This window comes from Hoplias malabaricus, chromosome 17, assembly GCF_029633855.1.
Source record: "Hoplias malabaricus isolate fHopMal1 chromosome 17, fHopMal1.hap1, whole genome shotgun sequence".
Lineage (NCBI taxonomy): Eukaryota > Metazoa > Chordata > Actinopteri > Characiformes > Erythrinidae > Hoplias > Hoplias malabaricus.
The window spans coordinates 15,114,822-15,186,910 of NC_089816.1; the positions used below are offsets into that span (position 1 = coordinate 15,114,822).

Genomic DNA, 72,089 nt, shown 5'->3' on the forward strand with positions numbered 1-72,089 from the left:
GGTGCTCCGGTTTCCTCCCACAGTCCAAAAACACACGTTGCAGGTGGATTGGCGACTCGAAAGTGTCCGTAGGTGTGAGTGTGTGAGTGAATGTGTGTGTGTCTGTGTTGCCCTGTGAAGGACTGGCGCCCCCTCCAGGGTGTATTCCCGCCTTGCGCCCAATGATTCCAGGTAGGCTCTGGACCCCCCACGACCCTAAATTGGATAAGCGGTTACAGATAATGGATGGATGAATAAAACCTGAGAAAGTAAAGGCAGCAACATTCTCCATCATCACTTTATCAGAACCCCCTCCCTCTCAGCTACTTCTTGCTGGTTTTCAGTTGTGTTAGTCTTCCTCTAGCCCTATAATGGTCACTTTCAAACCACGGAACCACTCTTGGCTGGATATTTCTGAGTGGTGTGGATCATTTGTTCATAAAACCATGTCTGTGTCAGTACTGGCCAGAGAATAATCTACTGCCTAAATAACATCAGGTCAAAAGTGAGTGGCTGATAAATTGTGCATCAACAAATGGGCTACAGTCTGTAATTGCACATGTGTGTAATGAAACTTTGGTGCTCATAAAGCGTTCAGAGAGTGAGTGGACATTGAAGTCTAGGTGCTTCTATTTAAGCTCATGTAGGGCGGAACGGTGGCACAGAAGGTAGTGTCGCTGTCACAGTTTGGTGTGTTCTCCCTGTGTCTGCATAGGTTTCCTCTGGGTGACTGTCTGTGAGGAGTGTGGTGTGTTCTCCCTGTGTCTGCGTGGGTTTCCTCCCAGTGACTCTCTGTGAGGAGTTTGGTGTGTTCTCCCTGTGTCTGCGTGGGTTTTCTCCGGGTGACTGTCTGTGAGGAGTGTGGTGTGTTCTCCCTGTGTCTGCGTGGGCTTCCTCCCAGTGACTGTCTGTGAGGATTGTGGTGTGTTATCCCTGTGTCTGCGTGGGTTTCCTCCCAGTGACTCTCTGTGAGGAGTGTGGTGTGTTCTCCCTGTGTCTGCGTGGGTTTTCTCCGGGTGACTGTCTGTGAGGAGTGTGGTGTGTTCTCCCTGTGTCTGCGTGGGCTTCCTCCCAGTGACTGTCTGTGAGGATTGTGGTGTGTTCTCCCTGTGTCTGCGTGGGTTTTCTCCGGGTGAATGTCTGTGAGGAGTGTGGTGTGTTCTCCCTGTGTCTGCATGGGTTTCCTCCGGGTGACTGTCTTTGAGGAGTGTGGTGTGTTCTCCTTGTGTCTGCGTGGGTTTCCTCCGGGTGCTCCGGTTTCCTCCCACAGTCCAAAAACACCCGTTGGTAGGTGGATTGGTGACTCAAAAGTGTCCGCAGGTGTGAGTGTGTGTTGCCCTGTGTAGGACTGGCGCCCCCTCTAGGGTGTATTCCCACCTTGCACCCAATGATTCCAGGTAGGCTCTGGACCCACCGCGACCCTGAACTGGATAAGGGTTACAGATAATGAATGAATGAGTGCCTTAAAGGACCCATATCATGGTAGGACACACTTTCACTTCATTTTTAGAAAATCAAGTTTGTAAATACATTAGCAAAGTATCATTAACCCCTCAGATAATAGCTGGCGTTTTTCTGATATCCACCTCATGAGGCTACAGCAGTTACATCCCCTTTTCACAGTGAAGTTATAAAGAGTGTTTCAACAAGGACTGCTTTTTGTGCCTCTCAGAAAAGGGTTAATTTACATGTATCAATCTTGAAACCCCATGAGCATTCTTTTTGCTCATGTAATGGTCATACAAAGATAAACAATGACTGCTTTTGTTACATAAAACATTATGAATAGGCCTCAAGGGGGTGGTGGAGACTACATGCAAAATGTCAAATATGTGCCCTTTAATCATTAGCACAGATCAGAAAATCTGGCACGATTTCACGCTTATCCAAAATAAGCAACTACTTTAGCCATCTGCAGGCAGTCTATACCCTTCTGAGGCAGTTGCTGAAGGCTTCTGCAATTGTTGAGTCCCTGCAGGGGTCAGTCAGGTCCGTGCTGTCCCCCCCTGAAGAGCTTGGCCACAGTGCATTCTGTAGAATTAGGGTGTATTGATTAATCTCCTTGGGATTATGGATGTGTTCTCTTAATCATTACTTCGAAGGTCAATTCACGGCCATCTGTTCAATGGAGTGGATTGTACTGTACTCTATAAAAACTTTCTGTGCTGGTTAGAAGCCATTTTGTTCTGGCTTTTTTTATTTATTACGCATCATTCACATTGTGGTATTATACTTTTCTTTATCTGTTTTGCCCGCAAGTGGTTTTAAAGGCCCTGTTAGGACACAAGGACACAAAAACAAAACTCTCTCTCTAAAGCATCTTTTGCTTTGAGTAAAAATGGACTAGTGGTCCATGAGGGTCCAAGCTTGTGAGTCATAACAGTTCTGATACAAGAAGAGGAGGTTGCTATACTGTGTTTAACATAAAAGGATTTGCGTGCAGTGACTTCTTTCCTGGAAGTGTTTCAATGTGAATGTGATGAACAGATTCGGATCAGTATATCCAAGTAAGAAGTCAGATTCTGGATCAGCAAACACTCTCTGGGGGTCTTTATGAATGTACTCTGCTCTCCAACAATGACCAATGATTTAACAATTTAGACAAATCAGCTTTTAAAAAGACTTTTGACCTTAAAAGTACAGCTTTAAAATCATTGTGATTATCCACAGAGCTTTAATAGGTAGAACAGTGCCTTGGTCGTTACTACTCTGGGCTCAGCACTGTAGAAACTGCACTGTGTAACTTGTGGAGGAAGGTAGGAAACCACCCACCATTCCTCCCTCCCACTCCCCTTTGATTTAGGACAGTGCTGTAATGGTGGATTGCACTCTGCAGCTGTAGGGGGAGTCCAGGAGCACAAATACCAAATAGTACTTACATAGTGTTGCTTTAATGATTTACCTCACACTCACATTACAGATGAGGGATTGGTGGTAATAGATAAAGAGCTATTTTTTAACCTGCCGTTGAATTGGGAGGTGACCATGGGGGGATCAAAACATGAGGATAGACGACACAAAAGCGAGAAAACTGCTATAAATCACATTAAACTCCACTAAATAACCTGGAAACAGAAAGCTAATAGCACCCCCCTGTGGTAACTGTTCAGACTGCTAAACATGAGTGAGTGAGTGATCAAGTGAGATTCAAGTCAGATCTTTGAGGTGCTTTTTTTGTTTATTATTTACTATTAGCTTGAAAGCTAGAGCTATATTTCCACACTAGCCTACATCTCAGAGATGTACAGAATCATACTAGTGGCTACAATATTAAAATGGACATTGGTAGTAAATTAAACTAAAAAAAGTGCATCACGAAAGCTGTATGTTCACTCTCTCACACATACACACACATCCCAGTGTGTTGCTCAGTGTCAGTGGTGAGGGACGCTTTTGTGTGGTATTTCTGGTTAAGTATATATTTTCCTGTTTAATATGAAAATGAAAATGAGTCATTTGTACTTACTGGCTGTTTAAACCTGAACCACAACAAACAGAAAGGTGGTCTCTTACAGCACTGCACACTGCAGTAATAACAATTTGGATGCTTCGGTTTACCCATAGCTGCCCAGGGAGAGGAAAACAGCAGCAGTGTGAGTGATGCTCTCTCTCTTTCAGCAGCAGGGGGAGAACGCATAGCCAATGGTGCCACACACAAAGCTTTCAGACAGAAGGCATGAAACACACTGCCGCCTGGTTGCCATGGAAGTGAAACCTTCTGTCAGTGTGTCTTCCCTGCCTCCATCACCCTCTGTTCCTCAAAGAATACCTCTCCCATCTCTCCCTCCCTCTCTCCCTCCCTCCCTCAGACACACGCACATACCTCTCACATCAATAATGACAGCCGAGTCCCTGTGGAAGCAAATGAGCGCCTGAGTCAGTCCTGTGTGTATGTGTGGGGTTTGTAATGAAGGAATATTGCAAACAACATTTTTTTCCCATTCTAAAAATGGTTAAAACAGTGACGGTGGGTTTGGGAAATGTGTGCATATGAAGTAGGAGCCCTTGGTTGATTTGCAATCAAGTAGTTTGTTGTCATTTCCACAGCCAAGACACCCATACATTACACGTGCTATATTTGGTTACCCGTGGATGGAGTCAGAAATGGTGCAAACCACTGACTTGCCGAACCTAATTGCCACAGAATTGTCATGTGGTGTCACTGGACTCAGAAGGCCATTATTAAATAAAATAAATAAATAAATACATAAAAATAAATATATAATAATACATAAGCCTGGATTATCGTCTATGTCTCTTTAAGGAGTAACATGCACCACTGTTTGTGTGTAGACATTAGGTTCGCATGTGACTATAGACGATAAATAAAACCCTGCTCACTTTCATGGCTCTGCTGTGGGGCTAAAAACCAGAGCTGCTGATCATTTTGAGTTTGGATTTGTTACTGTGCTGTGCAGTACCATCCTGCCCTGCCTCCAAACCAATGCAAATATAAGAAAGACCCACGGTGTTATTTTAATTTAGTTATTCATTCATACACAGTAAACAAGGAACCTCTCTGGACATTCAAAATAGGTCTAAAAGTAGTCTGCCCATCAAGGACATATTTTAAAGGTCAATGGATGTCCAAAATCCATATTAATAAGTTAGTTAAGTGGTGACCAATTGATAACGTCAGTGGACGTCCAAAACGCGTTTTATACAAGTAACTTATTTCGGGACCAATTAATAACGTCAATGAACGTCCAAAATACGTCTAATAGTCGTCTTTTCAATGTCTGTGTTTGGACGTCTTTTCAACTTTCATTTTCAACCTTAAGAGAACGTTGATTAGACGGCAGTCATTACGTTATTTCAACGTTGAATCAATGGCTAAATGTTTACTGGGTTGTCTGTAAGCGCTTACCCAGTTCAGGGTGGTGGTGGGTCCGGAGGCTTGCCGGAATCACAGAGCACAAGGCGGGAACACACCATGGAGGAGGTGCCATTCCTTCACGTGTTGTGCTGTGAATTATACATTTCCATTTAATTATTTGTATTTACAACAATCACAATGAATGTCGCTAAAGCAAAGCACCACTGCATTTTCCACTGCATGGTATCGACTCGACTCTTTTCGACTTGTAAACCTTGCGGAGCACTGATTGGTAAGAGAGACTTGTATACACAGTGACATGCAGACATCAAGCACAAACTAGGCTTTTGTAAAATTTCAAATCTACAGAAGACATCCCGTTTTTTTATCTGACTCACAATGGCAGCTCCTAAAACCACGTCTTGGTCCTTCAAAGAAGGTTCAAATAGTGGCAGACGAAAGAAAGTTGCAATAGATGGATGGAGCAACAAGGAACGAAAATACTCTGATCTGTTTTGATCTCCAAAAAAAAAAACAAAAAAACCCAACAACACACTAATACACAACAGGTAAATGGCACTTAATTAAAACGCTGACGTTGGTGTAGATACCAAAGCTTGATGTTCCTGTTAGAGACAGTTTGACATGACATTAGCTCCATAAAAGGGGCGGAAGTGGGGGTTTATAGTTTATAGTGGAACCCCAACCAGGGACCAAATGAGCGGAGTCGAGTAGAGCAAGTACCATGCAGTGGAATGGTGTCTTAAAAAAAACACAAGACAATTGAAAGCTAATAGCACCCCCCTGTGGTAAATCTTCAGCCTGCTAAACATGAGTGAGTGATCAAGTGAGATTCAAGTCAGATCTTTGAGGTGCTTTTTTGTTTATTATTTACTATTAGCTTGATAGCTAGAGCTATATTTCCACACTAGCCTACATCTCAGAGAGAGAGGAAGGAAGTGATGTACAGGATTATACCAGTGTCTACAATATTAAAATGGGCATTGGTAGTCAAATAGTCTCAGGCATGTAATGGACTACATGTGCTGTGTGCTACATCAGGTCTAACACTCAAGACAGAAATAAGTCTCCTAATACAACATTTTAAAAAATGGCCCTTAAATCTGATACCGGGTTTTTTTTTCCTCCAGAACCTCACTATTTTCTCCAAATAAAAACTGTGAAAACTGTAAAATAACAATTACAACACAGATAAATAGATACCCATGAGAAATAGCAAGGTACAGAACATATCTGTAGCTGTAGCAGCATTTTTAGTGTGAACAAGAAACCTTTGGTTCTTCTCTGTTGTGGAAAACCTGTGTTAAAAGGTTCTTTAAAGAACATTATTGAAAGGCATTCTCGGACTCGTGGACCCCATATTAGTTGAATGTCGAACCCTGTTTGTTCTGAGCACATCTGCACGCCGCTCGCTTTTGTTTACGCCTCAACTCCGTTAACACACGCCGCCGAGGTTCGGGGGATTTGCAAAACAGCGCTCTGCCCGGGCTAGCGCCAGCTCTTCGGCCATGTAAGTTTCTCCACCTGGGCGTGATGGCAGCAGACAGGCAGGCCACTGCTGCCGTGCTCTCTGACCCCTCCTCCTCCTCTTCCTCCTCTTTTTCCTCCTCCTCCTCCTCCTACGACATCGAGTGTGTGCGCTCTGCTCCGTCTCCCTCCTTCCTCGTCTGTCTGTCGCATTTCAGCGCCACAGCACAGCTCGGAGACCCCCGGGGGTCGAAGGTTTCTGCCCTTTACACCTCTCCCGCTGCCCCCTGCACCAAAACAAATCCCTCTCTCCGCCACCGACGACCCTCGCCGTCCTCAGAGCCGCCCGCCTTTACAGCTCGCGGGGGAAAAGGTCGTGTTTTTAGGGGGGGGAAGAAGGCAAAAACATCGCGGTGGGAAAGAAGAAAGAAAGCGAGGCACAAAAGAGGTGAGTTCGCGGCTCCGGTTGACAAGAGCAGGGCACCAAATCTTCGTGGATTTTGGCTCCGTTTTTAACTGAAAGCTTCAAGTTTAGATCTTCGCGCTCATTCATCGTCTGCTTCTTCACATAAAAGCGGAGGGAGCACGGGCGCCCGCCTCAGCACACTGTAACATTGTAGCGACGTTGCTAATTCATATTTACACGTTTCGGGTTGTTTAACGCGGTTTAAGGCTGTTTTCCTGAAGCCAAACGTAAAAAATGGGCTCAAATTTAAAGCGTGTTTGGTCGTAATATCAGAATTGTTCATGTTTTTGTATTATTTTGTTGACCTTCGTGTACCTCTGTAGCCTTAGCAGGGCAGGTTTTGCATAACCTGGGTAATGTGCAAAAAAAAGGAAGAAAAAAAAAAGAGGGGAGGGGGGACCCTACGTATAACCTAGCTTTCAATGGAGGTCTGGAGCTTTTTTTTTAACCTTACAATCTCACGACCACTGACTCTTTAGCTGGCTTTATTTCCTCCAAGTGGTCCCTCTGAGGGCAGAGTTCAAGTTTGTGTCGACCTGCAGCAAATGGCTCCCTCTGAAGATTTATGAACCACTGACCCTAGCACCCAAAAATGGTCAAATGTAGACTCTGGAGAAAGGCAGGGTCAGGGCATTTTGGATCAACTGCCTCTCATTTGTGAATCACTCTAGGTTTGGTGACAGGTAAATGTTTACAATGGCAAATCCATAGAAAAATTCAGAGAGGCCAGTTGGGGCAGTTTACAGCAACATACAGAAGTGGTGTTCAGTGAGTACCAGGTTCAGACCGAGTTCCATTCAACTGTGGTCAGAATTGGAGGCAAATGCAAGTCAAATCAGATTCTGGTATTAATTTGCATTGATGGTTATAAAGTACCACTAATAACCTGCCATACATTTCAGGGTATTCCACTAAGTTGAGCCAAAGTCATCCAACATATGGAATGGTCTTGACTAGGCCAAGGTGGTATGGCAAGCTTGCCACAAAATGACACTCCAAGAGATCTTCATATGCATCCTTAATATTTTCTGACGTTGGAACAGACAAAAGAACCAGCGGTGTGACATTTAAAACACAATAGAAAACCGAGGACGGTGAATTTCGTGCAGCGTCTCACACAGTGCACTGCACTAAATCCAGCGAGACCCCACACATGATGAACATTTAATCAGCATTCTTTAAATTCATCCATTAATCCCCTGAACACTCGTATTTGTTGATCAAAATTGTATTTGCATATTTAGAATTTATTTCCATGATTAAAAACCACCTAATGCCTTTAAAGTGGATTAGATGTAACTCTACACCTTCATATGCCTTCAGTCAGTACGCGCAATTGCTATGAAAATACAATTACTCCCTGCCTCTATCGCCACTTGCCCGTCTCTTGCGTACACGTAGCTTAAAAAAAACAGGATTTGAGGTAATGGGATTGTTTTTTTTAGGTTTATGACTTTAGAAACTGGCTGTTTAATCAACCCCATATTTAATCAGTAGTAAGCATCGTTAGATGACATACACCTGGGCTTATTTTGGCTTGCGTTATCTTGCCGACTTTTATTTCAGTCATTAAAATAACTTAAGTCAGAAATGGGGCTTTGTCGAGTATGAATCTAGTTACCTGTTCAACAAGAAACAAAAATTCGTACACTGGGTGTTGCCTGTAATGCTATCAGACTGATGTGACTCAACTCACACACACACATTTGATTGGGTTTTATTGGTCAGAACTGTTGTAAAACGAAACGGCACGTTATTCACTTGTGTACTTCATTTATTTCTTGTTTGTTTTTTCCTTATTTATCATTGGGAACAGATGTGTTGTTACTTTTCCCGTAAATATTCGCTATAAATGATTCTGTCATTTGAATACATCTTAAAGTATATTATTAATAATTATAATACCATTAAAAAAAATGCAGTTACATGCCAATTTAGGAAAAAAACAAGAATATTCAGACATTGCAATTGGAATATAATGGTAATAATTTTATAAAATGTGTTAAAACACATCATAAATAAAACCACTGGTATCAAAGAAATTGACACAACTGCTTCAGTACAGAGAGACCACACAGAAGAGAACACAGTGAGTGGCTGAAATATAGGTGACGTTCTTTCTTATGTAAACATGCAAGGGCGATATTGAAGTCAGGAAACATGATTGAGGGAATACTAGTATATCGTACGATAAATCGATAACGTAATTACCGTTACAGGCCTAGTTGTTACAGTCTGGTCTTGCCTTACTCTTAGGAGATGGATCACAAGCGATTTGATAGGACTATTATTTAGGGATGCACCGATCTGATGTTTTCTCTCTCAGTACCAGTACTGAATGAGGTAAAAGTAAGATTGGCGCACCTCAACTTCAGATAATGCCCTCTGGACATAGGGATCCCTATTAAGATTCAGTACCTTTATCATACTATTCAACGTCTACTACTTACTTAAATCTAATTAATTTAGAATTAATCTCCAATACTTAAGTATGTCCTGAATATAGTGTTGTGATATTTTGATTGTTTCCCACCCCTAAATGTGTATTTACAGCATGTGGTTACCTTTTAATAATTAAGGAATAGGGGCCGATTTCACACGTTATCTGATTAGTGCTATGCATTTGATGTATCAGCATCAGTAAAGGACTAACTGATACTTCTCTTTCTCTCTCGCCCTGGTGTCTTAAGCTGAGTGTGGGGCTCCGGTGAAGTGATAGCGGCGTGGGTTGGAGGATGCCTCACTGACCTGCCCATGCCCCAGCCAGCGGAGCCATGGCACGCAAAGGCTCCTCCCAGGGGAAGGTGACCATCTCTGTGGATGAATACAGCTCCAATCCCACCCAGGCGTTTACACACTACAACATCAACCAGAGCCGCTTCCAGCCCCCCCACGTACACATGTGAGTGTCCTCGCTTCTGCCCTGGTGGCGCTTTTAGAGAGAGTTTCTGTAACTGCCATATTGATTTGATTGATTGAGAAGAAGGTTTAGGAAAGACATCTGGCTGCTTTTGTGACGTCCACCTGGCGGAGTCCTGCTGGGTTTTGTTTGGTTTTGTCAGTGACCCAAGGGGAGTTGCAGATGCCTGCTTTACAAAAAAAATTAAAATAATAATCAGTATTTTCTTTTTTTATTGGACAATTCTTGGCATCAGTTCATGAAAACCAACCCACTACTGCTCAGTATTGCACCAGAACTTAAGACGCTTGGTTCCACCTTTGGTAGCCATTGTCCTCTAACGATAATGAAGATGTTTGGGCATGTGCGACGTAAGGCCGCCGTCGTGTTCCTGTACTTATTAACCAGGGGAGGGTCAAAGGTTAGCTCAGTTGATTAGCCCTTTAACAATGGCTCTTTGACCTGTGGGGCAGAGCTCAGCTTTCCGTGAGGTGGCTATTGACTGATGCTGATGATGGTCTAATGAGGGGCGTTGGAATGGAGAAGAATGGAGAAGGCTGATTAGCCCAGACCTCCACTGCCTCCAGTGGGACGAAACTGCACAATTAAAGGCTCTGGAGAAAAGGGGAGATGGAGAGAGATGTCAAGGATGTGACGTTTTAGATAAAGCACGTGTATTAGCACATAGCAACTTGGCCTGAATTTGGGGGGAAAAAAAAAAAAAATATATATATATATCTTCATAAAGAAGTCCCAAGATATTGGGGAGAAGACACAAAAGACTTTTATTTTCAGTGTCACATCCTCAGTTGTTCCGTTAGGAAACAGTGACTTTACAGAACAAGGTAAATATTTATGTGTAAATTAATGTAACTACATGTTTTTCCCCCCTTTATAAAGGGTAGCTGCCCTTTAAAACTATGCATAGTTAAAAACATATGATACAGTATCATCTAACAAATGTATCAAGGCCATAAAATGACATCACATTCCCCAGATATCTGGTGTCACAACCTGGGCAAAGCTCCTGCTCTGATTTGTTCCCCTGGTGTCTTTTCCCTGTCCAGGCAGTAAAGCATTTCTACACCGACAATATGAGTACGACCACACCTTTACCAGTTGTACTTAGATCAAAGTCCTCCATAGGCCTCTTGTGTTTTTGCTGGATCAGCAACATAGGCTCTTGATCTTGACATTGCATTTTGTAATGAAATTGTAAAACAGACCAGTGTTGCTTCATCCTGACCCACAGCCCTGTGCAAGTTAAGTATTCCCTTCATTGACACACGTATTCCAGCTCAGAAAAGGCTTGATAATCAGTTGATGGGCTGGATCAGGTGTGTTGAATCAAGGAAAAGCATGTGGGTACTGTGGGTCAACAAGAGTAGGATTTTGGATCTGGTAAAGGAAAGGGTTTTAAACTCATTTCAATATTGAAATACCATAATATTTACATAATCCTTGTTTTTGTAAGACCACTGTGGAACTTCTGTGTGTGAATAGTGAGCTGGGCTGTTGTTAGACTTTGAGCAGGGTAAGGAGATAGCGTTCATTGAAATGTAGGCTTAAAGCCGGCAGCGGGGTCCTAAATAATGCTTTTTAGGAAAAAGCAGAACAAACAGAAAACTCCCACACAACTTCCCAGTTACACAAGAAAAATAGCATTGTTCATTTACAAGACTCAAAAACATTTAAATGGGGGCATTTAGCTTAAATATGACAGATGTACCAGTAGAAGGTCAAACACTCTACTCTGCACATGAATGAATATCAGTCTGGTGTTCTACACAGAATGATCACTGGATTAGGAACATCTACCTGTAGTCCATCTGTTTCTCTTCAATGGTCAGGACCCCCACAGAGCAGATGTGATGTGGTGGTGGATCATTCTCAGCGCTGCAGTGACACTGACGTGATGGTGGTGTCTGTGTGTTGTGCTGGTGCGAGTGGATCAGACACAGCAGTGACTGCTGGAGTTTTTAAAACCCTCAGTGTCTAGACTCAGAACAATCCACTGACCAAAACCATGCAGCTGACAGCGTCCCATGTCACTGATGAAGGACTAGAGGACGACCGACACACACTGTGCAGCGACAGATGAGCTGCTGTCTCTGACTTTACATCTACAAGGTGGACCAACGAGGGAGGAGTGTCTCACAGAGTGGACACAGGATTTAAAAACTCCAGCAGCACTGCTGTGTCTGATACACTCGCACCAGCACAACACACACTAACACACCACCACAACGTCAGGGTCACTGCAGCGCTGAGAATGATCCACCACCACATCACACCTGCTCTGTAGGGGTCCTTACCATTAAAGAAAAGCAGTGAAATTTGAATAAGAAAATCAGTAAGTGAGGAAATGGACACTGAGGTACAAGGTAGGTGTTTCTCATTCAGTGATCATTCCAGACAGGGATTAAGCCTAGTCCTAGACTATGGAAAATCACCATTCAAAATACTGTGTAGTCCAGGACTAGGTTAAATCCCTGTCTAGGAAACCAACTCTCATTTATAAAAACAGGCCTAGAACATAATTTATAATAGTAACAATAATAGCAACTTAAATCCCAAGTGTGTAGATCACAACAAAAAATACTAGAAATCATTGCCTCAGACCCTTTCTTTGTTGATGTTTGTATTAATAATGTTGGTTTATTTAATGTAATCTGCTTTTTTGTTTCCTTTATTCTATATCACCATTCATTCAAATAAGAATACAGCATAGAGCTTCCAAAGATTTGATGATTATTTTGTGAGACAATGTCACAGTTTCAGGCAAGAGACGTGTAGTGGAAGCGCAGACGAATAGCTGGGTGAATAGCGTGGTTTTAACTAATTAAAGTCGAGCTCCAATTTCTAACTTTATGCTGTTGTCCTCAGGGTGGAACCCATTCCCTACGATGCTCCTAAACCTGCTGGTCACACACGTTTTGTCTGCGTCTCAGACACACACTCGAGGACAGATGGCATCCAGATGCCTTATGGCGACGTCCTGCTCCACACGGGTGACTTCACCGAGCTGGGGCTGCCATCGGAGGTGAAGAAATTTAACGACTGGTTAGGTGAGGACCTGCTGACCTTTTACTGTTCCCAGTGGTGTTGAGTCGCAACCTGCTGCCCCAGACCCAGTCTGTATAGAGTACTCTCACACAAAATAGAATTTAGCTTTGAAGGATGAACAGAAAAAAAATGGCTGCACATTTGTCCCCTGGGCTCAGGCAGTGAAGTTGTGAGCTTATGTTTGCATCAGAAATGGATGGTTCTAGCTTTACCACCAGCACTTTCTTCATTTATAGAGTAAGGAAGCCACATTGCCCTCTATGGTTCCTGTAGTGTATTGAAAAAAAATATATATATACACTGAGAAATATTTGAACTGACATTCAACATTTATTACACAATAAGATTAAGGGTGTTTAAGCAACAGTGTAAAATATCTGCATTTTAATAATTTTACTGGACTTTAAACCTTCTAAAATGTTTTAAATGTTTCTACATAGATGACCCAGCTAAATCTAGTCCCAATTTATTGGCACTGACTGTTACGTACATGGACGACTTCATCATCGACCCAGTATTTCTATATCAGTGCTTCTTTAGAGCACAAGCTGTAAATATGTAAATGAACAACACATCTTGAGCTTATGTTTTTGCTTAGAGATACGAACATGTGCTAACGTAATATACAGGAGGTCCTCGGGTTACGTCAGTCCCGAGTTACGATGTTTTGTGGTTACGACACATCTCCCATTTACTGCATAAAGCCTTAAGTGGTTTTGCGTCGTAAACGTCGTAACGCGAACTTTGTGTTTGGTGTGCGCGGCGGAAGAATACACAGTTACGCGACTCTGGACCGAGGAGGATAGATGTTAGGATAGGATAAGTGCTTACAGTATGTTATTTACATACAGTACGTACGTATGTTCCAACTTACACCGAAAATCGGTTTACGACGCGACGTAGAAACGGATCAACGTTGTAAGTCGAGGACCCCCTGCACTTATGCATCAAGTGCCGCCTCCTTATGATTTCAGTAAATGTTTCTTTGTCTCCAGCAGTTCAGCTTGTGTGGATGCTTTTGATTTATCAGCAGTTAACACACCAAGACATCAGTTTGAAAATTGCTGTTAAATACTAGGTTCATGTCTGCCATATTGATGTTATCTTCCTCTCATGATTAAAAGGCTTTATTTGTAACTTGTAGCGCTTCATAAATCACCGTAAGACAACAGTGTGAACAACTACTCCACTAATTATGGGGGAATAATGTCAAACCAAAGCTGGAATCACTTTGATAAATGTTGAACCTTGGAGGTTAAGTTAATGAGAATTTGTGAGATAATGTGTTTTTAACTTGTAAACAAAGGCTTGTTTCTGTTCTGCGTCAGTGTGTATATTGACAGGTGATCAGGGACAGGTTAAGACCGGAAAATAAGGATGCATTTTTAAGTAATAAAAAACAGGTGTTTAAAACTCGCTCTGTGATAACTAGGGGTGTCACAATACACACAGTAATGTTATTTATTTATTTATTTTTATACTGTATTTGCCGTTTGTAGCCATTTGTCAACTTCGTTAATGAGTTGCAGCCATCTGCAGAGCAGGACATAGTTTAGAGGGGTGCTGTCTGACATCTAGTGGCGCAGTTTGTAATAGGAATGCTGTGTTACTATGACGACACTGGAGAAGTGTTTAGAGCTACTGGGGAACAATGCCATGCTATTGTTGTGGTTAGCCTGTTGGACGATTAGCTGGAGGTGAAATGGCTAGCAGAGAGAGCAAGACTGGGCTGGAACTAGCGTTGCCAACCGTCCCATAAAATACAGAATTCTCCCGTATTTGAACTCTAAAAACCTGTTCCATTTTGAACTCTTTGAACTCAGCTTTCTCTCTCAGCTGGAGCAAATGGCAGATACTACTCCACGGCTCCTTAACAGAGAACTCGCTTCTCATTGGTTGTCACATTTATTCAGCCAATCAGCAGCCAATGGAGTCACAGTCCCGCCTACAGGGGGTAGTTTTGCTGCAGTGCAACCAGTCATTATTTCCAAATATAGAGCTGTGTTTGTATTGACCTCTACATCAAAAAATAAAAGGGAAATTAAAATCATTTCTCCATGTCGTATCAAAAATGGATTGTATCGTGGAGCAAAAACAGCAATGTATATTGTATTGTGAAATTTGTTTATCGTTGCCAGAATTGCAAGTCTGAGGAAATTCTCTATTAATTGTACTGGACGGATGTTAGCTGCCCACACTCTTATTCTGTAAGTCTCGTCATGCATTACAGTTAGAGATGGCACAGTTCTGATAGCTGGTATCCATCCCACATTAGCAGAAATGGCTGGAGGGGATACTGTAAGTGAAAGTTATGAATGTGATCCAGTCATAAAACAATAGTGGTTTGCTGTGTACTACTTCCTGTCTGTTAGTCAACTGTTTAGTAGTTTCAGTATGATAGCCTGCTTTTAGATGCTTATCTTAATGGGGGACATAATGAACCACTTTTCCACAAGAGAACACAGTTTGATCAACATACTACTAGGATCAAGCCGCGCAGCAGCGTTCTCCCACTGTATAAAAAGGCCTTTTCACAACAGCTGTATTCAGCACCCGTTCCTTTAAATGATGACGAGCTGCTATTCACGCTGACTTGAGGAGAAGACGCTCTGAGTTTTAGCTGTTTTGGCTCATTTCTCTTTCTTCTCTCTTGGGCTCCAGATCCCAAAATGAACGATGTGTCTCTAAGTGCTTCATTGTAAACAAGAACCTCAAGTTACGGCCTAGTAGTAGTTAAAGTCTATTATTTCCAACAATACTGGATTATTTCCATATTGGAAATGGAAAATGGGCATCATGCCATTAATTTACTGTGCACTTACAGATTTATTGAAAGGTACGTTTTAATAAATGATATTTTATTTGCCTTATTTGTGGTCTACAGAGACTGTGACTAACGATTTGCTCTGTCCTTCTGCAGGCACTCTACCCTACGAGTTCAAAGTGGTCATTGCTGGGAACCACGAGCTGACGTTCGATAAGGACTTCATGGCTGAACTGGTCAAGCAGGACTACTACCGCTTCCCCTCTGTGTCCAAGCTGCGGCCTGAGGACTTTGATAATGTTCAGTCGCTCCTTACGAACTGCATCTACCTGCAGGACTCAGAGGTCATGGTCAAAGGATTCAGGATATATGGGACCCCATGGTGAGTTTTTTTGGATTTGGTTATGTGGCTGTGTTTGTGGTTTTGGGCACTGGTGTGTTTTGTTTCAAATGGACAGGAATATGTGGCGTATAGCTAGAACTAGTATTGGGAATGAGCAGTGTCATGATTTTCTTGTAGTATGGGAAATGTATAGGAAATTGTGAATAATGAATGTGGCACTACTGATGATAGTTCCCAATCGTGACAATGGCTTGAAGTATTGTGATGTGAAGTATATCTTCCTCTCACTTTTAGGTACAGCCAATTTGTCCTTACTATTATCCTTCATTTGTCCTTACTTTGGTCCATTATTATAGGTAAATGTGTCTCAGACAGTGCCAAGAACCTAATAAATGGGTTATTTTTGATGCTTGACAGAGTTTTTACGTGTGATCGACTACATTTCTTGTGTCTGAAAGGAGTCTTGCGCTTAAACAACTGCAATTGCCCTGCATAGTCAGACACTGGGAATATCTTTGCTAGTGAAATCTCACGCGTCTCATACATTCCTTCTGTTGAGACGGTATTGCTCAGGTGGAGATAACAAGGACAAATGGTTTCGTTTTCCAGTGGTGCTCAGGCAGTCACTGCTCATGTATTTATTTGTACTTGGCTCACAGAAATTTTGCTGATTTAACAACATAATATCAGTCATTATGTTTGTACTTAGTTGTGGACTGCTGAACAGAAGGACATTGAAAATGACCTCAACTATGGGTTTCCCGCATTCATTTTCTATTGAACGTAATAAGTTGAAATGTTTAAGGCTCTGTTTGAAGTGATGTTTGCAAACGAGTGTTGTACACGGACACAAAACCTTTCCTCTCTCTTTCTCTGTATTTTAGCTAAGCTGTTTTTACCCCCCTTCCAGATCACCACGACGCAGTTAGACACAGCAAACCCACGCCATGCTCTGCTGACTTCTAGCTATGTTTGTGTAGGACTAAAATAAGGCTGGTGGTTGGCTTTGAAGGAGCTGCGCAGAGCTTAGCTCCACTGCATTGAGGCCATTCATGCATCTGTTGGTTTGAAAGCAAAGGAGGCTTGCTTTCTTTGTTTCAGTTAATTGGCATGTAGAGAGCACTTATTTTTTTCCTCCCCTCACGTTTTTCTTACAACACGCTTAAGCTGGGAGCAGCATATGTCTGATTGATGGCTCGTAGGTGGAATTACGGGCAGAGCTTACAGCCCTCTATAGTCTCAGAATATACAGTCGCCAGGACGAGCAAGTAACACCGCTTAGCTACTTGTGACTCGTGCTTCTTTCTTTCATCCCAAAGGCACGTTCTAAAATTAAGCAGTCGTCAATGTGAGCAGGCTGTTGTGTTTTTGAGAATATTAACTAGGGTTGTGTGTGTTTCTTAGTTCTCAATAAAATATTAACCATTGCAAAAATTATACTGCAATATGCAAACGAACCTCTAATGAATCACAATGTTTATTAATGTGGTAATGTAGGGCCAGGTTTGAGTTTATAAGAATACAGGAGGTCCTCAGGTTACGTCAGTCCCAAATTACCATGTACTGTAGGAAGACTTGTTTCGACTTAAGGGGTTTTGCGTCGTAACGCGAACTTCGTGTTTGGTGTGCGCGGTGGAAGAATACGCGGCTACGCTGTTCGGGACCGAGGAGGATAGATGTGAGGATAGGATAAGTGCTTACAGTATGTTATTTACGTACAGTATGTACGTATGTTCCGACTTGCACCGAAAATCAGTTTACAACGCGACGTAGGAACGGATCAACGTCGTAAGTCGAGGACCCCCTGTATTCTGAAGAGTCAAGGTGTTCTTAATAAAGCAGAACAATAAGATTTCACATCATCACCAGTGCATTTTTAATATATACAAAATATATACACACAGTATTCAGGGGAATAATCACAGTTCAAGTATTTGATTTGACTTGCACAGGCCTACCTATTAACCCCTCACCAGCCGTGCTCTATTGCTCCCCCGAGGAGTCTGCAAAACTGTGTGAGATTTCAGGTGTGCCTGAAAAAACAGCGGGCTTTGCCAAGGACAGCACCGTGATGAAAGTGGTGCGATTCATCATATCTAGCCATGACTGAAGAATTCAGAGTATTCACTGCCACGCTGTAAGTAAGCTTTAAAATGAAATAGAAATGAGCTTGGAAATAAAGCAAGAAACCAGACGAGGTATTAGTGCCTTGGTGATTTATCACTCGTAGAACTTTCAGCGTTATGTAAAGCAGAGAATGCTAAAGAACTCATTGAATTTCAGTGGTTTATTGCTTTTAAAAAATGGAGGCAAAATACTATCAATGAATAGCTGAATCTTTTTTTTTTTATTTTTTATTTTTTTTTTTAGCAGTAATCATCACAAACAAACAACCCATTCTCCCACCACACGGTGCCGTCCGTCAACAGGCTGTTTGTTGCCATTTTAAAGCAACCTTGATTTATAAAAATTCAAATGATACATGTGAGTGGCTTTGAACATGGCTGAGCTTCACAGATTTTTATGGTTTTATAACCATAATTAAAAAGCACTTTCTTGCTCGCTAGCCCACGTTAAATGGAGGAGCACAGAATAAGGTGTCCTTTTTTTCCTCCCCCTTTTCATTTGTTTGCTGCCCTTGTATTCAAACCTTATGTGAGATTTTATAATTAAAACAAGCATATAGAGGTTTTTTTTTTTCCCTTTGCTACTCCTACTACCATATGCCCTTGGATCAGGCTCTCATGAATGTGTGCTTTTGTACTGAGGCCGAGTCTCCAACAAATTCTCTTTTTGATAAAACGCTCTTTGAGAGCAGTTGTAGCAGCGCACAGTAGTCGAGATTGAAGCAGAGCGAGAAGCCCGCTGAGGAAAGAACCAAATATCTGGTGCTCTTTGGCGGCTGAAAGAAAATTAGATTCTTGGTTAGGAGCAGGGGAAAGGCGGCCATGTGGGGTCGAAGGGGGGGCTGTTTGGTCCTGTTTTTTTCCCCAGTCTCTCCCGCAGGAAGTGGCCTTTGTTCCAGAACATCCTGGCTCTTTGTTGGGAGCATGGATCAGACGTTCGGTCGACCTCGCCGTCCTCTTCCAAGGCTGCGCTCGCAGCGGGCCAGGCTGACCCGCGTGACCCCGGGCCTCAACGAGCGCGGAGGTCATTTCCACCGTCTCATTCTTCTCGGCACAAAGAGCTCAGCCAGGCTTGACTCTCTCTCGGCGGTCTCGTCTGTGTGTGGGGCCAGCCGACGCACAAACTCTCCTTGTTTTTAATCTGTTTATTTATTTATCTTGCTTTTGTTTTGTGCTGGTGCTGACCTTCTCTCTGCCTCTGACCCAGACAAGGCTGATGTTGATTATTTAACCAACGTCAGACCACATGTCTTCCGTAGCCCGGCGTAAATAGAGACACTATTTTTCCTAAGGCAAGACTTGCTCTTGTAAACTGGCACTAAAAGCTGTTCTAATAGCTGCGCCCTCAGGTAGTCGCCTTAACAATATGCCCGATATTCTGAGATAAGCACGGGCTACATAATATACATGCATATATTCCATCGAGCAGCCATGATTGGTTTGATTCAGGAACATAAGCGAGTTGGGCCAAGCCGTCGGCCGGCTTTTGAAAATCAAAGACTTTCCCCCTAATCCTCTTAGGGAAGCAGACACCAGTCATGTGACCTGAGTTTGCACTGGGCGAGAGCTTGTAAAGCCAAGCCACAAGAGAGAGATTGGGGGGAGGGGGCGTACCTCGGTGTTGCCGTGGAAACCATAGCGCAGTCCCCAGGGCTAATGTATATTACGGTAAGCATACCAGCGAGGGGTCTGGGAAAACAACAGCAACAAATGACTCGTGGCCGCTTTGAGCTGCTACCTAATTTCTCTACGAGACTGTGGGGGGGGGTCGGTCGTATTTGCTGCGTACGTATCGATATGATACCATTAACCAGGCACGTTGATGGTCATGATTTAGAATGTTTTCGTTTATTTGATTTTTTGCAGAGCCACTAGGTGTAACATTGTTTTACTTGTTGTGGGTACTGTTCAGATTTATATCGACCCCTTTTTTTTGCAGAGACCATGCATCAGCACCCCCCCCCCACCCCGTGATTCCATTACCATTCCCACATTGTCCTCATTGGTACTGTAGCTGTGGGGGGTAGCCAGAGCCCATCTCTGTCACAGAAAAAAATGCATTATACTAATTCCATATATTGATGCGTTACAGGCCATTGTCTCAGTGTCAGCAGTGTGATTGATTTGCAGTTTGTTTATTCGGGTGTCGTATGGACAGCTGCCAGTTGTAAAGCGAACAAACAAATCTCTTTGCGTCTGTAGGTGAGGTTGAACACTTGTATGAACAGTTGATTCTGTTTCAGAGAGGCTTGTATCATGTTGAGAAAATGATATTGGTGTTGTAGTTATGTTGCTGGATATTTCACGAATGATTTATCCTGCAATGTGAGGGGAGTTCAGTAAGTCCTCTGCTTCAGTAGAACCTATAGAACCTGCAGGTAATTATATAACGGTTCAAGGAGGTGACACTTTGGGTTACCTCCTTAAAGAAAAGCATCAGCTCATTTCTATCATTAGTTTTAAAACTAAAATTTGAGCATTACTCTGTTTGTGACTGTGGATTCCAGGACGTTTGTCCTCTACCCTACAACCTGGATTTTTACTTGTTCCCAAATTTGAAGAAAGGTCTCAGTGGAAAGTGATTTTCTGAAGATAGGGATACATTAGCATTTTTTGAGTAAAGAAAAAATGTGTTTTTTAGGGACCTAGGCTCAGTTCTAGACCTAACAAGATATAGATGCTAACGGTGATCGGAAACTATAAACATAATAAATGTTGTGTACAGGAGGTCCTCGGGTTACGTCAGTCCCGAGTTACGATGTTTCGTGGCTACGACACATCTCCCATTTACTGTATAAACCCTTGTTTTGACTTAAGTGGTTTTGCGTCGTAAACGTCATAAAGCAAACTTCGTGTTTGGTGTGCGCGGCGGAAGAATACACGGTTACGCGGCTCGGGACCGAGAAGGACGCATTGTACGCCATTTTAGCTTGCTGCTACGTCGTTCTCTCTCACGTATGTATGTATGTTCCGACTTACACCAAAAATCGGTTTACGACGCGACATAGGAATGGATCAACGTCGTAAGTCGAGGACCCCCTGTATTACTTCATACCTAATATCTTTTCCTATTTGTGTTTTACTTCAACACTTGCTGTGACGTGATTTAATAACGTGTGACGTGTGCTTTTGACCAACAATAATTGTTGTCGTCAGTTAGAACACAACACACAAATGCCTACATTAATCAGAATGGCCACAGAAGCTCCTCTGGATCACCCGAGGCTTGGTCCATATGCTCATATTATACAGTGAAATATCTGGGATCTGTTTGGACTCATGTACCTATTACATTATTAGTATTGCAAAGGCAAATTTCAAACCAACACAATTGTGCACACGTCCTTAACTCGGTTGGTTATGCTGTACCTATTTTAATCTAGCAGATGATCACCCAGGAAGAGCAGGTTTAAAAATGCAGCATGAATACGGCATCTACTGGGGCTGCCCTATATGAAAAATTCATTGGCTGATATAATTTCTATTTATATGTTTGACTCATAGCTGTAGCGTTACTGACATTTGATTTGTTCCCTCTCAGTTCTCACACAGCACGTGGGGTAGAGCTTCCCATAAATCTTTGGTTTTGTTTTCCAACCAAGTCACTAATAATTGCATGGTTGGTAGTATTTATTTTTTTTTTCTTGAACAAAAAAAACAAAACATAAAAAAAAAACAATTAAATAGTGATCAGTTATGCCATATACCAGTGGAGCCCTGGTATATTCCATACACAAGCTTTTTTGAAAGACCTAGAACAAGCCTGACCTACAAATCAGTGAGCCATGTTCCCAGATAAATGACCCCTTCTCTGGTAGGTGCCTTTCCTCTGGGCTGGAGGTGAGATCTTGCTGATGACACTAGAAATACGTTGTTATAAATGTTGCGAAACCCAGATTAAAGTGTCGATATGGGGGTTTAACAGGGGTTTGGCTTAAGAGACAAAGTGGTGTTGGTTAAAAAATGTAAGGGGTGTGAGCGAATGGAAATTCATATGCATTGTTTTTGTTGGTTTGAAAGTGAAGGTTTGAGTTCAGAACAAACTGAGGGGAAACAAATCACATGTAAAGGAAGATTGTCTTTAGTGTGGTTGTTTTTATGGAGATAAGAGCTGAATTTATAATTGCTCCTCTTCTCTTCAGCCTCTTCTCCAGACCATTAGGAGGCACTAGCCTTGGGCACAGGGTCATTTGTTAGATTTATTTAACTAATGTTTTAAATCTTTGGTCTATCTCAGACCACTCTGTTTGAGCTTGATTAGATACTAACTGCAGACTATCCATATTTTTCATACCGTTGGGCCTGGATTAACAGAACTGCTGGTAAAGCCATTTTCTACAGGGATACCATGGATTTTTTTTCTGTCAAATCACACATTTGAAATGTTTTGTTTTTAATATGTCAGTGTACTACTTTACTGCCACTGTACTTATCTACATTTTGCAGTACACTTTTCCAAGGACCAGGACTGCTGCAATGAGAGGCATTCATTCATTCATTTATTATCTGTCGCATTTATTCGCTTATCCAGTTCAGGGGTGCAGTGGGTCCACAGCCTACCTGGAATCACTGGATTCGAGGAAACCCACCCGGAGTGGGACATGAACCCACAACCTACAGGTCCCTATTATATAGCGCCCCCTCCAGGGTGTATTCCTGCCTTGTGCCCAATGATTCCAGGTAGACTCTGGACCCACCATGACCCTGAACTGGACAAGCGCTTACAGATAATGAATGGAAGTTGGCCGTGAGTGAGGGAGGGAAGGGTGACCTGTACAGTGTGCACTCCTCCCTTGCACCCAGTGGATCCAGGTGGGCTGTTGACCAACCTCCAGCCTGACCAGGATGAAGCAGTTACAGACCAAGATTGAATGAATGAATCCATGCATGAATTAATAAATGGTTTCAGTGGTTGTTCTGAATTGACAGGTTTTGCAATACGTCTTTTTTATAGATTCAGTTGCTCAGTCACTGCTGTATACATTGCTACAGCCGTACTGTTTCGGTGCCTTCAAAACTAAAAGGTACTTAAGTGGTGTATAGCTTTGAAAACACTCAGTACAACAGCATTGTGTTAGTTGAAGTTGGTTATATGGCACTTCTCTAGAATAGAGTACTGTCCAGTTCTATACTCAAAAATGGGAATTTGAATATTCACTTCATTATGTATTTTTTAAAAAACATCCTTATGCAGGTAGAGAATGGCCTGCACTGCAGTTAATTAAATTTTATGATCTATCACACCAAAAAATCAATACTGATAACACTATACGCTGCACTATATATCTGCCAGTGCTTGTTGTACATCATCTGGAAGCTGACTGATCGGTGTTAGATGGGCATCAGTTAGATGTTACACTGATGGTCTGAGGGCAGATGGGGGGCAGACTGAGGGCAGTTATAAAGATAGCAGAAAGGCTAGGATAAAAGGAGGAGGTTACACACTGCCAGAGAGTGCTCAGCGCACTCAATATGAGTCAGGCAGCCCGTTCAGCAGCTATAATTTCCTCACAGAGAATTACACTGACTTTATCCAAGCTTCTGGGATGGAGGACTTCCTGAAATATTCTGGAACATCTCTTTTTATCTGAACAGGCTTTAACCAAGGCAGGTTTTCACCTTTCTTACACATATGTAAAGAAAAGGTGAGTTGTTAGCATTGTACATCTTATTCCTGGTTGAGGAGGTTTATAAATAACCTTTTTTATTCTGGAGATCAGACCCTAGAATTATTTCATAAAGCAAAGTTTCAAATATATTTTACCCCAGTGCACCCTGATCAGGATTGTCCAACAGAAATGTATTAAGGCAGGGTAAGTGGTAAACGGCGAGTGGTGTTTATTTGCTTGCATCAAGGTAGCTTGCACGTTGATGTGTTCTCCGTGTGTGCGTGGGGTTCCTCCGGGTGCACGTTGGTAGGTGGATTGGCGTCTCAAAAGTGTCTGTAGGTGTGAGTGAATGTGTGTGTGTGTGTCCCGTGTGTGTCCCCATGTGTATTCCTGCCTTGCGCCCAATGATTCCAGGTAGGCTCTGGACCCACCGCGACCCTGAACTGGATAAGGGTTACAGAAAATGAATGAATCAATGAATGAAAGGTATCTTGTAGAGCAGGGTTTTATCTGCCCCTTTGTAGCTCGAGGAGCAGGTACAGCCAACATAAGTTTCCCACTTTTCTAATCAGTGTGTGATATCACCAGTGTGCTGTTGGTCTTCTTGTCTTACTGTGAGCCACTAAGGGGGGTGTTCAGTATGTTTTTATTCAAAGAAGTGTTTTTTTTTTAAGTCTCTGCATGCTGTTTTTTTAAGTCAATTTTGCATATTCTGCTGGTGAGCAAGATTATCTGTGTTATACTTGACTAATGACAGCATTGAAAGGTAAATGGGGGGGGAAATGTTGATTTAATATAGGGCTGAAGTGAAGAGCAGGTACGGCAGGGAGATGTGGATACTAATGCTGCATAGAAACAGGCTGAACAGGAAATCCCATAGCCCTCTTCATTTCCTCTCTCTTTCTCTCTCCCACTGCCCCCCCCCCCACCCCCACGCTCTCTCATTCGCCCCATCTGACCCAGCTGTCAGTCTCTTTGTTCTTCTGCTCTGAATGTCACTTTTGACATTGCCTCTCTCTCTCTCTCTCTCTCTCTCTCCTTTTTGCTTTCTCTTCCTGCCCCTCTGTCACGGTCAGATAAATATTTCACTTATCCTTTCAGTGTCTCAGAGACTGGAGGGGCTGGCGGGGCCGAGCTCTGGAGTGACGTTCTGCTTTCATAAATAACCTGAAGGGGCTATTTCTCTCTCTCTCTCACTCTCTCTCTCTCATGTCCAGGTCAGTGAGAGTTCACAAACACAAAGTGCTGAGGTAGCCAAAACATACACACAGTACATAAAGGTGCAGTGTCTGACAGGTTTGTCTTCTTTCAGTCATCGTTACCGTGCGTTTGGACAATGTCGAATATCAACAACAACTTCATATTGTGCCTTATGATGAAAAATAGATCTGTTTACTGTGTTAAGCTTTATATTGTTTGGAAAGAGCATGTCAGGTTCAGGACTTTCAGGAAGGTAAAGTGACCACTCCATATATTTAACGTTTTGCTTTTGAAAAATTATTGAACTTCTCCATTCAGGTACTGCCTGTAGTGTGTGTGTGTGTGTGTGTGTGTGTGTGTATTACTGTACTTGCAAGGACGGAGGAATCTAATACCCATTCAAATTGTAGCCTGCATTATAAATCTCATTGTAGTAATTATTTTTTAATTTATAAAAACCAACAAAAGCCCAAAACATTTCTGTTTAGTCTGTGTGTGGCTGACAGCTTGGACGGAGCTGGATAAATGAATGGATGAATGGTGAAGGGGAAAGAGCTGACTGTGGTGAAGAATTGCACCCCAGAGTATCAGCCAAGCCAGCGAAGTTACAGAGCAGCCACTCGCTTTTATTTACCCTCACATCCATCACCTCCATGCTGACCTGTCTCAGGCTCTCACACACACATATTCTTGTCTTTATGAGAGATTTTCATTGACCCGCATGTTCCTCTAGACAAACACTGCTATGCCAACACCTACAACGAACCCCCTTTTCCTTCCCCACTCCCAGAACTTGGTATAACCACTCAGTATAAAGAGTACAAGACACACACAGGCATTCATTCAGTATCACTGCAACCTTGGTGGCCATTGCCTATTCTGTTGGGTTATTTGATTGTAAGGGTTGGGCAGAGTTGATTAAAACTGGTTTCTAGGGGAGGGCATAATGTCAGCGTTTGAGTATAATGTCAATGTTGTCTTCCAATGAACAAAGACCAGCTCTAGTTTTAAAGAGAGCATAATTATCTGTTATTGTACAGTGCATGGCTGAATCCATAGACTCGTATTTATTGCCCAGGGATGAATCTTTTAAAGGGTGATAAACACGCATTACAGTTCAGAGCAGTAGATTTGTTCACATTGATGTTTGTGATAACGGTGATATTTTTAATTTGACTAGCAGAGATCAGGCATGGTAAATATTAGCCAAGTGTCATGGTAGTTTGCCATGTTGTAATAGAGCTTGCTAACATAAGCCCCATTTGGATTGGATTAGTTTTTCAGGGGGGCATCTGTAATAAAAAATTTTACATGACAAACAAAAAACAAAAACTCACAGTAAATTCTAGAAGACGAGCAAGTTCCCAAAGTAGTGCAGTGATAATGTACTGAATATCAAAGTAATTCAATACCTGCAGTTTTCTTTATAATTGTGGCTTTTATCAATCTGCGTGATCTCCCGTTTCTTGCTGATTTTATTTAATTTTTCCAACTTTTGATAACACTCTCCGAGGTGAAGTCTGGAAAACACTTACACCATGTCACTGGTTCAGTAACACTCCTGTTTGGAAAATATTTTCTGGGATTATTTATGGAAATGTGTGCCCAGAGGCTAAATATGGTACACAGCAGTGTCAAACTCCTGTTTTATCCGACGTGAGCCGAGATCTGCCTGTTAAAGCACAGCGATTTGCAGCTGGATTAACGAAAACAATAAGTAATTCGCCCTGTGATTTTCTCAGAGTCTGTTGGGGGAAGTATTTGGGCAGAAATAAAATTACAGAGGAACCCCTGTAAAAGAGAGAATTACCACAGGACTCTGTGGAAATTAAATTTTATCCGGTCTGGACAGGGCTGTAGATGGTATGTCTGTACTTTACTTTTGAATATGTTTTGAAACTGATTTGCTTTTTTGTATACTCTGATGTTTGCAAAGCTCTAAAAAAAAAAAAAAAGCGTTATAACACATGCCAACTTGTGTTTCTCTATATAATATGAGCCCTGTTTTATACTCCCTCCACTCTGCAGTCTGACTAAGACCAGGGAATGGAGCTCCGCCTCTGGGTCTGTTGGAGCTCAGTGGACAAACACGAGCTGATGAGAGGCGTCTGTTTAGCCACTGTGTGATGATGGAGATGGAACAGTCACTGCTGATCTGACCGTTAGATTTGTTTTTGATTAATCGTGCTATGACAGCCCTTTCCTGAACATGAACTACTGCGAGTTCCACAACAAACCAGAGACCAATATGGCGTTGGTGATGTGTTTTATCGTTATTTGCTTCATAGTCACACAGCTATCTCTTGGAAACTTGGGAGGAGAGTGTTTAAATATGTATTTTATTATTTATTTGTTTTTAGGTCTTTTGCTGCCTTTTTTTGTGTTTTGACTGGTTACAGATTATTTAGGTTGCTAATCTGTGACTGATACTCAGATATACCGGTCTATAAAGGTCTGACCTTGATTTCTCGTAACATCTAACCATAACATTGATTTTTAGTCCGTTTCTTTTTATGTTTTATTGCAAGTCATTTTTTAAAAAGGTACGCAGAAGGCTTTCTGATTTCTCCACTTGAGGCTCTTTCTTGTCCTCTTTAATTGGTGCTCTATGCTCTGCTCCTGGCCTCTAACAAGATCTTTTTAATGTAATTCAAGAGGAGAAGAGAGAGAGAGTGAGAGAGCGAGTAGCTGCCCCAGTCCCTGGGCTCCTCCCACGCTTGCTCAGCGTAATTCACTATACGAGCCTCAGGTCTCTGGGAACAAACTGCAGGGGAAGAAAGACCCTCTTCACTTTGACTCTCACTTCCAGGTCATAAGAACCTCCTACGCTTTTTCAACTTCATCAAGATCCAATGCCCCTGGACGGCATGCTCCACGTGTGCTACAACAGCAGTCATATTCACTTCACCGGAGCCTTGATTTCCATGCAGTCATCTCTTCTAGACAATGAACTAGTCTAGAAGAGATGACTAGGAATATACAGAACTCCTCTGTATATTGTTTTGAAAAAGTGAACATGATTCTGGCTTTGCTGAATTGCTATTACCAAAGATTACAACATGGAGTTGTTAAGATAACAATTAAAGCAATATAATTACTGTTCTGCATTTTCTACCACTTTGCTATAATCAACTCCATGGGGCAATGACCCTGAAATCTTGGGACTGTAGACCCGTTTTGATTAATAAAATCGGTATTAGATTTATATTTAACCCACAGGAGCTGTTTGAAAGCGACACTACCTGTTGCGCCACCGCACTGCCCACAGTATTCGAAACTTTATAAACCTCAATTTTGTAGTTTTTGTGAAATTGCATTTGCTGCATAAACTGAAGTCCCCTTTTAAGAGGCACGTTTTAGTTCAGAAAACTCTTGGAGCACAAAGAAAAGTGCATTTGAATTGAATCCATTTAGGTTCAAACTTGAAGCAGAACGTTACCAAGCACCATTAAATGTAGGCTCAAATTCTTTACCAAAAAAGCTCTTGAATATAATTACAGCAAGTGTCGCATTCACACAGCTCCAGGGACCTGGAGGTTGTGGGTTCGATTCCCGCTCCGGGTGACTGTCTGTGAGGAGTGTGGTGTGTTCTCCCTGTGTCTGTGTGGGTTTCCTCCGGGTGCTCCGGTTTCCTCCCACAGTCCAAAAACACACGTTGGTAGGTGGATTGGCGACTCAAAAGTGTCCGTAGGTGTGAGTGAATGTGTGTGTGTGTATTGCCCTGTGAAGGACTGGCGCCCCCTCCAGGGTGTATTCCCACCTTGTGCCCATTGATTCCAGGTAGGCTCTGGACCCACCGCGACCCTGAACTGGATAAGCGCTTACAGATTATGAATGAATGAATATAATTACAGCACCCTTTGGGGCAGAACAGAGTGCTGTAATGTAAGATGCTGCACCATTTAAAGTGGAATATACCGGTGAGTTGTTTGTCATTAAACATGAAACAAAAATACTAAACTAGCACATTGCTACAGCCGCACAAAACTGCATGTTACTTAGGAACAGCTAGGAAGGACCCACTCAGAATAAGATAACGTTATAATCTGTTTGTGCTGATACCGTTGTCTCGCATTGATACGCTTGTACGGAGAGTCTGGTACCTTTCTCCACTTACTGTGGGCCAGAACCGCATACTATAGCAGGAAAAGAACATTTAAAAAATTTGAAAGGGCCAATCGCAAGCCTGCTATTTTGGCTCTACATAGAGTAGGGGGCAGTCTTTGCGATTCACAATGCACCAGTACCAGAGCCACCACAATACGATACATGGAAGTGCGTATACCCGGATGTAAAGAGCCAATCAGAATGTAACTCTCAGAATCCTGACCGTGAGGCCAGATCATGTTTTACTGGTGGAGACGTTCCCATGAGATGAACAGTGAAGCCTTTGTAAAGCATGCACTGTCTCTGTGGCTGGGTCTGGGAGGCAGTTGCTAACTTTGGTTTACGGTGAAACAGTACGGCTGTGAATTTATGATTTTTTTTTTTATCTTTTGCTTTGGAGAGTAAAGGAAAATTCAGGGCATCTACTTTGTGTTTATGCATCAGAATGACCTCAATATTATGGGGAATGACCTCAACCTCAAAATCCATTGAATCCTATGCAGATGTTCACTACAGTCCACATACATAGAAACAACCAGTGACTTGCCTGTTAACATTTAGATGAACCAAAGCAGTTAGTTCCACAGTGCACTGCTGTTGTTTCTGTCTACAAAGCAGGATTTCTTGATTATCCAGATAAATATGAGTTTAGTTTGATCTAACCCTGTATTTACAATGTCAGTAAATGAGATTTTATTGGGATACTACACCACCAACACTCCTGAGCATTAATCCTAGCTTGAGGAATGATGAGAGTTAACAGAGTTAACATTTTAAAACAGTTAACAACAGTTTCACTTTTAGGAAACTGCAGTGTAGTCAGAAACTCTTAAGTTCTGCTTCGTGAAACAGGCTCCTGATTGAGTTGATGAAGCCTTCAGATGCGTTTGAATGGAGGAATCAGGTGGATCTCATTAGAGCCACAATAAAACTCTGCAGGAGAGTCAGCAGGAGATAAACAAATAAAAGGAAACCTTCAGTGTCTTTCAGTGTAATTTCTGCCAGTCCTGCGTCATACAGCTGATTGCTGTGGTTGCTTAAGCACCTGCCTTTTTGGCTTTTATTATGAATTTTGGAACACTTGCTATGTTCACACACTGGCGCGAATCTGATGTTTCTGTAAGGCCCATGTCTTTTTAACGTGACCTGTGTCTGTCATTAGTCTAAACCGAGCTGCATGTGCAAAAGGACAGTGATTCACAATGCACTTCCATCCAGAGGGAAATGTCTGTGTAAATGCCTTCAAAAGCATTTTTCATTTTAAAGCAACCCTAGGTAAGATTTGTGTTTTTTTGCTCCTGGGGCTCCCCCTAGTGTAATTAATTTTACAGAACTGCTGAAATCAACAGGGAGGGGAAAGGAGGGTGTAGTTTCCTACCCTCTTCTAATAAGTTACATAGTACATTCTTTGCAGTGCTAAGCTCAGAGCAGCGATTACAGAGGCCCTGTTAACGATTACAGGTCTGTGAAGCATCTCAGTGAGGCTGTCATTGTGTGAATGAATCAATGAGTTATTGCGTGGTTAAAGCATCCTTTTCTGTGATGTTTAACAAGTCCATCATATGTTGCCGTTAAAAGGGTCCCACTAAAGTTGCAAGCCAAAGAACATTTAAGGATCTTTACAGGGCTGATTTTGCCGAATGTCTGAGCTACAGAAGCAGATAAGAAGTGATGGATTAACACGGAAAGGTTTCCTTTTAAGGAATTCAGATTTGCGCAGGGTTGCTGCAGCCATGTTGTTAGATATCGTTACCTCTTTGCAGTAATACTACCTTTTTATAAATGTTTTATTAATCGCTTTACAATTAGCTAATGAATGGTTTACTGAATGCATAGACTCCGTAAATCATTAATGAGCTGTTTTAGCACAATTGACTGACCTTTTTATGTGAACTGGTAAACCTCAAACGGTTCTGGTAATTCACCTTTGTTTTTTCTCCATCAGTCAGTGTTAGACATGTACTGGATGATCATGTTCTTCAGATTAAACAGATCACAGTTGCCTTTTTTTTTTTACCACTATTTGGTTGGTAGGATGGTTACAATGTTATCATATTTGTTAAAACAGGAAATGCTGACATTTTGCAGCTGATTGACAAGGCATTTGTAGCCCTTGGTTTGAAGTATGCCCCTTAAAAATCGCAGGGGGTCCTCGACTTATGACGTTGATCCGTTCCTACGTCGCGCTGTAAACTGATTTTTGGTGTAAGTCGGAACATACATACAGTTATGCATACTGTAAGCACTTATCCTCCTCGCTCCCGAGCCACACCAAACACGAAGTTCACGTTACGACGTTTACGACGCAAAACCACTTAAGTCGAAACCAGGCTTTATGCAGTGAATGGGAGATGTGTCGTAGCCACGAAACATCGTAACTCAGGATTGACGTAACCCGAGGACCTCCTGTAAAGCCCCCCTCCTTAGCCCTACCCCTTTCTTTTGCGTAGGGGCAGGGGTGTCCATTCCTTTTGGGAAAGAGGGGTAGGGCCAAGTCGTGGAACTGTGTTCCCTTGGACCCATGGACACACATGGCATTGCCTCATTTTTGCACCTTTAATTTTTATTAGAACAGCTTATTAATTATTTTAAGGTGTTTATGACCTAAGAAAAATAGTTAAAACAATCTCAAACTCATTTTAAGGGTAGCCTTTTTTGTAAAACGGTACTCGATGCCTGTATATGTACGAACCAGTCGAATGAACCCTACTTTTGTCTACTCGGTCTTCCTCTTTATCTTCATCTATCACTCATTGCTTGCTTTCCAGCGAGGGGCCCAGCCCCTGCATTTACCCCTGACCTCGTCCAAACAGCCTGTCAGTGTGCTCTGGCCTTGGCTGAGCTTTTGGCCTCGATCGGCCAGGGTCTGATGGGGGGTAAATGTGGGGCTGGACTGGGTTGGAGCGGCCTGTCGGCAGCGCAGCTCCCCAGGGCAAATAAAAAGCGCATTAACAAGCTCCTGCTCGCTGGCGCTGACAGCACTATCAATCCGCCTTCTCCGACGATGACCCCTGCTCTGGGGCTGACCTCTACTCTGGGGTTGCCGCTCTGGAGATAACCTCTGCTCTAGGGTGACTCGTCAGGGAATAACCGTGGCCTTGTAATCTGATACAGGCTTCTGTTTATATGCAGCTTTTATGGTTCCGTATCCTTTTCTAATAGTTGACAGAACGAATGTCGGAGACGGAGAGAGTTAGAAAGACTGAGAGAAACGAGCAGTCCGGTTTCATTAATCCTGAAGAGCAATGCAAGAGTCATAACCTCACGCAAGAGCAGCCAAAACCTTGTTCAGTATCACAATATTATCATGTGTCAGAGAGCATTTGTACAGTTAATGACCTCTTGCTGACTACTGCTACTTTATACGCAGATCACTCACATAGCTTGTTTTGATTGGACCTTTTTCTGTTTTTCTGTTGAGAAAAACAGAAAAAAAAGTAATAGTTGTGTTCCCACTTTGCTATTCACTGTATCATTTACACTTTGTCTCTTCAACATTGTGTGTGTGTGTGTGTGTGTGTGTTTTCACTGTCACAGATGGGTTAAATATAGAGGCACTATTTCGCAATGACATGCAGAAACAGTGTAACAGCTGATGATGTTTTCCCCCTCTTACGCATGGATTAAAGTAATGCAACTATTGTAAATGCACGTTTGTATCCACTTCAGTTTTTCCTTCTCTAGTTATATGTAAATATGCTGTAGTTATAAAAACACACGAGTAAAGCCTGAAGTTGTTGAAGCTGGTGTACGCAGGGATTTACATTTCGCCATAGACAGACAATGTGCAGTAAAAGGCATATATTGTAGGTGCTTGTTTACTGTGTGTAAAGTGAGTGTTAGAATTTAAATAAATGTATAATATAAAATATAAAAATAAAACCCAATTAATTAGTGCCAGCATTTAACTGTAACACAGCCATCTTTCTGTGTTGTATTAGGCTGAATTTTGTGTTGCCACATGTTCCCCTGGTGTGTGTGTTTTGTACTTGAAACCGATGTTCAAAAAGAATCTTATGTTTTTTGTGTTTGTGTGTGTGTTCCCCCAGGACGCCCTGGTTTAATGGATGGGGCTTTAACTTGCCTCGTGGTCAGTCTCTGCTGGACAAGTGGAACCAGATCCCCGAGGACATAGACATCCTTATGACCCACGGGCCTCCTCTGGGTAAGCACAGGGACAGAGTGTGTGTTTCTGCACAAGCCCATACGTAAATATTTTGAAAAACATAAAACCTTTAAAATTGAATATTTCAGCATTAGGGCTTTTTTTTACCTTTTTATTATTATTTAAAAACAATTTTCACATGTCTTCTGATCTTCTGTGTGCCAAAAATATATGTCGTTATTAAATTAATATAACTTTTATTTTATGGATTAAATTGGTGGTCTGTGTTTTGATTGGCGTTAAGGTCAAATGCTAACATCTGACATCAGGCTTTGGTCAAGGTCAGGCTAGGATTAAGATTGGTTTCAACTGTGTGTGTGTGAGAGGGAGACAGCTTCTATGCAACAAGTTTATATAATGTTGTGGGGACATGAACTGTGGGGACGCACCTTATGGGGACTTGCCTTCCTTGTGGGGACCACAAGGTAAATCATTACATTTTAAGGGGGGACTGGGGAGGAGGATATTGTTAGTGTAAAGGTTGTTAGGCTGGTAGTGTTTATGGTTTAAGTTAGGTTAAGTAATCATGAAATGAATAGAAGGCTACATTCAAGAGAAATCCTACCCTTCAGCAGTGTAGTTTACCACCGTTTCAGCAGTGAAAGTGGGATGTCAGGGAAAACCGCAGAGATATGAAAAGTGAGCTGATGCTGTAATATGTATCAGTGCTTGGTGCTGAACGTCTACATTTACTGTGTGTTGTGGGGTTCAGGGTTCAGAGACTGGGTGCCTAAGGAGCTGCAGAGAGTCGGCTGCGTGGAGCTACTCAACACGGTACAGAGACGGGTCCGACCTAAGCTCCACGTCTACGGAGGCATCCATGAAGGTGGGCTTCTTCCTTTCTTTGGTGTTTTCCCTCATTAATTTTGGTCTGTCTTTGCCTCAAAGTGGCTTTAAACATCATATATATTAAGGTTATTTGTGGATGTTTCTGAGTGAGCCAGAACGAAGTAGTTGCTGGGTTAAACCCCATGGTAACTCGACGACATTCCTTGCTGGAGTTGGGCTGTGGATCGAAAGGTAGTACAACCAGCATGTCAACTGTGCTCTAGGGCAACGCAATTAACCTCCATGGCACCAAGGATCAAGAATGGAAGACCTGCAATGCGACACCTTGCTGACCCCAGTGTGAAAGTTGTTAGCTATTAACGTTTGACCTTGTGTTAGTTAATAAAAGTAAGAGGTGCTAATAATAAACAATGAAGTGCATACTACTGCCTTTAACACGTTGCCTTCAATTATTTCAGCTTTAGCTGTCGCAGGATCTGATGTAAAATGCATCGATCAATAGATGGATCCAATGCAGATTCCCAATGAAATGAAAGAACTGTGTATTTAGTGCCTATTTTGTCATCCACACCAACTTTACCCCTGTGTTATTGGACTATTTGTCTAATTTTGGCCCTGTATTGTGTCCTCTCTCCTGTCTGTGTAGGGTATGGCCTGATGACGGATGGATATACAACATTCATCAACTCCTCCACGTGTACAGTCAGTTTCCAGCCCACCAACCCTCCAATCATATTTGACCTTCCCAACCCTGGAAGCTCTTGAAATTCCCCAGAATTAGCCACTTTTTTCTACTTTAAACTCTTCTTAACTTTAAAGTAATGGTCTTTTTGTACTGCTTGTATTTAAAAAAAAAAATAAAATATGAATGCATGGATATGTAATATTTTTAAAGATTTAAAATCATGCCATTTGAAAAATGATTTGCTGGAAAAGTTTAAAAAAACAAAAAAAAACAAGTTGTGAATTCATATTTATGGTTCATTGTATTGGTTGCCTTGTTAAATTCCTTTTAGCCTGAATATGAAAGTGCATTATAAAAAGGTACCCTCAAAGGCTCAGCAATACTTGATTGTTTTCCCACTGTGTTCTGCTTTAGTAAACACAGCGCAGGGGACATTATTTAAGGCCATAATTTGGATCCTGTGCAGTTTTAGAGCTGAATCCAGTGCGAGACATTAATTTGAGGATTGCTTAAAATCTCTCTAGTGACACCCTGTACTCTTCATGGTTTAATATATTTATTGTGCAATCAAACACATTGCTTTTATACTGTCAAGAGAATAAATGCATCTTGTTTGTAAAGCAAGCCATGCACCACCCTCAATTTGTTCCTCCCTGTGTATTTAGAGGAGGTGACTAAGTACTTCATGCGGCAGAAAAGTGATTTAGGATTATGGACTCGTCAAGTTTGAACGGAACACTATTTTTTTGGCATTTTATTTCTGCATCGTAGTAATACGTCATAGCGGCGCAGTGGGTGTGACATTCCAGTGAGGTCGGACTTTCATTCGTTCGTATTCAGTAAGACCGGACACTTGGAACGCAAGTTTTCGAAGCCACGCTCGGGGTTAATCTGAGCCTGTTTTGTGGATATGGTTTCATTTCCCTTCTTACAATTTGGTGGACATTATTTGGGTCGTAATTAACGTGTTTGTTGTATTTTGCACTGTTTGGACTTGCAATCTCGCTAGCGCACAGAAAAAAAAGCTATTGCCATGAGATGTCATTGGTGCCATTGTAAATGCTTTGTTTCCATGTTCATGAACTTTTTTTTTATTCGTGTCATTTAGCCAACTTTATATGCAAATAAAAACTGCAAGATTTTTAAACAGTGGTTCCGATTTTTTCACTAGGTACATGAAAATTAGGATTATTTTTTTTTGCTCCTCGGCTCCCCCTACAGCTGCAGAGTGTAATTTACTTTTCTGAAACCAACACCGTCCTGAAATCAAGGGATTGTGGGGAGTTTGTTTATTACCCTCGTCCAGAAGTTACATAGTGCTGTCTCCAGCGTTGCTACAACACAATTTCTCTCTAGTGTCTCTTCAATGGCAAAGCCTGGATTTCTCGAACGTTGAAACGGTGTGTGTGTGTGTGTGTGTAAAGGATCCAAATCGCTCGTGTCCTTTAAAGTATTTTCCTGTGGATGGAGACGTTCGAAGACGCTCAGTCAGTGCCAGCGTTTAGTGCCCACTCTGATTGATCAAGTCCATTAATTACCAGGCTGCTGTCAGTGGTGGGAATGAATGGGGCCCGTGGACAGGGACGGCCCTAACCCCGTGTTCTCCTGACAGCTTCTATTGATTGTGGAAATTTGTCAGCGCTGGAGTGTCACGGTCGAGGCGGCGGGGGTCACAACCCCACGTGTCCATGGTGACGGGGGGAACACGGAGCTGCTCGATCACGTGCTGCGAAGAGGCACTTGTTCCATCCTCCAACCTTCTTACAGGAGAGAAGAAACAAGGCCGAGGCAGGCTCACGGCTGGTGGCACTGTACGCTGGCCAGAAGTTTGTACACGTCAGTTCTGCACATGTTGCCTTGGAAATCAAGAGGGTTTAAGAGGTTAACCTCCAGTTCCCTGGAGCTGTGTGACTGCGACTCTACCTGCTGATCCACCGTGCCGCCGGCTATATAAGGTTAACAATAAATAAATAAATAATATAAGGACAGTGAGTAAAAACACTTGGTACACTGCTGTGTCTGATTCACTCGTAACAGCACAACACAGGTGTTGCTAATCCAATGACAGTTCACTGTATATGTTCTATAGAAGTATATTAGACAAATTCTGGCACTTTACTTATGCTTCTGAGAGTGTATTATACTGCTTTTATGGCCTGGTCATCATAAAATGGCCAAATGTTGCTTTAAAAGCAGGGTGTGCCAATTTGTGGCCTTCATCCCCAGTCCGTGATCTGTTCCTCTGGATGAATGGAGGTCTGGATCTAATGTTTTTTAGTGTGGCATTTTGCCAAGTAAGCACTTACTGCTCTTTTTCCAGCCGTGTGAGTCTATCCCTGTTTTCCATGTCAGGGAGGAGGGTATTCACCATTCAGCATTCATTCTCCCATCCCTGATACTGAGCTCAAACACTATCCACTGACCCCTCGCTGGTCGTGAGCTCCACCGAATGTCTAAACGTGGGCTGAAGATATGGCTCCAAACAGCACCAAAAACGGTCCTTCTATTGACAGATAGGTCACTGGAACAATAAAGCAAACATTTTCCAAAAAAACAACACCCACTCTCCATTTTATCAGCTCCACTCACCACACAGGAGCACTTTATAGTTCTACAACTACAGGCTGTAGTCCAACTGTAGCTCTGCATACTTCGTTTGACCACTTCCCCCCCCGTTCTTCAGCACTCAGGACACCCACAGAGCAGGTATAATGTGGTGGTGGCTCATTGTCAGCGCTGCAGTGACACTGACGTGGTGATGGTGGTGTGTTAGTGTGTGTTGAGCTGTTAGGAGTGGATCAGACACAGCAGTAACTGCTGGAGTTTTTAAAGCCCTCAGTGTCACTGCTGGACCAACAAAAATAGCTGGACATGTTCTGTGATGTATGACACATTGGCATTGACAGATATGTATAGGTATGAAATATCCGGGCTCACGACTGCTGCCTTTGTTACAAACATGCAGTAATCTGACTGACCTTGGGATGAACTACCCCATGCAGAAAGGGGATGCGCAGGGGGAAGGTGACTGTCCTGGGACACACACAAACATTCACTAAAAAGTAATAGTGGAGCAGACAGAAGAGTCACACCAATCAGATCTCAGTCTTTAAAGGTGACACACTGACACGGTCCTGTCCGAATTTCTCTTCACCTTATAATAATAATAAAACTCATTCAGTCAACACTGAGTGCATTGAGTCAGACAAAATGAAGCCATTTAAAAGGGTAACTATAATTATTTAATATTACACAACAAGGAATGAGACAAATAATAATACAAAAATTAAAACAGGCAAATAGTAGTAGTGCCTTCTCCGTCTTTGAACTAGAACACAATACATACAACTGAAAAAACTAACCAAAAAAATACAATAAATTCAAACATAAACATAAAATCAACTAAATTATTTCTTACTGATTCCATTTAAAACCATTTCCATTTTTTTCCATGATTGCATTTTTTTTCGTAAATCCAACACGTCTTCAGTCCGTTCATGTTATAAATGTCAACGCGAGATATTTAGAATCAATTACATTCACACAGTGTACAGTAGCAGGCACAAAGCGGACGCCAGGTGGCTAACGTGAAAATGATGGGGAAGTGCTGCCACCTAGTGGTGTAAAATGACAGACTCGTTTTCCTTAAACAGTTAATACGTTTTCCTTAAACAGTTTTGTTGTGAATTCAAGAAAAACTGCAGTTAAATTATAGTTACATTCTTTCATTGACTGCTTGCTTTTTTTTTTTAACAAAGCAGCTTTACGGAGCTCCAGGTCCTAGCCCCAAGTGAGCAAGCCGAGGCAACAGTGGCAAGGAAAAACTCCCTAAGAGGAAGAAACCTTGAGAGGAACCAAGACTCAAATTGGGGAACCCATCCTCCTCGGGTCGACTCCGGAGAACAAGAAACAAAGAGCAGTAATATGACTGAAGAACTCAAGGTAAACAAACTGAATTAGTTCAGATAAATATAGTATGTTAACGGGCGGCACGGTGGCCCAGCAGGTAGGTGTCGCAGTCCCAGAGCTCCAGGGACCTGTAGGTTGTGGGTTTAAGTGCCGCTCCAGGTGACTCTCTGTGAGGAGTTTGGTGTGTTCTCGCCGTGTCCACATGGGTTTCCTCCGGGTGCTCCGGTTTCCTCCCACGTAGTGATGGATTCTCCGATGCTTGTCTTTTCACATGTAATTGCACTGTTGGATGAACAGTTCGCATTTGCCTATGCAGGTTGTTTGTGGAACCTGCACGATATGAAATTTTCACTTTGCAAAGTTTACACTCTGCCTTGGACTGTCTATAACTTTAAAAGGCGTCCAAACTGTATTACGTTTCCTGTCACTTTTTTCCTCACCTTTCCAGCTTGTAGTCTGTCTAAAGACTCTCCCTCCCTCCTGTTGTGTGCTGTGTGTCACTACGTGTGTCTCCCTTCCCCGCTCCGCTCGTTTAGTGTAGACACACAGACGCTGTGTGACCAATCGCGTGCGGCAAAAGAAAAAAAATGGCTCACTCTCGGGAGCCGACTCTTTGAGCCGGATCGTTCGAGACCGACTCATCACTACTCCCACGGTCCGAAAACACGTTGGTAGGTGTACTGCTCTTTGAAGGACTAGCGTCGTCTCAAAACACCAGTGAACTTCAGGATGGCCGTATTTCGACAAAAATAACAAAAAAAAAAAAACACCCCACCCAACTGACCCACAGACAGCTCTAACGTACCTAAGTAAAACAAAAGAAAAGGTCTTACCTCACTCCTTAGGTACCCACTCCCAAAACAAACGGCAGCCAGCCCTTCTCTAGTGAAATATATATATACACAGTGTTACAAAAAGATTAGAAAAATATAAATGTAGTGTCAGTAACTAAATGGGTAAAACAAACTCGTAGTCAAAATAGGAAGAGCACAAAATAAAGCAGGCTAGAAGTATATATATATATACACATAGACGTCTTTGTGATTCCCGCCGACATGACGTACAGGAGACAGCGACAAACAGAACACATAGACTGGAACAGTACGGAATCTAGAAAATGGCAGAGAGAGAGAGAGAGAGAGAGAGAGAGAGAGAGGGGGGGGGGGGGTTGTCTAAAAGTAAAAGTGGTAGATGTATGTAATAATAATAATAATAATAATAAATGGAATTTTTAAAGCGCTTTTCTGTAACCCAAAGACGCTATTACAATCAGATGAACACATAAAGACAATCACATCCATAACACTACATAACATACAATGATACAAAACAGGAACAAGGGTAAAAACAAACAAGGGCTAATCAGAAACAGAGGGATTAAATGCAGCCGCAAACAGGTGTGTTTTAAGTTTGGATTTAAATAGTGATAGAGATGTTGACTGTTGAATTTCTGGAGGAAGGGAGTTCCAGAGGCGGGGGGCATGTCTGGAGAAGGCTCGATCTCCAAGACTACGCAGCTTAGAAGGGGGAATGGTGAGTAAACCGGCTGAGGAAGATCTGAGAATGCGATTAGGTGTGTATGGTTGAAGAAGGTCCAATAAGTAAGAGGGAGCTTGGTTATTGAGAGCTTTGTAGGTGAGAAGGAGGATTTTGAACTGAATACGATATTTAACAGGAAGCCAGTGGAGGTTGTGGAGAACTGGGGTGATGTGGTGGTGGGACCGGGTGTGGGTGAGGAGACGGGCAGCAGAGTTCTGGACCATTTGGAGTTTATGTAGTAGTGAGGAGCTAATGCCAGAAAGAAGAGAGTTACAATAGTCAAGACGGCTGGAGATGAATGCATGGATGAGGCGTTCAGAGGCAGACTGGGAAAGAGAAGGACGGATTTTAGCAATGTTGCGAAGGTGGAAGAATGAGGTTTTTATGACGGAACTAACATGGGAATGAAACGTGAGTGAAGAGTCAAGGGTGACACCAAGATTTCGGACCACAGTGGAGGGGGACAGGGTGACATCATCAATTGAGAGTGTGAGGGAGCCAGTTTTATTGAGGGTAGATTTGGAGCCAATGAGGATTAGGTCAGTTTTATTAATATTAAGCATCAGTGAATTTTGTGTCATCCAGTGCCTGATTTTTGAGAGACATAAACCTATATGATTTTAAATAATATAAATTAGCGTTGGCCGTGGATATGTGGGGAGCCTGGGCCTATCGGGAAACCTGGGGAAATTCCTTGGGAAAGCTGCCCTATTTGTATAAGGCAGGGGTTGGCAACCCGCGGCTCTTTGATCCCTCTGACGCAGCTCAGCTTTAGAAAATAATTAATGAGTATTTAATTAAAATGTATTTTCTTTTGGTTCGTTCATTTTCAAAATGTAAGTCTATGACGATTATGGCGATCTTGTAACATCTAAAATATTTTAATATTTAATATTTAAAATACTTTTGTCGCTCTTAAAACACGTCACAACTTCCCATGTGTGACACCCGCCAGTGTGCGGTTTCTTGAACTTTTGACAGCTGACTGCACGACGCCAGTAAAATAAGGACGGCACGCAGAGAGAGGACAGCGTTTTTGTTTGCTGCCAGTGGATAATTTAAGTTCGGCTTTCTTTTTTCCATTACTACAAGGACTCAAATAGACATTGAGTATTTTACTTAACCGTCAACACAACATCACAACGAGTTAAAAATGTTTTGTTGCATGCAGAAATGTTATTTCATTTTCTCTGCAGTCGTTCATTGATTTCATAAATGTAACACAGTATAGTTTGTTTATACAGAGCACAAAGGCAAAAAACCCTGTTATGCGCAGTGTTACTTCATTTAAAATTTCAAAAGAGTTTTGTGGCTCCCAGTGTTTTCTTTACTGTGTGAAATGGGTCCAAATGGCTTTCCGTGGTCAAGGTTGCCGACCCCTGGTATAAGGGGTTGTAACGGGGGTGTTATATAAATGTGTGGGGGTGGTTGTTGTGTTTCCCTCAACGGCAAATTTACTGCAACACTTTGATCAGACTCCATCTTTTTTAACCATTCACTGCAACTGAGTTGAGAAACTGTTCCTCCCTCTTCATTATCTTTAATCACCCAGCTCTCAGGGTCTTTCTCAAATACGGCACAACAGAACTGTGGGATTTTTATCGCAACGACATACACTGTCTGCTCCGGTTTAACTGGAATAACTTTAATTTCTGGAGCCCAGCTGTCGTTGTTTGTACAGTGCTGAAAGTGAACAGCTCGATTCTGTGCTTTATCGCATATTTTTTGTATTTCTTCCTTCAGCTTAGATAATATCATTCCCCTGCCACAGCCCACTACTTTCTTCGTATCATCATCTACGCCAATAAACAAAAAGCCACCTTCAGTGTTTCCAAAAGCAGAGAAATACTTGGGGATATCTTCTTTGACCCTCTTTAGGAAATTAACTGTTGTATAAGATTTTATCTCAACATGGGCACTTTCACCAAAGCCTAAAATTTGGTCCAGGAACGCAGTTCCAATTTTATAAAACTCACAGGCTTTGACATATATCATTTGTATCAATTTTTTGGTTTTGCCTCCGGCACTTTAAGAAGTAACTTAAAACTTCGTCAGATGATATGGGGAGGGCAGATGTTAAAGATTTTTTGCAGAGGCCAGTATTAAGACTGAACGTTTTTGTTTCAGTTGGAGACAATGGTCTTATTGATAACTGCAACTCTTTCTGATTCTGTTTGATCTCAGTGTAATCTTGCAATGTGTCAAGTTTAATCAATTTATTTAAGCTGTCTTCTGTATCTTTCCCTAGCCCATCTTTTATATATGTATAGCTGTCATTTGCAATTTTGACGTGAATATCACCGCCGCCGGTATTTAGAATGGCACAAACACATTTGACGAGGGCATGTATTTCTTCTTTGCATTTTGATGTGTTTTTCTTTTTTGCCGCTTTTCTGGCCATCTCCCCAAATATTATTATTCCAATAAAAATTACATAATGTTGTAATTTTTTAGTAATCATATAATTTTCTGGAGACATGTTGTGAACAAATTTAAAACCAACACTAGCAAAAGAGAACACCACACATACATGCGACCACACAACGGACTAACTAATCTTGTGTGTGTTTAGATGGAGAAAGTGGTAGAGGACTATCTAATGTTGTGTGTGTTTAGATGGAGAAAGTGGTAGAGGACTATCTAATCTTGTGTGTGTTTAGATGGAGAAAGTGGTAGAGGACTAACTAATCTTGTGTGTGTTTAGATGGAGAAAGTGGTAGAGGACTAACTAATCGTGTGTGTGTTTAGATGGAGAAAGTGGTAGAGGACTAACTAATCTTGTGTGTGTTTAGATGGAGAAAGTGGTAGAGGACTATCTAATCTTGTGTGTGTTTAGATGGAGAAAGTGGTAGAGGACTAACTAATCTTGTGTGTGTTTAGATGGAGAAAGTGGTCGGGGTGAACGAAGAACAGAGCACCTCAGTAGCTAAGGAAACCTGTGGAGCAAAAAAAAAAAAAAAAGTATGATTAATCACATGAAAAAGACTTCACCAAATACCAGAAAACAGAACATGTGAAAACGTAAGCGCAAGTCATTTTTCATTTGATAGAAACCAGTTGTTCTGTTCTACAACAGTAGAAACAACTGAAGTCAGACTTTAATGTAAACAGAGAAATAATGACATGGAATAAGCAAAGTAATCAAAATATAAAGCACAGTAGAGTAGCAATAGTAACAGTTCAGGTACCTGCTAAGCTAATGCTAATCAAGAACAGGCTCCTGCGCAAAATCACTACTCAGAATGGTTCTGAAGGCAACGCTGCCTCAGAGGTAGACGAGCCATGCAGCCAACGACTCCAGAACGGTTAGGTGTTCAATATAATATTTTGTTTTAAAGTTCATAATTATGTTTCATAATTTGTTAGAAGTGTTGCACAAATGTCAGTATCTGGTTTTCCCTGAATGGAGAATAATGTAACTGTGTCTGAGGAAGCTACATAATGTTCTAAATGCTCTGCTGCCTAGGTGATCTAGGTGGAGCTTTATTGGTTTTTCCATCCATCCATCTATTATCCACCGCTTATCCGGGTCTGGGTTGCGGGGCAAGCAGTCTGAGCAAAGAAACCCAGACCTCCCTCTCCCCAGCCACTGCTTCCAGCTCCTCTGGGGGTATACCTAGGCATTCCCAGGCCAGTCGAGACATGTAGTCTCTCCAGCGTGTTCTTGGTCTGCTCCAGGGCCTCCTCCCTGTTGGACACGCCCGGAACACCTCACAAGGAAGGTGTCCAGGAGGCATCCGAACCAGACGCCCGAACCACCTCAACTGGCTCCTCTCGACGTGGAGGAGCAGCGGCTCCACTCTGAGTCTCTCCCGGATGTCTGAGCTCCTAGCCCTGTCTCTAAGGGAGAGTCCAGACGCCCTGCGGAGAAAACTCATTTCAGCTGCTTGTACCCGCGATCTCGTTCTTTCAGTCATTACCCAAAGCTCGTGACCATAGGTGAGGGTTGGGACGTAGATTGAACGGTAAATTGAGAGCTTTGCTTTTCTGCTCAGCTCTCTCTTCACCACAATGGACCGGTACAGAGCCCGCATTACTGCTGACGCTGCACCGATACGCCGGCTCCATCTTTCCCTCACTCGTTAACAAGACCCCGAGGTCTTTAACCTCCTCCACTTGAGGCAGGATCTCACTTCCAACATGGAGAGAGCACTCCACCCTTTTCCGACTGAGTACTAGGGACTCGGACTTGGAGGTGCTGATCCTCATCCCTACCGCTTCACACTCGGCTGCAAACTGGTCCAGCAAGAGCTGGAGGTCCCGGCTCGATGAAGCCAACAAGACCACATCATCCGCGAAAAGCAGACATGGAATCCTTCTCCAGATCCACAAAACACAAGTAGACTGGTTGAGCAAACTCCCACGCACCCTCTAGGATCCTAGCGAGGGTAAAGAGCTGGTCCTGTGCTCCACAACCGGGGCGGAATCCGCATTGTATCTCCTGGATCCGAGGTTCAACTATCAGTCAGACTCTCTTCTCCAGTGGCAGCCGGGGTCGGGGGCCCTGGCGTTCTGATCCTCAGTTACTGAAACTTTATTGGTTTATGGCATGGTATTTAAAAAGCTCCACCCAATACATTTCTGACTCACCTTTTGGCTAGTAATCAACTAAATTCTCTCTTCCTCCAATGCAACTGCCTTCAGAACCATTTTGAGTAGTGGTTTGGCACCCGAGCCAAGAACAGAAAACAGTAAACCGGCAAGATAATAAGGTACGCAGAAGAGACATGCTGTGGCTTGAAGTGTGTAAGACTTCAAGCAATGAGAGCAATGCATAGACAGTGATGACTAACAGTCGAAACTTGTAATAAACAAGTAAGTACAAGTACAAGTTCTAGGTAACAGTTTTTTTCTGAGCTGCTAAAACACTAACATTCATCCTCTGAACACACCTATCATGTGGCAAAACTCATTTATCAAATTAATCACTTGTTTCACAAAACCTAAAACACTATTCACTTTGTTAGCTCACTTCTCAGATGTGAAGCAGCAGATGTGATGTTTTGCAAAACCCTGAACACATTCTCACTCACAAAAACACATTCTGCACCTTGCTGCACTTTGAGCTTCAATGGCAATATTCTAAAAATGACCTTTGTTTTTAGAAAGCTACATGAGAGTGGATGGACATGTGTTTTCTCAGAACAACTGGAGACACTCATTATGTATATCCAGGGTGTGGCAAACTTGTTTGTAAAGGGCTGGTGTGGCTGCTGCCAACCAACCAAGAAGTCATGTGATCAGTTGTTTTACTGAGACCAGCTAATTAAAGGAGTGAAATCAGGTGTACTCTGGCCTGAGTGGACTAAAATCCAGCATCCAAACCAACCCTTTACGGACAAGATTGCCCACCCCCGATTAATATGGTCTGTCCCAGTTTGACCCTGTAATAACTGTAAATTACTTAACCTCCCTCCTGGGTTAGCTTTCTGTGACCATCTCTTATGTTAATGGATTGGTTTTGACCCATGTCTTAAATCAGCAATAAGACCCCCTAAAAACAATTAATTATTAACCAATCTGTTTCTTCCCTCTTGTTGACCTTGTTATTCTTCATTATACATGAAAGGATTGGTTCTAATTTCTCATTGTTGCAGACTGTAAACTGGAGATGTAAACTCTACAAAACACCAACTCTAAACTGACTGGGCCTTACATGTCTGGACATGTCTGTGTTTCCTTGTTTGGTGATACAGACAAAGATAGAAGCCCCTAACTGAAGCTCAAGTGGTTGTAGGAGTTCAGATTTGGCACTTGTTTTTATTTCTGATTTAAAACTATACCTGGGTCAAAACTGACCCTTACAAAAGAAAAGCCATAGTTTTATAATTTAGTAAAAAATGTATTTTTTTTTTTAAATAGAAGTTCCTGCCAAATTCAAGAAGTCTTGATTCAATAAACAAATTTATGGAGCACTTATACGCATTTAAAACCTAACACAAGAGGAAGTTTAACAAGTGTACTAAGAAACATTTCAGCACAGTTCAGAAAGAATGAGCTAGCTGTACATTACAGTTACATTACTCACTACTGATTAATGTACACTGCCAAATTCAAACATTGGTTTGATGTAAATATAAAAAAAATGAATATTTGATCTCTTTGTGCTGAATATGGTGAAGTTAAACTTCTTTCCTCACGCTCTTATGTCACCAAAATGGGCTGTTATCTACAAAGCAGGATTTTTCAATCTAGTCTGTTAGTTTAAGCCCAGGGTCAAGCCTGTCCAATAAGAAAAAGTCTGAGATAAACGGGACAGGGCAGCATGCTAGCGCAGCAGGCAGCAGGTAGGTGTCGCAGTCACACAGCTCCAGGGACCTGGAGGTTGTGGGTTCGAGTCCTGCTCCAGTTGACTGTCTGTGAGGAGTGTGGTGTGTTCTCCCTGTGTCTGTGTGGGTTTTCTCCAGGTGACTGTCTGTGAGGAGTGTGGTGTGTTCTCCCTGTGTCTGCGTGGGTTTCCTCCAAGTGACTGTCTGTGAGGAGTGTGGTGTGTTCTCCCTGTGTCTGTGTGGGTTTCCTCCGGGTGACTGTCTGTGAGGAGTGAGGAGGTCGACATTGTGTGATTTCATTTTCCTCTGGATTAGTCAAGCACCAAAATGATTCAGTGGCATGACTTCTCTCACATTAACATCATGGTTGTTTACGTAACTTTAGGTTTTAAACCCATCACCATGGACACAGGGCTGAGCAAATTACAATACTTGCTCCTCATAGACGGCACAATCAAGTCAGCTTTTCATTTCCACCGTAAATGGTGCAGCAGAGGTGTACTGGCACCTGTTTACGGTGAATGGGAATCATTGTATGATCATTGTAAAAACTTGACCTTTGCATTAATCCTCTTCAAAGTGTGCACTTTCTAGAGGGCATCATTTGTGACTAGGCTATGGATGCGAGCGCATTACAGTATTGTTTTCCCTATATAGATAATATGAGAAAATATTTTGAAGAGTCAAAAACTTTCCTTGTGTCTCCCACATGAGGATGGCCATGTTTATGGTTTATTTCAGTTCTTTGGCCTGTGACAGACTGGTGCCCCTTTCAGGGAGTGTTCCTCCAGCCAGTAATTCTGGGTAGGTTCCAGATCCACCGCAGCTTTGAATTGGAGAAGTGCTTACATACATGAATACAGATGCATGAATGACTGAAAGAATGAATGGTTTAGTACACAATCTTTGGTACATCCAGGCCAGTAGGTGTCAGTATAATGTTTTACAATGGTAGTGTCTCAGTAAGAGCTCCAGGGACCTGGAGGTTGTAGGTTCGAGTCCCGCTCCGAGTGACTGTCTGTGAGGAGTGTGGTGTGTTCTCCCTGTGTCTGCGTGGGTTTGCTCCAGGTGCTCCGGCTTCCTCCCACGGTCCAAACACACACGTTGGTAGGTGGGTCGGTGACTCAAAAGTGTCCATAGGTGACTGTGTGAGTGAATCTGTGAGTGTCTGTGATGCCCTGTGAAGGACTGGCGCCCAATGATTCCAGGTAGGCTCCGGACCCACCGCGACCCTGAACTGGATAAGCGCTTACAGATAATGAATGAATGAATGAATGAATGAATGAATGAATGAATTTTGGAGTTTGTTTGAGAAATAGACCTTATATTTCTCTTCATCACAACCATTCAGTAAATCATTGGTCTACTCACATAAGCTTTTAAAACGTGTCCTGAGAACATTTCCCTGTCATTTTATCCCCTCAGTGGTAAGCTAAGCTCAAAGTGTCTGCTATTCATCGAGGGGATGGATGCTGCCTCCCTGTGGAAGACGACTGGAAGTGTTATTTCTCTTTTCTGGAAAAGACATGGATAGATAAACCAAAATCATAGTTGAGTGTGTTACAGTAATCAACTGTGATGAATGAACGAATGGCTGTTTCAAGGTATAAACAGTCCACTATGAGTGGCTGGTCTTTCAGTGTTGCTGCCCCTACCCACTGGAATGCCCTGCCCCTTACTCTTAGATTATCTCCCTCTCTTTCATACTAAAAAATATATAATTTGGTGTTTAAACTATATAATTAATATGTGAAAAAAAGTTTTTATGATATTATATATTTATTATATTATATAATGGTTATTTGATTCCACAGGAGCCATAAGTTAAGATCTGATCAGACATAAAATGATGCCCAATCGTATGGTTTCTTTGGATGTAAATTGATTTTTAACAACTCCCTTTCAACTTGATTAAGAAACAATAAATAAATAAACAAATGGAAGCTTTATTTATTTATTTATTTATGTGGTAAATAAATGCAGTAAAGCGGCGCAGTGGGGCAGCAGGTATTTGTCGCAGTCGCACAGCTCCAGGGACTTTGAGGTTGTGGGTTCGAGACACGCTCCGGGTGACTGTCTTTGAAGAGTGTGGTGTGTTCTCCCTGTGTCTGCATGGGTTTCCTCCGGGTGACTGTCTGTGAGGAGTGTGGTGTGTTCTCCCTGTGTCTGTGTGGGTTTCCTCCGGGTGACTGTCTGTGAGGAGTGTGGTGTGTTCTCCCTGTGTCTGCGTGGGTTTCCTCCAGGTGCTCCAGTGTCCTCCCATGGTCCAAAAACACACGTTGGTATGTGGATTTGCGAATCAAAAGTGTCCGTAGGTATGAGTGAATGCGTGAGTGGGTGATGCTCTGCGAAAGACTGGCACCCTCTTCAAGGTGTGTTACCGCCTTGCACCCACTCATTCCGGGTAGGCTCTGGATCCACCGCGACCCAGAACAGTATAAGCAGTTAGAGACAATGAATAAATGCAGTTAAGCATCATATATTCATTTCATATTAATAAAGGAGGCTCTTATTAAGCTCTGCAGATGTCTGGTTCCTATCACCAACATTGTGAACAAATCTGAGTTGTAAGTATTTCTCAAGCAGAGCATTCCACATTAAACTTCATAAACCACATAAAGTGAGTGACAATTATTAATAACATAAATCAGTGTGTTTAAGTTCCTCTCACTGTCTGATTATTTCAGAACCTGGCTGGACGGTCTAAAGGGAGAGCATTACACACGTCTGGTCCTGCGTGGCAGTGTTTGGTTTAGGAGTGTGTGTGTGTGTGTGTGTGTGTGTGTTTGTGTGTTTATGATGATCCAGACTTCAACACATTTGCATGATGTATTTTGTTTCCCTGTGACTTCATCAAAAATGAGCGCAACTGCTCAAACGATGCCTGGATCGCCCACAATCACCCGGTAAGCACTGTGCTGAAAGTTTAAAGGTGACTGAAGACCAATTTACTCCTCGGCAAGAAAATAATGCAGGCCTTGCACTTACATCCGAACTCTAGCACAGTGATGTAATTATCAGCTAGGAATGATATTCCTGCATCAAAAATTCCAATTTCAGGCTTGACTATCTCTGAAACTGATTTACGGAGATTGGGCTTGTGGGGGCGGGAAGGAAATTAGTGGAGAGAAAGGCCGGAATTTTTGCGGCGGAGAGTGAAGGCGGTGGTTAAGACGCAGAGATTGTGTCCAATGTGCTGAATAATCTGTGGAAGATGGAGCTAAGAAATTGGATATGTGTGTTCATGCTGTACCGTCTTTAAAGAGAGGGATCGCCATGAGAATGGTAATCAGTGGTGGGCAACGTTCTGCTGCTTTGAGGCATTTGAGTTAAATTGCTGTAATGTTCTCTAGGTAAAACAAAGCCGTGGGAGCGGTTTTCATGCTCGCTGATTGCCGTTCGGGAAGGCCTCGCTTGACCGGGTCCGGCGTGTTTTGGATCAGATTAGTGTTGGAACTAAACTCTGCAGGAAGGGACGTAACCCAGAGGAGGAATTGGTGATGCTTTTGCTCCCTTTGCGTAGCACCTTTCTTCATCCTGGAACGATAAATGATAAAAGTACACTTTAATGTAATTAGTACTTTATTCAGTAAATACCAAAAATAACATGTAGCTCTATTTTTGTGGATTTGTAGTTAACTACATCATCTGAACACAGCAGCTGTCCTTCACACTGACCTTCAGAAATGCACCAAAATGACTTGGGATTAAATCTTTATATTGACTTCCACTGATAGTTACAAAGGGCGGCACAGTGGCGCAGCAGGTAGGTGTCGCAGTCACACAGCTCCAGGGGCCTGGAGGTTGTGGGTTTGATTCCCGCTCTGGGTGACTGTCTGTGAGGAGTGTGGTGTGTTCTCCCTGTGTCTGTGTGGGTTTCCTCCGGGTGACTGTCTGTGAGGAGTGTGGTGTGTTCTCCCTGTGTCTGTGTGGGTTTCCTCCGGGTGACTGTCTGTGAGGAGTGTGGTGTGTTCTCCCTGTGTCTGTGTGGGTTTCCTCCGGGTGACTGTCTGTGAGGAGTGTGGTGTGTTCTCCCTGTGTCTGTGTGGGTTTCCTCCGGGTGACTGTCTGTGAGGAGTGTGGTGTGTTCTCCCTGTGTCTGTGTGGGTTTCCTCCGGGTGACTGTCTGTGAGGAGTGTGGTGTGTTCTCCCTGTGTCTGTGTGGGTTTCCTCCGGGTGACTGTCTGTGAGGAGTGTGGTGTGTTCTCCCTGTGTCTGTGTGGGTTTCCTCCGGGTGCTCCGGTTTCCTCACACAGTCCAAAAACACACGTTGGTAGGTAAATTGGCGACTCAAAAGTGTCCGTAGGTGTGAGTGTGTGAATGTGTCTGTGTTGCCCTGTGAAGGACTGGCGCCCCCTTCAGGGTGTATTCCTGCCTTGCGCCCAATGATTCCAGGTCGGGCTCTGGACCCACCGCGACCCTGAACTGGATAAGTGTTACATATAATGAATGAATGAATGAATGATAGTTACAAAGGTTTTTGTTCCTTCTCCTGTAAAGATACTGCTTTGGAGATATGTGTTTGTCTTTGGACAGTGATGATATTTAACCTTCCTCTTGTGTTAGGGCCTTGACCGACACGTTTTTAGGATTTAAATGAGTACAAGTGCTCCATAAATTTGTTAATTGCCCTAAGACCTTTTGACTTTGTCAGGAACTTCTATTTCAACAAAATGATAACATTTTTTACTAAATTATATAATGCTTTCATTAAAGTGATGGCTTTTCTGTTGTTAGGGTCAATTTCGACCCAAGTATAATGGCCAAATCTGGACTCATAAACACACTATACACCAACAGCTTACAGCTGGCTCCTCCTACAACCACTCGAGCTTCACTTAGGGGCTTCTATCTTTGTTTGAAAGACAGACATGTCCAGACATGTAAGGCCCAGTCAGTGTTGAGTTGGTGTTTTGTATTGTGTACATCTCCAGTTTACAGTACGCAACAATGAACAATTAGAACCAATCCTTTCATGGATAAGGAAGAATAACAAAGTCAACAAGAGGGAAGACACAGATTGGTTGATAATTCCGATTGATTCCGATTGATAATAACCGAGCCATTAACATAAAGTAGGGTGACCAGACGTCCTCTTTTACCCGGACATGTCCTCTTTTTTAGACTTAAAAAAATGTCCGGGCGGAATTTGACAAATGTTCGGGATTTTGTTTTTCCAGAGCTTACATAGAACTTCGAGAAGCGTTTCGTTCACAAACTAGTCCCGCCCTCCCCTACTCCGTTTGGTTCGCTTGAGTGAGAAGGGGGTGTGGTGAAGTAGCCTAAAGTCTTCTGATTGGACGGTCTGACTGTAGAGCTACACCCCCCCTCCCCCCGGAGACGTGTCCTCTGTTTTACCACCTCAGATCTGGTCACCCTACATAAGAGATGGTCACAGAAAGCTAACACAGGAGGGAGGTTAAAGTAGATGCGAACCTAATTGTTGTCCTTTCCATATACGGTACACTGGCATATACACCAGTCAGCCATAACATTAAAATGACCACAGTTTCTATACGTACTCTCCATTTTATCAGCTCCTCTGACCATACAGCAGCACTTTGTATTTCTACAATTACAGGCTGTAGTCACTCTTCTGTTTTTCAAGCTCAAGACCCCCCCCACCCCCCCAAGGACCGCCACAGAGCAGGTGATCTACAGGTGGTGTATCATTCCCAGTGCTGCAGTGACACTGACGTGCCGGTGGTGTGTTAGTGTTGTGGCTGTTTAGCTTCTGAGCCAGTGAAGCTCTCAGGTCAGTGGCATATTTGTGAGTTCGAGTTCAGCATAACGTTCACTCTGTGCTTTCTTACAAATAAAGGGATTTGTTCGGGTCACTGCAGTATCTTCTGCTTCAGTCTCCGCCTTCATCTCTACTATATCAGGTGCTATCTCTAAACCAGAACACAGAAGAACGCCTAGGAGCGTGTGGACGTGAATATAGTGTAAATAAACACTTTCTTTACATGTTCTTACACTTAAACAATCTCCCTACAACAGTTTCATGCATTGCTTCTTTAAGGAAGCAGAGGTGTTCTTCTGTTGGACGGCACACCTTTAGTTAGACTCATGCCTTCTATAGATCAGTATGCCACAGCGTCATCTACTGTGTGTAATTCATTGCTCAAACAAAGAACTCATATAAAATAGAGGCTGTGGAATGGGTTTTTTAGAAACAAAGCTGGTAGATGTCCCTCCTCCAGGAGGAGCCCTCGGCCTGCTCTCATCTGCTGAGCGGCTGGACGCTGACTGGCCTGCAGGGCCCCAGTGACTCCACGCCCATCACTGCTCACTTCACTGATGAGGTCTGACAGTGGCAACTGACCAATGGCAAGGACCTACCACTAGGGGGAGATGGTACTCCATCATTTCAGCATTCACAAACTAACCCTGAGCACCTCAGACACTGCTCATCTTTCTTTTCCTCTTTTACTTTACTTTCTTTCTTTCTTTCTTTCTTTCTTTCTTTCTTTCTTTCTTTCTTTCACATACTTCCATGTTCTTCAACAGGTAAAAATCTGCAGCATGGTTTTAACCTCCTCTTTAGTTGTGAAAAAAAAGTGCCGCACATTGATCTGTGCATTACAGGACAGAAGAGGGAAAATATATGTTTTTGTGAGTAGAAATCAAAACAGTTTCAAACAGAAAGGTCAGTGAACTCCTCAGGCGGGTGGAAGATTTTGTGTGTGTGTGTGTGTGTGCATGTGTGTGTGTGTGTGTGTGTGTGTGTGTGTGTGTGTGTCTCAAGGCACAGTAATAAAGCTGTAGGTCAGACTCAGTGTGATTCCTCTTCAGGCTCTTCGCTTGGGAGATGAGGTGGGGGTCCTGCGCCCCAAATCTGCACCCACTTCACTCCCAGCTGTGACTGACACACACACACACACACACACACACACACACACACACACAGTCTTGTCTTCCTAGTTTCTTGGGCCATTGCATACATTTAATAGATAGATGTAACATTTTCACCTTTAAAGTAATACTTTTTGGGAAAATGTTTTTATTTTTTGTCTCAGGTTCATGCAACGTGAGGGTTCCCACAACAACATTTATATATGCATGACATGAACAGACACACACACACACACACACACACACACACACACACACACACACACACACACACACACATATATACCTATCTGAGTTTTCCTTGAAAATCAGTGAACACACCCTCTACAGAGAACACTCTTAATTTAGTACTTTTTGATATATTAGTGAATATTGTGGGTTTTTTTTTTCCATCCATCCATCCATTATCTGTAACCGCTTATCCAATTTAGGGTCGCGGGGGGTCCAGAGCCTACCTGGAATCATTGGGCGCAAGGCGGGAATACACCCTGGAGGGGACGCCAGTCCTTCACAGGGCGGTTTTTTTTTGCATTTTTTTAAATATTCATAACATAAAAAATGTGCCAAAACTTCTGAACAAGCCAATGTTCATGCTTTATTTTGTTTTTGCTTCATTCAATAAAAATGAATTGGGATTGTTATTTGACTCTGTGTGCAAAGGGCATTGGTCTGAGGGGAGGGTGATGGAGGACTGATTAAACAAATATTTACATATCTATATCACCCTCAGTCCAATACCCTATGCACACTGAGTATATATATCTATATATATTCCTGAGACACATAAATATATATATTATTTATAAAATATTTATTACATATATTATATAGACATTATAAATATAATGATTTGTATAATATTATTGTTGTGAGCAAATAAATATTTACTGATTTAACATTAAAAACGGCTTTTTTAAATGTATTTTTCATTTTTCATATAAAAAAAATCACTACAGGGGGTCCTCGACTTACGACGTTGATCCGTTCCTACATTGCGTCGTAAACCGATTTTCGGTGTAAGTCGGAACATACGTACGTACTGTACGTAAATAACATACTGTAAGCACTTATCGTATCCTAACACCTATCCTCCTCGGTCCCAAGCCACGTAACCGTGCATTCTTCCGCCGCGCACACCAAACACGAAGTTCGCGTTACAACGTTTACGACGCAAAACCACTTAAGTCGATACAAGGCTTTATACAGTAAATGGGAGATGTGTCGTAATCACGAAATATCGTAACTCGGGTCTGACGTAACCCAAATCAAATCAAATCAAATCAAATTTATTTGTATAGCGCCTTTTACAACTGACGTTGTCACAAAGCAGCTTCACAGTTTCAAAACAGAACATTTAAATCAAAGCCCAATGCAAGCAAGCCGAAGGCGACAGTGGCAAGGAAAAACTCCCTCGAGGCTGGAGGAAGAAACCTTGGGAGGAACCAAGACTCACAAAGGGGACCCATCCTCTTCTGATCAAACTATAGATTGAATTTTAAATGATCACCAATGAAGTGTCATTATGCTACATAATAATAATAATAATAATAATAATAATAATAATAATAATAAGGTGAGCAGCTGGTCTGGTCTGCAGGAGAATCCAGCAAACAATCTTCCATCAGTGGGCCACCATTCTCCCAGAAAACAGTAAAACAGTAAAAGGGAATCAGTTAGTTTAGTTGAGTGCAGCAGAGAATAAGAGCATGTGAATATTTTCTTTAGTGTAGTGACGGATCTGACTGTAACAGACTGGGAGGAGGGAAACCAGAAGGAGCTCAGGCAAAGACATCCTTTCGTTCCAAGCAAGAGAAATTGTGACCCGAGGACTTCCTGTACTTAGACATGACCTAATACCTCCAAAATGGTAACGGTAAAGGAGACGGCAAACACATACACACACACACACACACACACACACAGACACACAAAACAAAAAAGCCCCAATCATATTCTTCGTTCATCTGAACTCTGCACTCTGTCCACAGTTTAATCGCTGTGTGTTTTTCTGTGACATTGGCTTTAAAGGAAACAGAAAGCAGTAGTAATTAAAGGAGTTGAAAGGCCTTTTCTGGAACAGTGCAGACGCATGAGGAGGAGAGTGTTAAAATTTCATCGAGCGGAGGTTAAATAATTCAGTGAACAGGAGGCCGAATGGACAGAATGAAAATGACAGAGGTCAAAGGTCAGCCAAACTAAAGACGTTGTGACCAGCACAGGTCATATCAGTCAAACGTACATACACTAACAACAGTCGTCTGGGGTTTGCGTTGACACAGTCTGAGACCACACTGTGGTGCTATACACAACTCTTTACTTCTCATCTAAAGAGTTATTGGATCCAGATTCTCCCTGCTCCTATCACCGAAGACCATCACACAGTGGTCGGTAATGTGCTATTTAGGTGCTTCTAATAGATCCATTTGGTTTTGGCCTGATCCATGATCTAAAATCTTATCTTGAATACATTTTCTCAGATTTAAACATTTTAACCGCTTTAATTTGCACTTATAAACACTGCTGTGCTAATATAATGCTAGCTGAGTTTACCGCCTCCATTCGCTACTTTATCCCTCAACCCCCCCCGTCTCTCTCTTCCTTTCTTTTCACACACCGCTCTGGCCTTTCATCCTGAAAATAGCTTTTTTTTAAATTACAGGCCTCAGCATTTGTTGTGTGACCAAAACAATTATGAAAGTCTAAAGAATCGGCTAATTAAAAGGTAATTTCGGCTCATCAGATCACCGCCACCGTCTCTTTCTCACTCTCTTTCTGTCTCTCTTCTCCCTCTTGTCTGTCTGCGGGTGGGGTGGCCCATCAGGGCCTGACGTTTAAATGGGCCGATGTTGAACACATGCGGAATGATGGGCCGGCAGACAGGACCCCCGCTGGGATGATTAGCGGCGGCTAGCTTAGCCCTAGTGCTCCCGCGCACTCGCAGCTAAAGCGGCTCCATTTACGCGCTCCGGCTGCTCTCATTAGCGCTTATGCAAAAACGGGGCTGCTCTTACCGCAGCCTCACCTGCAGCCCCACAACACACACACACACGCTTCGGATCAGCCCGAGAAATAGGCCACCGCCCAACACACCCACTCACATGCATGGACACCTTCACACACTCACACAAACACAATGCAAACCATGCAGCCTCTCGTACAAAAACAACAACAACACGCTTCTCAAACCTCATGGTACTAAACAGCAAAAACAATACTTTACAGATTGCACACCTGCAAACAGAACCCACCCTTCAGCCCCCGAGAGGGAACACATATGTTTATATATGTCTTATTAAATGACAGTTTTAGACAGCACTTCTCCTAGTCTTTCCCACTTCTAACGGTTTAAGTGCTTCCTTTTCTATTTCACCCAATTATTACCACAATTTTCACAAAGTCCCCAGTTTCACTGTTAGCAAGGATTCTCCCAATCTCAATACAGCTGTGTCCAAAACGTACTAAATGCTGTCTACTGAGTCGTCACACTTTTTTGTTCTGAGATCTCCGTAGTTGTAGTAATTCTGGCTAGTTGTTAATATGATGTTAACATATCTGTATTCTGTCGATGTGTGAGGTATTGCTGCCTTTGAAGTGTGTCTTTAACACGATTCTTTTTCTGAGGCACTGACTCATGAAACAGCACGTGCTGCAAGGCACTGAAGTTGCTTCCTTCTTTGTCAGACACAGCAAATGCCACCAAACTGAGGGTCACCGACAGACACTTCCTTTACAAACGCCACAGGATGCATCAACACGCTTGGAGGAGAACGCTCATTGCCCAGACCTGCCTTACCTACCCACCACCATCAAAAACAAAGACAACAATCAAACAAATAAACTGTTGATAGTGTCATTCTTATAAATCTGACAATCAAAATGCATCGGTTTTATTAGGATTCCAATTAAAATACACTCAAAAAGCCTAGCCTGTGGGTCGTTTAGGATTTGAGTCAGTGTTAGTTAGTTGAACAGTCTACTTTATTCTGGTTTATATTTGTTTATACTTGTGTTTGCTAATTCTAGAGTCCACACAGTGCTTCTGCAGCAGACCGCCATCTCACACCAGTGGGTTTCTCCATAGTTCAAAAAAGAACGAGTGATAGGAAGGACAGGACAGACAGGAACACAGCTGTGTGTGTGTGTTTGTGTGTGTGTGATGGGGTGGTGTGTTTTTGAACATGAACATACATTTGACATATGCGCCGGCAATGATCAGAATGCACCTGTCTTCATGTAGTGACATTTTTATAAGACGATCAGTGAGTAGGGTTTCAACTGTTTATCAAAACTGTGTGAGTGCATTTATATGTGTGTGTGTGTGCGTGTGCGTGTGCGTGCGTCCTGAAGACCCCGAGGGTGGTTGGTCACCTCAACGATGAACAGACGACTTTGCCACACGGTGCTCGTCTCTCACATAAACACACACATATACACACACACACACACTGGCCGTCACGCCCTGGGACACGCAGCCCTGAGTGAACGGCCACAGCTGGTGCCACTACCCTGCAGTGACCCCCCCACACACCACTCTGCCCCCAACTACACACACACACACACACACATGCTCCATTGAGATAGAATGGTGTTTATATATCTTTATTTCTAGAAACTGGGACATAGTGGAAGAGATGCTCTAAAATGAGTGCTGTATGTATTGTTTTTAAAAAGATAATCCCTTAAACTAGTTAATAATTAGTTTCAGAGAGAGGGAACACAAAATAGGATTCGTTCTTAGGACTGCATTATCAACATTTCTTAACCAATGCTGAATGTCCAGTTCACAGAGGAGTGCACTTTCAGATTACATATTCATTAATTTATTATCTGTAACCCTTATCCAGTTCAGGGTCGCGGTGGGTTCAGAACCTACCTGGAATCATTGGGTGCAAGGCAGGAATACACCCTGGAGGGGGGCCAGTCCTTCACAGGGCAACATACACACACATTCACTCACACACTCACACCTACGGACACTTTTGAGTCTCCAATCCACCTACCAGCATGTGTTTATGGACTGTGGGAGGAAACCGGAGCACCCAGAGGAAACCCACGCGGACACAGGGAGAACACTCCACACTCCTCACAGACAGTCATCCAGAGCGGGACTCAAACCCACAACCTCCAGGACCCTGGTTCTGTATGACTGTGACAATACTTGGGGCACTACTGTGCCACCATACTTTCAGATTATATATATATATATATATATATATATAATCTGAAAGTAAATAAGTCCAGAGGTATATTTTGACAGATTATATATATATATATATATATATATATATATATATATATATATATATATAATATATAAAATATATATAAAATATATAAAATATATATCTGTCAAAATATACCTCTGGACTTATTTAAGAAACTTAAAGCATGTGTCCAGAAAAGACTGGAAAATGCACTAAAGGAATAACTGGATGAGACACCGACAGGCACTGGATAAGTTCATCAGGGGGACGTTTGTAATGAAACATTTTACATGTCTCTTCTGTGAAGAAGCTCATTCCTTCAGAATTCCTTACAATCACTACATGATGAACAGGCGTCTAGAGTGCTCTTTTATACATACATATATATATATATAACATAATTTGCATTATGTGGTTATATGATCACACCCCATTCAAGACATGGCTTCCAAATGGATGAAAGGTGCTGGAGAACAGACACTGGCTCATATTTCCGTTCAGGGCAAACCCAAAAATCTGAAAACAACATACATCGTACACTAAAACACAATTAACCTCTGCTCTCTCGGGCAGTGTAACCTCACCGTCCAAAGAAAACCCTGTACAAACCTTTTCTATTAAATTTCTGTTCAATTTCACTGTTTAAATGATGTAGTAAACTAAACATCCACATACACGGAGATACAGGCTTTCCTTTGGACAGCGATGATATGGAGTGTAAGGGTTACCAAACTGACCATGTAAATGTTTGAGTATTTCAGAGGGTCTGTGATGGACCCACAAGCTAGAGGATTGAATCTAGCCAATAGCATTCATTTATTTATTTATTTACAGTTGAGCATCTGTTCAGAAAGTTCAGAAAGTACGAACAGGACTAAGGGTAGAGATATGTTTGTGTACGCATCACGGCTGCCTCATGTATCCTGTGTTTGGTGCATCCTTAGAAAATAAATGCTACATATATGAAAGGTGTAGTACACGTGTAAATGGTAGGGGGCAGCGCAGGTGGAAATCACTTCACAATGAAGGAACGTTATGAAGAAGGCTGTGTAAGAGACAAATATGCAGTTTGGTCTGCCCTCTAGTGGAAGCCTCCAGGTACAAGTGTAGCACACAGGCAAGAGAGTAAATAAAATATTACCCTGGTTCCCTGTACATTTTTTACATTTGTAGGAATTGGGATATTAATAGCTTTTTCTTATAGTTAGGACTATTATGATCATTGTGTACTGGATCTACATTGTCCTGCACTATATTTCTCTCATATTATTTCTCCTGAACAGCTACACTGTGTATGTGTGTGTGTGTGTGTGAATTCTTGTCTGTTCATATTATTGCTGCCACCTACTCACCACTGTCTAATTACTGTACAAACAACCTGCAGGGCTCCCCACACGCTCCCCCACCCTCTATTTATTTTTCTTTCTTGCTCTCTCTCTTTCACACACACACACACACTCAGGTAGCGATAGTCTCTGTCTAAACACCATGTGACAGGTCGCAGGGCCGATCACCTGGGGTCAGAGAGGCAGTGGACCTGCCGCTCGGCTGGTTACCGCGGAGACGGACAAATCAGCACCAGATTGTTCCTGACATGAGTTATCCAGCCAGCAACAGCAGCAGGGGACAGCAGCGGCCAGTCTAATGTGGAGAGAGAGGGAGAGGGAGAGAGAGAGAGAGAGAGAGAGAGAGAGAGAGAGAGAGAGAGAGAGAGAGAGAGAAAGAAAAAGAGAGAGAAAAGTATCAGTTGAGCTGTATCCATTTTTGATGTGCAAACTTATACAAATTACAAAAGCAAGTACACGTGTAGATATGGTTTACCCTTACATTCATCAACTTCAGCTAAGCTAGCTAGGCCAAGGGTTTTTCCAAAGCATGGACAGGTACCAGCTCTGTTTCTGAAAAGCCCGTTCTGCCCAGTCTCTACTGTGTTGAAGTAGTTTGTCGTGTAGTTTGAGTGATGGCTTGATAGTGGTGTCTAACACTGTATACCACACTGTTATCTATAAACATGGACTACAGAGTAGCGCTGGCTAAAACCATTCATGAAACATCTTTGAAGCCTGGGGTTTCTCTCCACTTTTGCCAATTTTAAGAGAACCACAGTTTTAAAAAACCACACGAGCAAAGTTATTTGAGGATATCTATCAACTATTTGAGGATATCTATCAACTATCTAATGCTTCAGCTATGTAGCTTAGGATCGCGTGGGTTGGGTGCTTCAAGTAGGCCGAAGTTGGACCCTGCGTGTATTCATGTGTGTCTAAAAACAATTATAAACATTAACACATAATAAATATTTGCTCAGGCGGCACGGTGGCACAGCAGGTAATGTCGCAGTCACACAGCTCCAGGGGCCTGGAGGTTGTGGGTTCGATTCCCGCTCCGGGTGACTGTCTGTGAGGAGTGTGGTGTGTTCTCCCCGTGTCCGCGTGGGTTTCCTCCGGGTGCTTCGGTTTCCTCCCACAGTCCACACGTTGCAGGTGGATTGGCGACTTGAAAGTGTCCGTAGGTGTGAGTGAATGCGTGACTGTGTGTGTTGCCCTGTGAAGGACTGGTGCCCCCTCCAGGATGTATTCCCGCCTTGCGCCCAATAATTCCAGGTAGGCTCTGGACCCCCCGCGACCCTAAATTGGGTAAGCGGTTACAGATAATGGATGGATGGAAATATTTACTCATTTACCCAGAGTTCAGGGTCGCGGTGCGTCCAGAGCCTACCTAGGATCATTGGGCGCAAGGTGGGAATACACCCTGGAGGGGGCGCCAGTCCTTCACAGGGCGACACACACACACACACACTCACATTCACACACTCACAATTACGGACACTTTTGAGTTGTCAATCCACCTACCAACATGTGTTTTTGGACTGTGGGTGGAAACCGAAGCACCCGGACAAAACCCACACGGACACAGGGAGAACACACCACACTCCTCACAGACAGTCACCTGCAGGAAACCCACGCAGACACAGGGAGAACACACCACACTCTTCACAGACAGTCACCCGGAGGAAACCCACGCGGACACAGGGAGAACACACCACACGGCTCACAGACAGTCACCCGGAGGAAACCCATGCAGACACAGGGAGAACACACCACACTCTTCACAGACAGTCACCCGAAGGAAACCCACGCGGACACAGGGAGAACACACCACACTCCTCACAGACAGTCACCCGGAGGAAACCCACACAGACACAGGGAGAACACACCACACTCCTCACAGACAGTCACCCGGAGGAAACCCCCGCAGACACAGGGAGAAAACACCACACCCCTCACAGACAGTCACCCAGAGGAAACCCACGTGGACACAGGGAGAACACACCACACCCCTCACAGACAGTCACCTGGAGGAAACCCACGCGGACACAGGGAGAACACACCACACTCTTCACAGACAGTCACCCGGAGAAAACCCACACAGACACAGAGAGAACACACCACACTCCTCACAGACAGTCACCTGGAGGAAACCCACACAGACACAGGAAGAACACACCACACTCCTCACAGACAGTCACCCGGAGGAAACCCACGCAGACACAAGAAGAACACAAGAAGGCCCCTGGAGCTGTGTAACTGCGACACTACCTGCTGCACCACCATGCCGCAATGCCTTAATAGCTTACTTTGCTAAATCATCCCCTTTCATTTAAACTAATGTCTTAAAATAAAATAAGAACTAAATGGATGTAGTCTGGACCTATACAGATGTCTTTAAAGCTGTATATATCTGCACACCAAATGTGTGTCGACTGTAGAAGTTAACACTGATGTGAAATCAATGCTAAGTCCAGAACGTTTTACACAGTGTACAAATCCCAGCTGGACAGTTGTCACACAAAAAAAAGGACGTATGGTCACTCTTGTATATGGGATCATTGACTTAATTCTTTCCAAAGGAAGTCAATAAGCCAGCAACCATCCAGTTTTAGCCAAACTTTTATGTAAATATTGGCTAACCTTTCTTCATTTCCTCTCTGGCGCTAAAGGCTAATTGAGCTAACAAGTGCAAATCTTTGCTAGCTATTAGCAAACTGCTCTGGACATAACAAAGTCTAGTGATTATTTAAATGTATTCAGTTGTAATTAGCAGTTTGTATGATGCTAATTAATTGAAATAAGCTTTTTTGTTCATTGCTTCATGGAGCAGAAGCATGTTCCTATAACCAGAGTCACATATTTCAGACTAATCATGAGCAGAATCTGTGTAAATCAGCTGAACTTACCATTTTAATGAGTCGTGTTGGTGGTGGTAAAAGTCCCGGGGAGCCTTCAGTTTGTTCACTTAATTTACAGCAGAGGCATTAAAAGTCAAGGAAAGCTCTGTGCCCTTACTGTACCACAAAGCCACATATTAGTGGTAGGAATTAATAATTATGTGCTGTGCCAGGTTGGTGGGCACCAGGGTGACTTTTGCTGAGGAGAAGAGCTCAGCTTTAATGGAGGTCATAATGTTAGGGAAAGTTGACCCGAGTGGCGGCCGGCTCGGTCCCTCGTTGTTTACCTACAGCTTCTCCTCGGCCCTCCGCAGCCTAATGCAGCGCTAATGTGCCACTGCTGGCATCTTAATTACAGAGCAGCTCCAAACAAAATGGCAGCAGAAACTTTTCCTTCCTCCCTCCTCGAGGCTGACAGGGCAGCACCGCGTCCACCCCGCCCACCAACCAGCCGGGGCTTTAATGAAAAACACATTAAAACACATTAGCACTTAGCATAATGCTCCTACACGATGGAGACAGAGGGGAACATGTGAAGAATTCCTAACTAATTATGTTTGAAGTTTTCCCAAATCCATGCCCAAGTAAACACATTGTTACTGGAAAAGAAAATGGCCGTGTTTGTAACCACTTAGTTACTCGTGTACTTTGGACATTTAATTACGTTTCAACTATTTAATACCCTTCAGTGTTTGTGATAGTGGTAGTACTTTTACTGGGACGTCATGGTGGCGCTGCAGGTAGTGGCACTCTCACAATGGGGTCCTGGGTTCAATACTTGCCTGAAGACACTGTCAGTCAGGAGTGTGGTGTGTTCTTCCCGTGTCTGTGTGGGTTTCCTCCGGCTGCTCTGCATACCTTCCACAGTCCAAACTCACATATGGGTGGGTGGACTGACTATGTGACATTACCTACAGGTGCGTGTGTAAAAGACTGGGTGAGTGTGTGAGACTGTGTGTGTGCGAGTGACTGGGTGAGTGTGTGAAATAGTCCACATGCCTGTGTGTGTGTGTGTGTGTGTGTGTGAGAGAGAGAGAAAGAGAGAGTGACTGAGAGATTAAGTGAAATTGTCCACAGTTGTATGTATGTATGTGTGTGTGTGTGTGTGTGTGTGTGTGTGTGTGTGTGTGTGAGTGACTGGGTGAGTGTGTGAAATTGTGCACAGTTGTGTGTGTGTGAGTGGGAGAATTTTCAATGTGTGTGTGTGTGCGTGTGTGTGTGTGTGTGTGTGAGTGAGTGGCTGGGTGAGTGTGTGAAATAGTCCACATGCATGTGTGTGTGTGTGTGTGTGACTGACTGGGTGAGTGTGTGAAATTGTCCACAGGTGTGTGTGTGTGTGTGTGTGTGTGTGTGTGTGTGTGTGAGTGTGTGAGTGACTGGGTGAGTGTTTGAAATTGTGCACAGGTGTGTATATGTGAGTGTGTGAATTTTAAATGTGTGTGTGTGTTTGTGTGTGTGTGTGAGTGAGTGACTGGGTGAGTGTGTGAAATTGTCCACAGGTTTGTGTGTGCGATTGAGTGTGTGAATTTTCCAAGGGTGTGTGTGTCTGAGTGAGTGAGTGAGTGCGTGAGTGAGTGAGTGAGTGAGTGAGTGATCGGATGAGTATGTGAAATTGTCCAGAGGTGTGAGTGTGTGAATATTCTACAGGTGTGTGTGTGTGAGTGTGTGAATTTTAGATTTAGAGTAGACTGTAGATGCCCCACAGCTCTGATCATGAGGAAACAGCAAATGAATGAATGAATGAATGAATGAATGAATAAAATCGAACACCTGTAGTACATGAACCTGATTAAATGTAGCTGATGTAGCTTGTTGCTACTAACACTGGGTTGGATGCAAATATGTTTTTTTTTAGTTTAGTCATAAATCTTATCTAAAAGACGTGTACGAATGCCGTATGAACAAGTAATCTCATAATAAGACAGGCTGCAAATATGATTTCCCTTTTTAACCATTGAGCTCCTTGTCGCTGCGCTGTGTTTTCAACAAACTGACGGTTATGAACAACTCTGCTTCCAGTTGTTGCTGTGGCACTAGGCCACGAGACAAGACTGTTCACTGGAGCTTCCAGCGAGCACATCAAATAATTAAACAGCCAGCGACTGTTCCGTGAGCCGTGATTATTCCATCATGAACTAATAAGAGCTGAAAATAAATCTTTTGAAGGACAGTTTAATGAGCACTAATCATTAACTAGACAGCTCTATTATATTTAATAGCCTTTATGAATATTGTGTTTAAATGAGGCTTGGTTGCCATGGCCGTTTATGCCTGGATAGGCAGAGCATTCGAAAAATAATAAGTGTTCGTCATTTGGAGCTGAGTCCGATCAATCGGTGAACAACGTAATGAAATGTTTGGGTTCTGGGCCTGTCTTAACTCAAGGTGCACTGCGGTGGACGTGGAGATAAGAGAGCTGACCATTACAGCGTCTGATGGCCTTCTGCATCAATTAAACCTTTGACAATATGAGGTTTTTTCAGGCAAATGAAGCAATTCCATGGACAAAGTACATCTCATTTCATGTCAGTTGCGATGAGTTTCACTGACCTTCACTCAATCCAGCTGTCGTGACCAAGCCGTTATAGGAGAGTAACAAGAGGAATGACATTCCTAACTTTAATGTAAAAGGGATTTGAATCACTTCCATTAAGACATTTAAAAGATGTAAACGTCAGCAGATGTACACTGCCCCAGTGTAAAGAAACAACAGGGCTCTTATTACAAACAGGTACAAACATTGAAGAGTTAACATCATTTAAAAAAACTAACTATGTGTACTTTGTTCAAAAAGTTCTTTACTTTAGAGTTGTCTCTCCCCCTTGTCTGAGACTGTCCAATCACAGCCTTGGACCCCCATTAATGTGAGAGTGCAGACACGAGGTTAAGCAGCTAAATGAACACAACAAGCACAGAGACATGAGTGTTGAGTAAAAACTCAGAAAACAAGAAGGAGAAGAATGTGAAATGAGTGAAAAGCTTCTGCTCCTCGCTCCTCACTGCTGTGCACTCAGGGTCGGGGTGAACGGCGAGCGGCTCATCGTCATTTAAAGGAACAGGTGCTGGAAGCGGGTGTTCTGAACAGGGCTGTTTACACAGGGGGAGAACACTGCTGTGTGGCTCGTGGGGTTTGGACCAAAGCAGGTCACAGACGTTTCATTAAGAACCAGAAGTGTGTTCACTTGTGGAAAAGGGGGAGAATATGTCCTCTTTAAGACAGCTACCCATGAACCCTGAGAACCAGGCCTGCATTGCTGATGTGGAGCAGTGGAATCTGACCATTAGCATTTCCCAAGGTTCTCCTCCATTTATTAAATCACATATAAACACATTTAATTTCCTTTTGCTGAACTGATTAAGCAGATTACCCACGTCCCTGAAAGGGTTGCATAGTTATAATGAGCTGCACTGACCTCCATTCAGTCTACGTTACTCACAGTGGACATTGGTGTTGGTTGCTGCGTGCGTCAGTAATAATGGTACAGGGGTTTGTCCTCCTTGGCTGCAGTAACAGCCCAGCCTCTGGTCTTCTAGGAAGGCTTTACCCCAGCTGTTTGAACATAGCTGTGAGGACTGGACTGCATTCAACCACAAGAACTTTACTGAGGTCTGATGCTGACATTAGGTGTTTAGTTCTGCATCAGATACGCCACTGCAACTCATCCCAGATAAACTAGAAAAGTTCCCCATTGCTAGGAGCTTGACACCCCTCTAGCCAGTGCTTGGTATTGGGCCTATGGACCTAAGGCTAATATCTAAGGCTATCTAAGGCTAATTTCCTCCGGGTGACTGTCTGTGAGGAGTGTGGTGTGTTCTCCCTGTGTCTGCGTGTGTTTCCTCCAGGTGACTGTCTGTGAGGAGTTTGGTGTGTTCTCCCTGTGTCTGCGTGTGTTTCCTACAGGTGACTGTCTGTGAAGAGTGTGTTGTGTTCTTTCTGTGTCTGCGTGGGTTTCCTCCGGGTGACTGTCTGTGAGGAGTGTGGTGTGTTCTCCCTGTGTCTGCGTGGGTTTCCTCCGGGTGACTGTCTGTGAGGAGTGTGGTGTGTTCTCCCTGTGTCTGCCTGTGTTTCCTCCGGGTGACTGTCTGTGTGGAGTGTGGTGTGTTCTCCCTGTGTCTGCGTGTGTTTCCTCCGGGTGACTGTCTGTGTGGAGTGTGGTGTGTTCTCCCTGTGTCTGCGTGTGTTTCCTCCGGGTGACTGTCTGTGAGGAGTGTGGTGTGTTCTCCCTGTGTCTGCGTGTGTTTCCTCCGGGTGACTGTCTGTGAGGAGTGTGGTGTGTTCTTCCTGTGTCTGCGTGGGTTTCCTCCCACAGTCCAAAAACCCACGTTGGTAGGTGGATTGGCAAATCCAAAGTGTCCGTAGGTGTGTGTGTGTGTGAGTGAATGTGAGTGAATGTGTGAGTGTGTGTCTGTGTTGCCCTGTGAAGGACTGGCGCCCCCTCCAGGGTGTATTCCCGCCTTGCGCCCAATGATTCCAGGACCGCGACCCTGAATTGGATAGGCGCTTACAGATAATCAATGAATGAATGAACAGTAAAGAGATGTGTTTTGGCTGATATTTACAGTATTTCACTGTTACAGTTTACAGTCATTTACTGTCATAGTTTTTTCACCATAAAAGTACTCAGCAGAGGAGATGAAATATGTACAGCATTACACTCACACACACACACACACACACACACACACACACACACACACACACACACCTGTGTACAGTTTCACAATTACACTCTCACAACTGTGGACTGTTTCACTTATACACCAACACCTATGCACACTCACACATCCAGTTCACCTAACATTATGTGTTTAGACTGTGGGGCGAAAAGAAGAGCACCTGAAGGAGACCCATGAGGTCACAGGGAGAACACACCACTCTCCTCACAGACAGTGACCTGAGGTGAGGATTGAGCCATGGACCCCAGAAAACACACAGAGTTGTGTGGGATTCACACCTGTGGCACCGCTGAGAGAAACATGAGAAAATAATAAACATAATAAATCGACTGGTTGCATATTTAGAGCAAAAAGTAATCAGTTTATTGTGATTTTGTCTCTCATTTTGTTTTGAGCCCGCACTCTCTCATAGGTGTGTGTTCATATTCATGATTGAAGTCAGGAAGTAATTTCCGAAGCTTTCCAGAAAGTCAATTATCTCTCTCTCTCTCTCTCTCTCTCTCTCTCTCTCTCTCTCTCTCTCTCTATCGGATGCTTCATCCATTACCTCGGGGGGACGAGTGTGACAGAAATATCATTAATGGGAGACGCTAACATTACTTAAAATAAAAGGCGTCACGCTGTCGGCTGATGGAAATGAAGCACCTTGCACTTATGTGCATTAGTAATGGCGCCCCACCGCTGTGACAGGAAGTGAGTGTGTGTGTGCGAGATGCAACACCATGGCTAAGGCTAATAGCATCAGCAACACAGTCCCCCTCCAATACACACACATACACACACACACACAGAGACATGGCGTTCGTCTCTCTGTCTCTGACGCACTGGGAGAGTGTGTGTGTGTGTCACTCAGACCTCCAGCTGAGGCATTTGGGAAATGCCAGTGAGCATCGACCGCTTGCTTGACTAGACGCAGTCGCACTGAGACATACACACACACACACACACACACCACTGGGAATAGAGGGAGTGTGTGTGTGGGGGTGAGCTAGATATATGCACACTCATATAGACAGATACAGACATACAGATAGACAGACAGACACAAATAAACACACAGAGTACTGTGCAGCAGACCCTTTATTTCATTCTGTTGCTGTCAAAGTACTTCTAGCGTTCAATTCATGTACAAGATGCTTCTGACGAGATTTGACATTAGACAATTTATGTGTTTAAGAAAGGGAATAAAAGAAAATAGGGGCAGGACTTGGACGATGTGGGTTAGAATCCCGTTCCAGGTGACTGTCTGTGAGAAGTGTGGTGTGTTCTCTCTGTGTCTGCGTGGGGTTCCTCCGGGTGACTGTCTGTGAAGAGTGTGGTGTGTTCTCCCTGTGTCTGCGTGGGTTTCCTCTGGGTGACTGTCTGTGAAGAGTGTGGTGTGTTCTCCCTGTGTCTGCGTGGGATTCCTCCGGGTGACTGTCTGTGAGGAGTGTGGTGTGTTCTCCCTGTGTCTGTGTGGGATTCCTCCGGGTGACTGTCTGTGAGGAGTGTGGTGTGTTCTCCCTGTGTCTGCGTGGGATTCCTCCGGGTGACTGTCTGTGAGGAGTGTGGTGTGTTCTCCCTGTGTCTGCGTGGGATTCCTCCGGGTGACTGTCTGTGAGGAGTGTGGTGTGTTCTCCCTGTGTCTGTGTGGGATTCCTCCGGGTGACTGTCTGTGAGGAGTGTGGTGTGTTTTCGCTATGTCTGTGTGGGTTTCCTCCGGGTGACTGTCTGTGAGAAGTGTGGTGTGTTCTCGCTGTGTCTGCGTGGGTTTCCTCCGGGTGACTGTCTGTGAGGAGTGTGGTGTGTTCTCCCTGTGTCTGCGTGGGTTTTCTCCGGGTGACTGTCTGTGAGGAGTGTGGTGTGTTCTCCCTGTGTCTGCGTGGGTTTCCTCCGGGTGCTCCGGTTTCCTTCCACAGTCCAAAAACATACGTTGGTAGGTAGAGTGGCGACTCATAAGTGTCAGTAGGTGTGAATGTGTGAGTGAATGTGTGTGTGTGTGTGTGTCCTCGCTCTTGCTGCACATCTAAAACCATTCGATTTTCTATGCCCTATATGCACTTGTTACCTATGCCCTTGTTAGTGCGCAATAAAGAGCAACCTTATGCAGTATGGCTGTGTTTCCTGATCTCCTGCATTACAAAAAAAAATACACTGGTAAATATGCAAAAAAGAATAGAACAGACCCTGTCACCTGAAAGAAGTGCATCGATTCAACACTGAAAACTAATGACCAGTTATAGACGTCTATCAGATCGAAACAGGGACAAATCCACAGTGCACTGTGGTCATTAGCACGTGCTGAAAAGACAAATCAATACATATATCGATGCAAAACAATAATATATTTAAAATGCATGAATAGGTTTTTGCAACAAGTCATTGTCATTCTAAAGTGTATGTGCTCACAGAATCTGAGTGTAACTCTCTCTTTCTCTCTCTCTCTCTCTCTCTCTCACACACACACACACACACACACACACAAACACTCACAGGCCTCACAGCTAATCACGGATGTACACTTCATAGGGTAATTCACCCAAGCAAGAAATCCCAACTATTGATGAATAGAGTGCATCTGGGGTACTTAGGATTACCTTTGTGTTTGTGTGTGTGTGTGTGTGTGTGTGTGTGTGTGTGTGTGTGTGTGTGTGTTCAAGGTTGCACCCACTACTCACTGGTTTTACAAAGGGTCCAATTCTCTGTAACTAAACCCTGAATCCTCATTACTTAACTTTGTATGGCCAGTGCAGTGTGTGTGTGTGTGTGTGTGTGTGTGTGTGTATGCTGGAGGCGGTTGACAGGGCTAACTCTTAATTAGCACAGTGTGGCCTGGAAGGAGACCACTGCCCACCACGCCTTCAGCACACACTCACTCTCTGACACACACACACACACACACACACACACACACACACACACACACACACACACACACAGCACATGGCACAACCCTCTGAGCACTGTGCCACATGTTCCCACTTCACACACACACACACACACACACATATACACAGCTAAACAGCCACACACACACACACACATTTTTTCTCTTTCACCCTGTTCTTCACCACTCAGGACCCCCACAGAGCAGGTATGATTTGGATGGTTGATTGTTCTCAACGCTGCAGTGACACTGACGTGGTGGTGGTGTGTAAGTGTGTGTTGTGCTGGTACGAGTGGATCAGACACAGCAGTGCCGCTGGAGTTTCTAAGAATTTTTAAACCCTTCTGGGTCATTGCTGGACTGAGAATCATCCACCAAAGAAAAACATCCACTTTCGAAATATAACCTCTGATATCTCTGTGGTGTTCCTGTGGGTTTTCTGACCACTGAAGAACAGGGGGCGGAGCGACAAATGGAGTACAGTCTGTAACAGCAGAACTAAAGGAGTGGAGTAGCAGGTGTTAGTAATGTTATGGCTGATAGCAGAGGGTCTCCATCTGAGCTTCATCTCTTTATGACTGGTGTGGATTAGAAATGAGTGAAAGAGTAATACGAGTTTAATAAAGGTACCTGGAAAACACTGTTTATCTGATGATATGAAGATAAAGACGGTGTACATTAACAGTATCTTATTCCTGATTAAAACTGCTGCTTTGTGGCTCTTCGCCCGCCACGTCTCTAAACACATGCTCACCTGAATCCATTAGCAATTGCTAAAGCTAACAATAATTGTTGCTTTCCCGGCCGAATGCTATCGAGACGATTAGGGTTCGGTGGCTCGTTCTTTGCTTTGTTCGGCTGTAATTTGAGGCTGCTTGGTAATGAAGTGTGGAATGGGCCAGCTCAGAGCCTGAGTCGGGCTAATGGAAGCTCCGTGTGTTTTGTGTTGTGTTAAATTGTCTGTCACTAAGGCCTACATCACTGCTGAGAGTGTAGCAGACGCCACCACAGCCCCACAGCACACCGCTCATGTATTACACCAACTGCAAAGTGCTCTCTTCCCCCCCCCCTTGATTGCTTTGAACATTGAGCTGAAGCCCAGGTTTTGGACACAGAGGGGCTGCTGGGTAAAAATCCCATCTCAGCCTGCGATGTGGCCGCTCCACTCCGAGTGAATATGAAGCCAATTGGTGCTGAACAGTAGGACATCAATTACCAAATGTGAACCTGCGGCTGTTTGCCGGTGGAGAACTTGTTAAATGATGTGACAGTAAGGGTCCGGCTTGGTGGGAGTTACCCTAGCTACGCTGCTCTGAGATTGGACAGATAAGTCATTGTGGTATTTTGGACTGGGGCTAAATATCTAACCATTTCATATAAGCACAACCACGTACGGGGTACATTCATCCACAAAGCATCCTGTTGACTATAATGAACGCACATAGACCCATTAGCAACATTATATGGCCACAAGGTTGTGGACACCTGCTCAAATAACTACTGCAGTACATCCTCCATTCCGCGGTAAAGGAATCTGTCTAATTCATTTGAATGTGACAAACAATTTGGGGCAGCCATGGCCTGGTAGTTAGGGAACCGGACTTGTAACTGGAAAGTTGCCAGTTTGATCCTTTACATGACTGAATTGTCATGACTCACTACCCCCTAGTGTTCAGTAGTGTGTGTGTAAATGTGTGTTTCATGGCATAGATTGGGTTAAATGTGGAAAACAAATCCCTCTGTGTGCAAGCAACAAAGTGATTCTAATTCTAATTCTAGGGCGGCACGGTGGCGGAAGCAGGTCCTGGAGGTCATGGGTTCAAGACTCTGTAAGGAGTTTGGTGTGTTCTCCCCGTGTCCACATGGGTTTCCTCCCACACTCCAAAAACACACGTTGGTAGGTGGATTGGCGACTCAAAAGTGTCCGTAGGTGTGAGTGTGTGAGTGAATGAGTGTGTGTGTGTGTGTCACCCTGAAAAGGCCTAGCGCCCCCTCCAGGGTGTGTTGCTGACTTGTGCCCAGTGATTCCAGGCAGGCTCT

At 43.2% G+C, this 72,089-nt stretch overlaps 1 protein-coding gene across 2 annotated transcripts; it reads left to right on the top strand.

The window, feature by feature from the left end:
* The first annotated feature begins 6,215 nt into the window (after positions 1–6,215).
* Positions 6,216–35,628, top strand: mpped2 (metallophosphoesterase domain containing 2b). Of its 2 annotated transcripts, none has more exons than XM_066648975.1 (7): positions 6,216–6,326; positions 9,440–9,651; positions 12,535–12,716; positions 15,635–15,860; positions 32,913–33,028; positions 33,741–33,854; positions 34,464–35,628. In XM_066648975.1, the coding sequence occupies exons 2-7, from the start codon at positions 9,524–9,526 to the stop codon at positions 34,580–34,582; spliced, it is 885 nt and encodes a 294-aa protein (XP_066505072.1). In that variant the 5' UTR covers positions 6,216–6,326; positions 9,440–9,523; the 3' UTR covers positions 34,583–35,628. The 2 variants fall into 2 exon arrangements, with proteins under 2 accessions (XP_066505072.1, XP_066505071.1); XM_066648974.1 differs by lacking the exon at positions 6,216–6,326 and adding an exon at positions 6,388–6,731.
* Positions 35,629–72,089: the final 36,461 nt, after the last annotated feature.

Excerpts from the sequence above, each read along its gene's own strand:
- mpped2 (XM_066648975.1), top strand. The coding sequence starts at position 9,524 with ATGGCACGCAAAGGCTCCTCCCAGGGGAAGGTGACCATCTCTGTGGAT. Across the intron at positions 9,652-12,534 it reads CAGCCCCCCCACGTACACAT|GGTGGAACCCATTCCCTACG; the intron begins GTGAGTGTCCTC and ends TGTTGTCCTCAG. Across the intron at positions 15,861-32,912 it reads AGGATATATGGGACCCCATG|GACGCCCTGGTTTAATGGAT; the intron begins GTGAGTTTTTTT and ends GTGTTCCCCCAG.